The following is a 72,089-nucleotide window of genomic DNA, read 5'->3' as shown; positions in this document are numbered from 1 at the left end:
CTCTAGACAGTAAGTTTGTTGTGGGCCGAAGTCTACTAATTCTGTTTTATCGTTCATTCAATAGTATTTATTGAGCCCTTCCTATGTGCAGAGCACTGTACTAAGTGCTTGGAATGGACAAATCAGCAACAGATACAGTCCCTGCCCTTTGACGGGCTTATCATGCTCTCCCAAGTGCTTAGTACAGTGCTCAATAGTAAGTGCTCCATAAATACGAGTGATTGATTATTGATTAATCGATTGAAAATGATTGCCCTACGCCTCGACTCTGGTACCCCCAAATTTGTATGGTCTGGAGAGTGGTTGGGTCACGAACTGTATTCTCCAAAGCATTTAGTTTCGTTCTCCGCAAACAGTAGGTGCTCGATAAATACCGTTGATTAATTGAGTGGAGGGGCAGGGGAAGGCAGGGGGTCTTTGGCATTCTGGAAAGTTTGACCTACTCCCTTAGGGGCAGCCTGAGTCACTCTGGATAGGGAGACCCCCGAACCGGTTACCGGGCCGAAGTCAACAGCTGGTTCGATCTCCGTTACGATGACGGACGTACACGACTTGCTTCAAAAGCGTGGGAAGGAAACTAAAGGAGGCTTTTTCCCACACTGCTTCGGGAGGACCCAGCTTGGTCTTTCTAGATTCAGAGGGGAAAAATAAAACCAACTGTTTCTTTTACAACTCAGTGCCAGGTCTCCACAGCCCCTCTAGAGAGAGGTGTGGAGGACTCGAGCAATTCTTTGGAAAACTGCCTCAACCCTTTGCTTCCTTTCGGCTGTGGAGGTTTGGCTCAGTTCTGTTGTTTCAGAAGAAAAACAGTCACGTCTAGAGACCACACAGAAAGAAGGGTTAGCGATGCACATGTAACACTCAGAATGATGAAAATGTAGGCTATGATTCAGCAGGGAAATCTCATTTGGTGAGAGAGAAAACCTTTTTTCCTGTTGTCACCTAACCTCTACTTCTATTGCAAGTCCCCTCTGCAGGAACCATGGCTTGATCTCTGCTTTGAATAATGGCTGAGGACGGCAGATGAACAATAATACATAATGTATATTATATGGAAAAAAAGCAAGTAGTGCTTGTTTTAAGATATCTTCGTGATACATTAAAAGCAAAAATAAATACACCTCTCAATCCGTCACCCCCATGTACCATAATTATAAATATTATGTATGGCCTAGTGGATGGAACACAGGCCTGGGAGTCAGAAGGACGTGGGTTCTGATCTCAGTTCTGCCATTTGTCTGCTGTATGGCCTTGGGCAAGTCAGTTCAGTTCTCTGGGACTCAGTTACCTCATCTGTAAAACAGAGATTAAGAATGTGAGGCCCATGTGGGACAGGGTCAGTATTCAATCCGATTTGCTTGCATCCACCCCAGCACTTAGTACAGTACCTGGCACAGAGTAAGCGCTTAACAAATACACTAGGTGAGTAGGGTGAGTTTTCCCTAATGCAAAATTTTCTAAAATCACAACCCCCATATTTTATAACTGAATCCTGTTGTAATGTTGTATCTTGTTTTGCCTCCTGTTCCCACAATGGATACACAATAAATGTCTGTTTCTCGCATTAGATTGTAAGATCCTTGAGAGCAAGGAACATGTATGTAGATTCTGTTGATTCTGCACACGGTAAGTACTCAAAAATATTTTTGATGGATTGACTGACTATAAGGTTTCTGTGAAAATTCAGGCAGCAAGTTTGTAAAATAGTCTGGAAATGCGGGGACCGACTGATTCCCTTCCATTTGAGGTGGTAGCACTGTGGTTAACATAGTTATTTTTCCCTTTGGGGTTAATGCAGAGAGGGGCACAAGGAAAAAAGAAGGAAGATGAGGGAATGATATTGTCTGCGATATCTCTTGTAGTCAGGGATCTCTTGTAATAATAATAATAATAATGTTGGTATTTGTTAAGCGCTTACTATGTGCAGAGCACTGTTCTAAGCGCTGGGGTAAACACAGGGGAATCAGGTTGTCCCACGTGGGGCTCACAGTCTTAATCCCCATTTTACAGATGAGGGAACTGAGGCACAGAGAAGTTAAGTGACTTGCCCACAGTCACACAGCTGATAAGTGGCAGAGCTGGGATTCGAACTCATGAGCCCTGACTCCAAAGCCCGTGCTCTTTCCACTGCGCCACGCTGCTTCTCCATCTACCAACTTTATGCAGCATGGCCTAGTAGATAGAGCACGAGCCTGGAAGTTAGAAGGACCTGGGTTCTAATCCCACTTGTCCGCTGCGTGACCTCGGGCAAATCACTTAAATTCTCTGTGCCTCAATTACCCCATCTGTAAAATGGGGATTAAGGCTGTGAGCCCCATGTGCGACAGGCACTGTGTCCAACCTGATTAGTTTGAATCTACACCAGTGCTTAGACACATAGTAAGTGCTTTACAGATACCATCATTATTATTGTTACTCTCCCAAGTGCTTAGTACGGTGCTCGGCACATAGTAAACCCTTAATAAATACCGCTGATTGATGCAACATGATCATCGGGTCACGGCTTTGAGACTTACCCTTACATCATGACCCTGCTGGCCACACCCCTGAATTTACCCAGCAGCAACAATACAGACCAGAGTCCAGACTTGACACCCAATTCTTCCAGGAAGTAGAAACAGCTCTTAAAACTTCCTTTCCACCTCTCCTGCCAAGGTACATTTTCAGATTATATCATAGTGCACTTTAGAAACAATACCTGTCACTTCACGAACACTACGTGATAGAACCCAGACCTTCTCCAGTTTTGTTGGAGTCGCATATCCCTCATTATGAGGCAGAATGAAACACACCATTTTTACTTATAAGGATATAGTTGTCCATAATTCAAAAGTAACAGTATACATTCCCTTCATGTTGCATGTAATCAGCATCCACATTCTTCAACATTGCAGATCTCAAGATTATATTGGCCTCCTGGGCTCTTGGCATTAAAGTGATTTCCAGCAAGGAAGGAGAACATTAGTTTATTTGAAAACAAAATGGCATGCTAGAATTTTAGGAGGTGATTCATTCCACTGGATACTGAACCAACCTCTCTGAGCTGCGCTTTTAGAGTTGATCATTTCAAAATGTTATTAATTTATCTTGTTTAATAATCACAGAAGATAGAGCAATATCCCAAAGTGACAATAAGCATTTGAAGTAGATGGTGAGCGTTGTACACTTTAGGGTAGCATTTCCCACAGTTATACGGGCAGGGACCGCGTCTACCGACTCTCGTAAGAGCTTAGTCCAGGGCTCCGCGCACCGTGAGTGCTCAATAAATGTGACTGGTCGATTGGTATACGGCTGTATCTTTCAATACGTAGACACCAAGTCGCACGTGGTTTGGACAAGCTACTTGAAGTCGCTGGATGTGGATTCCAATAAGTCACTAGTGAATTTATGCAGTGATAATTACAAAAGGCATCACTCAGATGGAGTCAGGGCAGCACTGAGTTGGGGTCATAGAAATTGGGTCACCATGAACTTGTTCACAGTGAACTTTAAATAAAGTTCAAGCTGGAAATGGTATCAGGTTTTGTTTGATCTCAGAGAGTTAAACATAACTTTAAGCACAACCAGATGGACATACAGTATCCTATACTTTCCCATGAATTTTTTCATAAGCCAATTTTTCAAAAGCCTTATTACCCTCACAGCCAAGGGCTCCTGTTGAGCCATGGAAAGGTTTTGAAATATATTCCTCATTTTGGGCTAGATTTTGTAGGAAGAATGAAGACATAACAGACAGTATCAATAACCAAGAAAGCAGAAAGAGGATCCATCTTCCTGAGCTGAGTGGAAAAGAAGGTTCAAGAATGGGGGAAGGGAGAGATGCCTTGGGAAGGGAGAAATGGGAGAGGTCAAGAGAGGGAATTGCAACTCCATTCCTCATCTGATCGGCCAAAAATCCCAAAAAGGTGATCAGTTTAGAATCTTCAGATAATTAGTATGAGTGTCCTAGAGAAATGTGCTAGAGAAGCAGTGTGGCTCAGTGGAAAGACCCCGGGCTTGGGGGTCAGAGGTCATGGGTTCGAATCCCGGCTCTGCCATTTGTCAGCTGTGTGACTTTGGGCAAGTCACTTAACTTCTCTGTGCCTCAGTTACCTCATCTGTAAAATGGGGATCAAGACTGTGAGCCTCCTGTGGGACAACCCGATTACCCTGTATCTACCCCAGCGCTTAGAACAGTGCTCTGCACATAGTAAGCGCTTAACAAATACCAACATTATTATTATCATTATTAGTGTGGGTGCGGAGGTGATTCCCACTCACTTTTCTGATTTCACCTGGAGGCCTGTGCACCCCAGTCTTGAACTCTTACCTCCTGTGGTGTGATTCCCTCTCCATTTCCAATTCAGGCTCTCTCTGATTCTCCACAGCTCCCCTGTCTCCATTTCCCTTTCTCCAACTCCATTCCTGTGACTAGCCCTTCCCTCTACCATCCCTGCCCCACCCCACTATCTCATCTCGCTGATCTCCAGTCCTTAGTCTCACGTCTCCAATTCCCTTTCCAACAATTTAGTGTGAAAGAGACCTAGGAGCTGTTACGGAAAGTCAAAGGTCAGTTTCAATCCCATTTTATTTATAGCAGGAAAAGCAAGGCCATCTTAATTACAAATGATAGTATAAAAAATACATGTCTGATGAGAAATTGGTGACTCCCCCCCCTCAATTTTCAATAATCCATATGAGCCACGCTGGACAGCATGTAAGGACAGCAAACCCTTGACCATCACGCAGGCGGGAGTATGAACGAGTGACCGTTAGAGGATATGAACGTTTGTGTGAGTCAGAATTGTTGGGCATGTGGATGATCAGAAAGTCTATGGGGATCAGTGTGGTCCAGAGGGTGTCTGGGTGGATCAAAGTTCAAAGCAGCTGTCTGTGGTCTTTGTTATGAGTTTATGATCCAGGTTAGGTGAGGTGGACCAAGGTGTTAGGGAAGAGCACAGGCCTGTGAGTCAAAAGACCTGCATTCTAATCCCAGCTCTGCCGCTTGTCCGCTGTGTGACCCTAGGCAAGTCACTTAGCTTCTCTGTGCCTCAGTTACCTCACCTGTAAAATGGGGTTTCAATACCTGTTCTCCCTGCTACTTAGATTGTGAGCCCCATGTCAGGAGGCAGGAACTCTGTCCAACCTGAATATCTTGTCTCTATCCCAGTGCTTTGCCCAATGCTCGGCACATAGTAAGTCTTTAACGAGTACCATAATAGGTAGAAGAGATGATAAATGAAAGGTGATGGAAGAGAAAAGGAGAGGACGAAAGGGCTTCTCTTTGTAGGAACATGCTGGTGGGAAGGTTTGGGTTGAGAGTGGAGGGTTGTGACTGAGTGATAGAATGAGTAATCCAAAGGTTTAGTCTGGTGAGTGTGTACGTCCTACAGGGTTTGACCCTGGCAAAGCCCCTTCCTCTCTCCTTCCTTCCCTCCTGAGTACCAGCTGGTATCCCAGTATTTTCACAGGAAGGTTAACGGTCTAATAGAAGAGCTTGATTCCCCTGCCTTAAGGTATATCTATTTGGATCTTTCAACTCCCTTCACACTCTCCCAGCAATTTTCTTCACACTCCTAAAATTAGGCAGGTCCACTATGTGATTTAAATGCAAGCTGAGGAGATCCACCTCTCCAGAACAAACCCAGCCAAGGCATGAGAGCAAACAAGTGTGGACAACTACCTTTCCGCATGGCTTAAAAATACATTCATCAAAGAAAATGTTCATTGTTAAAGGGAGAAAGGGCCCTTTTTATCACCATGACTTCTGATACCGTTATCACCACCACCCTCTGCCCTTTCAACAATCCATACTGAAATTAATTCAAAGAAATCCACATAAATGGCCAGGAGTTCCTGACTTCTGGGAGCTTATGCTAGGCAATGGAGAAAGCATTTGATTATTGCCATAATTATCTGCTGACCTAAATCCTTCCTTTCTCCCTTACTATTGTCAATTTAATTTATGAATTCATGGCTTCATCCTGCTGTATTGATACTACTTTCAATTCTACCCTCGTTCTTCCCTATAGTTCAGACCTTAATACTTTTTTGTCTGCCTTCTCCATTAGATTGGACGAACCTTGAAATGCAGAAAATGTGTATCTTGATTCTGATGTACTTCTAAGTGTTCGGTGCAATGTTTAGCATTAAGTGCTCAATCCATCATAAAGGAATCCCATCTCCAAGTGATTTTCTTCTATTTTTAGTGCTTGTGAAAAGAGCCAAATTAAAGCACTCTAAAGTGAAATCCTTTGAAACTTTAGAAAAGGTAGATTGGGGTAGAGGAAGCACATCATTCAATCAATCAATCAATCAATGATATTTATTGAGCCCTTACTGTATGCAGAGCACTGTTTTAAGCACTTGGGAGAATATAATACAACAGAGCTCGGAGACACATTTCCTGCCTACAAGGAACTTAAAGTCTACGGCGGATACCCTTGATTGATTGTTGACTGATTGAATGAGTGGCCAGAGACTGAACTTTTTATGTAGCAATGATTCACATATTTAAGTGAAAGGATTTGCAAAATTAGGCAAATTTAGCAGGAGTTTCAAGATTAACTGCAAGTATGCCTTGAGCGGATTAGAAATGAAAAGGTATAATTGCTATTCCTGTTCAATTAAAAGTTTGCACAGAGACATCCCAGTACAACAGGAAAGGTTCTGGCAGACATAGCCATGATAAGGGATACCAAGTAGATCTAGAGAGATGGGCAAAGAGAAACTTTTAATAACTAGAGTTCAAGAAGCTCCTGGGCCCAGAGGGCCCAGATCACCAGTATTCAAATCATTTGAGAATGATCCAGTAGGAGTTTTCAGGGTAAATAATTTCCTCTTCCTTCATTTCACCCACTTTCCAAATTTATTTTCAGGTAAACCAAGTTTTGAAGGAGCCCGATCTATTAGCAGTACCATTCCCTGTTTCAGGCCAGATAAATCATTATTCTGAAGTCATATGACGGGCATAGCATCTCTGTATGGATCATATCACCCACAGTGCATATCTAGGTGAAAATGTTAGAATAGAAAGATAAGCCAAAGTAATGTTGTTTTAGATGAAAAAACACAGAGAAACCTACATGCACTAGAATCCAATATTGGGAGAAGATATTACAGGACTCTGGAAAGTGTGTACGTGTGTACGTGTGTGTGTGTGTGTGCATAAAGGTATGTTGGAAGGTCAATTATTTGACCAACTGGGCATCTGAAATGAGTTAACTTGAAACAGTTAAAAAAAGATTTAAATAATTGGTCACATTTGAGAGAACTCATGGTTTAGAAAGGGGTCATCTTCTTAGTTGTTTCTTGGCAGGTAATCCCCTTCCAAAATTTGGAATACTTTCGCACATGAGCTTGTGCCCCTATTTCGTGTGGTCATCTGAACTTTTGATTATCTGAACCATCCTAGGTCCTAATAATTTGGAATAATCAACATTCTACTGAATGTATAGAGCTATGAGTACCTATGGAAGTAGATGGTTTTTCTAACCAGAGTGGAGGATGCATGGATCTCCAGGTTAACGAATACATATTTTAATATTGAGGTAGGGAAACTGTATGGTCAAAATATTCTATCTCATCACTTAGTACTCTTCTCCAGGAGACTTCATATAGTGATGCTTTGCATTTGAAAATAGCCCCAGAGCAGGTGAAGTTTGCCAGGAGATTATCAAATACCCTATCTTTCTTTGTCAGCAGAGTGACAGGTAATTAAGACTGTGGGTGACAGAGAATTCAGTTTCTGGCAATACAGACTTTCACTGTGTCAGGAGATGCGGTAAAGCATGTGCCTACAAAGTCTTTTGTTACCGGGAAACTGGACTTGGAAGTGACCTATCACAAGAGAGTATTGAAACTCCCCGGTTAGATTGGTAGAATCGAGAAGTAGCTTATTCTAATCGATTTGTTGGTAGCCCAAGCCAGGAACTGAAAATGTTCCTTTTAAATAATGTGCCAAAGACTACTGCAAGATGGATTTGAGAGTGCCTGAGAAATCTGAGCCTTTTGGTAAGAAGATTAAACATTGTTAATATATCACTTGTAGCTTCAGCAGTTGTGGATCTACCGAGAAACCTTTTTCTGCTATATTTGACCGAGAGCATTGTCTTTCTGTTGGCCAAATTCACATGCAGTTCAATTTTCCCTTTAAAACACTGCTTATAGATTTTGAAAATGTAGCCGTGCATCTCTCTGCCTAGTTATGGAAGCTGTTCATCTTTTAGACTGTGTATCTTCTCTAGGTTCTACTTCTTCTGAAAACAAGTCATTGATGTATATGTCTGTCCTGGTGATTGTGGTATTGCAATACTCCTCTGATTTCCTGATTATTTGCTTGGATTCCAATGGTGCTATAAAAAGTAACCGTCTCCCTAAAATATTTTACCCCTGTAGATAGCCTACTGGGTTGGACCTGGCTTGGATTTTTGTGTGGAGAATGGTTGATAGGGGAATACCAAGCAACCGATGCCATCTCTAAACACAAAGGTCAAATCTATAGCTATCTATTCTGGAAGTACAAGGATTTATTTACTAACAGGGATGTGGTCCGTGGTATCCAGATTTCCTTGACGATTTCTCAGTTTCTTCAATTTTGTTTTCCGCTTCACCTAGCCTATTTTTCAGTCTAATAATGACTGGTTGAAAGATGTCGCCAAATCTTCATGTGTTTTAATAGTTCTAACAACATTAGTTGTTGATGCAGAAAAGCGGCAGATTGCGGTATTTTTGCTGTGATATAGAATCCTCGTAATTGTCTCCTAAATGAGCCGGGAACTCAGCTGGTAAACAGCTGCTGCCCTAGGGAGTTTAGTGGCTCCTCTGCTTTGTTCTCTGACTTTGCCACCATCAGGTCTCGCATGAGGTTGAGTGGGGAGATGGAAAAGCCCCAAATGACAGTCGGCAGCATTTCCTGGACACTCGTAGGGTGCAGACTGCTCTGTTCCTACTGTGTAGTCTGCCAAAAAGCTTAGTATGGTGCTCTGTATACAGTAAGCACTCAGTAAATATCACTGATTGATTGATAGATTGCAGAACACTGTGCTAGGCTCCTGGGAGAGTATGATTAAAAAAAACAAAACCAAACAACAAACACAGTCCTTGCTTTCAAGGAGCTGACAATTAAATGAGGAGCTTACAATCTAATAGAGCCGTTAATCAAAAAGAAAAACATGGTAACAATAAGAAGCAGCGTGGCTCAGTGGAAAGAGCCTGGGCTTCGGAGTCAGAGGTCATGAGTTCGACTCCCGGCTCTGCCACTTGTCAGCTGTGTGACTGTGGGCAAGTCACTTCACTTCTCTGGGCCTCAGTTCCCTCATCTCTAAAATGGGGATTAACTGTGAGCCTCACGTGGGACAACCTGATTACCCTGGATCTACCCCAGTGCTTAGAACAGTGCTCTGCACATAGTAAGCGCTTAACAAATACCAACATTATTATTATTATTATTACGTCTGTTGATTTAGAATAAGGGATCTGTCTGTCTGTATGTCTGTCTGGCCTGCCCTGCTTTCAATTCTAGGTCTTAGGTTGATACTATGCGTTAGGTTTGCCCCTCTCCTTTTTTAATGGTATTTGTTAATCCTTTACTATGTGCCAGGCACCGTACTAAGCACTGGGGTAAATACAAGATAATCAGGTTGGACGCAGTCCATATCTCACTATCCCACATGGGGCTCACAGTCTTAATCTCTATTTTACAGCTGAGGTAACCGAGGCACAGAGGGGTTAAGTGACTTGCCCAATGTCACACAGCAGACCAGTGGCAGAGGTGGGATTAGAACTCAGGATCTGTGACTCCCAGGCCCACACTCTTTCCATTAGGTCACACCGTTCACTGCTTCTCGAAGAATTGTGCCTTGAAGATTAAAGCCCAAAATAGATTTTTTAAAAAAGAAACCACATTTCAGAAGCTAGGCATGCTCCATGCAGACATAACCATTGAATCCCCATTGTAATCAGTTAATGGTATTTATTGAGACATTACTATGTGCAGAGCTCTGTACTAGGCGCTTGGGAAAGTGCAAAACTGAGCAGAACTGGGGTTTCTTGTAGGGGTGGAGCACTGTCCTCGACCCATGTCTCCCCGATCCTGTGAGATAGTCTGTGTTCAGTCTCTCTACAGGAAGATTTTCCTTATGCCATACCTATCATGTGTGCTGTAGAAGTTTACAGCTAGTGAAGGTTCAGGGAAAGAGCCAGAAAATTATTTTAAAAGGCTGCTTTTTGGTAATGGCAGTGTTTTGACAGCTTTTGACAGGCAATTTGGAATAATGCAACCTCCTGGATCATAGCCAACCTCTGAAATAGGCTGTAATTTAGAACAATGGCAGCTTCTCTGACCTGTGCAGATGAGAGTTACTGGATTTAAATAAAGTTCTCTAAACAATTTAGACTTGCATTTTAAACCCTGGCTTAAATGTTCTGAAGTGTAACCATTTCATTTAATGATCTAATCTTCTCACTGTGCACAGCTCCAAATACCTGCTTTGGAGCCGGAAAATATTCCCAGCTGGACTGAACTTTGTTGGCTGACCAGGGCCCTGCTGACTGGACTGGGTCGGCTGGCCGGACCGGTCCGTGTTGACTGGATTGGGCTGGCCGGCCTGGGCCATCATGGCCGGACTGTACTGTGCTGGCTGGATTGGGCCGGGCTGTCTGGACTGGGACGGGTTGACTTGACTGGCCCGGTCGGTTGGACTGTGTCCCGCTGGTTGGATTGGCCCGTGCTGTCTGGACTGGGCTGTGCTGACTAGAGTGGGCTGGCTGGCTGGACTCGGCCATGCTGCCTAGACTAGGCCTGTGCTGGCTGGACTGGGTCATACTGGCCGGACCAGGCCTGAGCTGTCTGGACTGGGCTGTGCTGGCTTCACTAGGCCACGCTGACTAGACTGGGACATGTGTGAGAGGTGTTGCTTTGCACTCCTTTTGGCGTTGCCTCTGGCTCCTTTTCCTAGCGATGCTTGCTCCTCTCTCCTCTGAGACGGCATCTGTCTGTTCCAGTCCAGCACCACCCTCATCCTCCTCAATCGCCATCCCCTGCCCAGGGCTCGATTTCCAGCTCCACCTCCTGATGACAGAGAGACAACACCGGGTGTGGGCCGGGCTGGGGCCCCCCATCCCCAGCCTGGCCTGGGGCATCGCTCCCCACCTGCCCAAAAGGCCTCTACCATCGCCAAAGATAAATGTTCATAATCAAAACAGCCATTCTGGGACATTTCCTTATCCCAGAGCCAATTTCCGGCCTGTTCGTGTTTACTTCCAGCACAGAGAGAGAGCGTCCTTCACCTCAATTATACTATTTATCTGAGTTTGAGTTCCAGAATTTCATTACACTACTCAGTTGATTCCGCCTGCTAAAGGCTTTTCCAATAGTTCTGGTTTTGGCTATGTAGCGTTGTACTGTTTATGTTACGTGGTATGATTTGGATTTAACTGCATTTCTCCAAACACAGAGATATAATTCCAAAATTGCCAGTTGCAGTCCATAAAATATTTACATTGCACCGTAAATAATGTATACGTATAGAAAGAAAGTATAAAATATTAACAGTTTTCCTAAAGACACTGTACACTGTTTCTCTTCCACTGCAGTTTTTATGGAAGCAGGTGAAAAAAGCAACTTGAGACCCACTGAAGTACCCAGGGAGCACTGATGGAGTAGGATAGCATGAGAAAGGTAGAGAAATTTAGAGTCAGATATCACTTTTATTTCTCATCTATAGTCTTTCAATAAGAAATAAAAGTGATATCTGACTCCGAACTCACATTACAGCATAATCCATATGGAAAAAGTGCAGAATTTAAAATATTCAGATTCACTTAATATCAATGGACACTCATATAAGATAACATTCAAGAATATCATGAAGCATTATTCTGCTCTCTATTAGATTTCATTCATTTATTCATTCATTCACTCATTTGCTCAGTCGTATTTATCGAGCGCTTACTGTGCGCAGAGCACTGTACTAGGCACTTGGGAGCGTACAAAATAACAATAAACAGACACATTCCCTGCCCACAGTGAGCTTACAGTCTAGAGGGGGAGACAGATATTAATATAAATCAATAACTTACAGATATGTATTTAAGTGCTGTGAGGCTGGGATGGAACTACAATGTGTATACGATGTCATTTACATTCAATAAGTCGTATTTAATGAGTGCCTACTGAATGCAAAGCACTGTACTAAGCACTTGGAAGAAAACAGAAGAAGCGAAAACCGTGTTTCTTGCCCTCAGCAAAATCATAATCTTTATGGGGAAACAGACAGACCAAGATGTTTGACAAGTAGTGTGTGTAGGAGGATCGATCAGGAAAACGTTCAAATATAACGGGTGAGATAGGAGGAAAGAGATTCAATGCAAATGAAAATCCAAATAAAAATATACATCAACATAATTGTTGAGGAGAAGAAGAAAATGAAATACATGCTTGCTAAGGGTGGCTGTCTGGTGGATGCAGCTGGGTTGCTTGTGAATTAGGTGAACGCTTCCTGAGGAGGCAGGATTTTAATACTGCTTTGAAAATGGCGAGAGCTGTGGTCTCACTGATTTTGGTGGGGAGGGAGTGTTGGGCTGGGGGGAAAAGGTTCAATAGTATTTATTTATTTATTGAGCGCTTACTATGTGCAGAGCACTGTACTAAGCGCTTGGAATGAACAAGTCGGCAACAGATAGAGACAGTCCCTGCCGTTTGGCGGGCTTACGGTCTAATCGGGGGAGACAGAGTCCAGAGGGAGGTAACATTAGAACGTGAGCTTTGCAGGAACTAAGCGTGCAGGCTGGGGAAGAGAGGGTGAAAGGATCCAGTATGTAGCCTTGAAACCAACCGTGAGGAGCTTTTGCTTGATCCAGGGGAAATGGGAAAACACTGCAGGTTTTCCGTGACTGGAGGGATGGTGATCCACATAGCAGCACAGAGTAAGCTCATCCTCTAGACTGTATGCTTGTTGTGGGCAGGGAACGTGCCTGCTATATTGTGAGGTTTTATTCTCCCAAACGCTTCGTACAGTGCCCTGAACACGGTAAGCGCTGAATAAATATGATCAATTGTTTGATGGATGGGAAGGGGAGATCCTGGAGGCACAGAGGCCAGAGAAGTGATTGAGAGAATAGTCTGTGATTTGATGGCTGACAGAACCAGGGTGGTGGCTTTTTGGGTGGATTGGAAGAGGCAGGCTTGAGAAATATGGTGTATTCAGAATTAGCAGGATTGTTCCTGAGACCTGAAAGACAGTGATGAGTTGACTATTCTAATACAGTGAGTACACTCCACATCAGAGCCTATTTAGCCTCCAATCAATCAATCAATCAATGGTATTGAGTACTTATTATGTGGAGAGCACTGTATTAAGTGCTTAACTTGGGTGCTAAAGTTATTTTTGATCTTGTGCACACCTCCAAATACCCCTCCAGATACTCTAAGCCAAGAAAATATTTGAATGCATAGAGAACTTCCGTTTTTCTTTCAGTTTGAACATTAATTTTCCCCTGCTGTCCTCACGAATCCCCGAGGTAGGTTAGCATTCATTCCTTCATTCATTCCTTCATTCAATTGTATTTATTGAGCGCTTACTGTGTGCGGAGCACTGTACTAAGCACTTGGAAAGTACGATTTAGCAACAGATAGAGCCAATCCCTACCCAACAACGGGCTATTGCCCACGTTTTGCCTCTGAAGAACTGAAGATCAGAGAGGTTAAATGGCTTGCTCCAGTCACACAGTAGGCTAGAGACAGAGTGATGCATCATCTCCTGTAATGGAGAAAACTTTAGATATGGCCTACTGCTTTGCAACCTAGGACTTTTAGCAATTTAAGGATGGTGTTAATTGAACATCTGTGCAGGCAGAGGAAAATATTGCTACATTTTCAAGGTGGAAATCTCAAAAATCTAGTGGCTCTTGTTCTCGTTAGAACTTCTGAGAACAGAAAAAAAAAAAACATGGCAGCTGGGCTGCATCAAGATAGCATCTAGTCTCCATAGCAACAGTTTTTGCTTCCGCTCCTGTGCTTCATCTCATATTTTCAGGCCAAAACGCCAGGTATCTCAATTTAATAGGGAAAAAAAATACATCAATAGCTTGAACCTTAGGATAAAACAAAAATTAAAACAGCAGTGCTATACTCTTCTAAGGCAAAATTATTTGAACGCGCCTTAAAGAAACTCCCCGTAACACATTCAAGTGTGGTTTTTTAAGTAAAGCCGTCGCACCGTTCACGTGAAATGAAAATCGTCAAGTAAAAATATGATGCTAAAGGCTGAAATAGACGGCTTGCGATAAATCAACCTTTTGCTGCTTCGCAGAGTTGTGTACACTTTAGGTAATGTGGCTGCAGCAACTCTTACCTGCCTCACTGACCTTCCCTCTAGATTTTTATCAATAGTGATTACCATTCCCCTCCAGCACTGCAGCAGGATTTATGAAAGGCTAAACCTTGCTTTCTCTTCACAGACTCGCTCCTCCAGAAGCCGGTCTAAACTGTAGTTCAGACACAGGAAGCATAATCCAAGATCATCTCCTGCATTTTGAGTGCAATTTAATGAAAAACTTTTTAATCTCTCTCTATCGTGATATTTTACCTTGTGTTAAAAAAACCGAAAACAAAAAAAGCAATAATTCAAAACACCAAATCTTCACTTTTACTAACAACTGCAAAGAGTTCATTCCATATTCCTATTTTTTTTCAGTCATAGGACTTAGCACCGTTTAGTGGATAGAGTTCGGGCTTTGGAATCAGAAGGCTGTGGCTTCTAATCCCGGTCCCGCCACTTGTCTGCTGCGTGACCTTGGGCAAATCACTTCACTTCTCTGTGCCTCAGTTTCCTCATCTGTAAAATGGGGATCGAGGCTGGGAGTCCCATGTGGGACGGGGACTGTGTCCAACCCGATTTGTTTAATAATAGCTCCCTTGGGTCAGGAGGAGACATCTGTTAACCCAGAGAGGTGCTTATGCTTTCCAGAAGACTTTTCTGCCCAGCAATTATCCTGTCAGTGTGCCCACAGTGGCATTTGGGCAGAGGTGAGAGGGGTTGAAGAAAAGCAGCTGATGGCAACCTGCTCAGTCGCTACCTGGCAGCACCTTTCCAGGAGTCAAGTCCTCTAGATGCGCCCACCCACAAGTCCTTGAGATCCCAGCCGACCCGTTGTATGGCTGAGGCCCAGAGTGCGGAGTTACTGGATAGGAGTTAAGGAAAGAATGGGAGCCAAACCCTGCTTCGCCCTTCAGAGTGACATGGTTTCCCCCAGCAAGACTAAGCTACTAGTTAGCTATGTGTCTCCTCCTTATGATTTCCTTTTAATCTGGTTCTGGGTAATAATAATGTTGGTATTTGTTAAGCGCTTACTATGTGCAGAGCACTGTTCTAAGCGCTGGGGGAGATACAGAGGCTCACAGTTAATCCCCATTTTACAGATGAGGTAACTGAGGCACAGAGAAGTTAAGTGACTTGCCCACAGTCACACAGCTGACAAGTGACAGAGTTGGCATTCGAACGCATGACCTCTAACTCCAAAGCCCGTGCTTCTTCCACTGAGCCGCACTGCTTCTGGGTAGCCATGCAGTAGGGGCCCTCTAAGCTCCACACTCTTCTGAGAAGTGAGATATCGCTGGTCCACAATCCCCCGAGCCCTTGGCAGGCCCAGGCAACATTCCTAGGAAAGCCTCTCGGCCTCGGAAGGTCGGTGCCTGCCGCTAAGGCCCAGCTGTGGGATCGGGCTGGAGGGCAGATGGTTCCCGATTCCAAGGGAAGGTCCAGGAACTCCTGTTTTGGGGAATGATGGGGAGCCTGATTTATGAGCTGGGTTCACCTCACATTCAGTTCTTTGACTCACTGACACACCCTGGCCTCTGACGCTTCTGGAAAAACAAGTTATGTAAAGTGGAAGAGCGATGAACGGGAAGAGGGAAATAGCTTTCTGACCCTTGCGGGAATCAACCGAACACCGTGAAGCCTAAGGTTTGGATCCCCTTATCTACATCTAGATGAGAGTATTATGTCTCAAGCACAGTTACATGGTGCAGGATAGCCTATAAGAAATGTCTCCTTCAAGTTAGAAATATCATGGAGAAAATGAAAGCATTAAAATATGACAATTACAAAAACAAAATCATCTTCAGGGCATTCTTCTGACAGTTTCCCATGGGTTTTATTAATTTGCCTGCAAGTTCAGACCACATCCATGAACACTTTTTTTATAAGACTACTGAATCTATGGGTGCATTTTAATTATAGATATGACAAATAGAATGTTTTCCTACTTTCAGTGCTCTGTATTATTAGGAATTGCTCTGCAGGTTCAGTCTAGTACCATAGACCGACAAAAGCCCCGATGAAAACGGAAGCTATAGGCTCAGCTCCAGCCTGAAATCCTTGTACCCAACCGAAGAGTTTCATTAGCAGCCCAGACCTTACTGCTGTCACTATGTTCTGCTAAGTAAGCAGTACATTATTCACTGATCCATGGAGAGACAAAGAAGTAAAAAATGGAACAAAGACTCCCAGCATCTGACAAGGGGGCATTCCATGTCATGTCATGCCAAACCGAAAGTCTTTAACACTATAGGAATGTACATCTTCCTATATTACTGTGAGACTAGGCCTAGTGGAGAAGGCAGAGCCAACTCATAATTATGGCATTTGTTTCCGCTTGCTATGTGCTAAGTGCTGGGGCAGATATAAGGTTATGAAATTGGACATCATTTCTGTCCCCCACGGGATACACAATCTATGTCATTGCCATTTTTCAGATGAGGAATCTGGGGACAGAGAGAAGTAATAATAACTGTGGTATCTGTTAAGCACTTACTATGCACCAAGCACTCTACTAAGCGCTGGGGTGGATATAAGAAAATAGGGTTGGATAAAGTCTCTGTCCCATGTGGGGCTCACAGTTTCAATCCCCATTTTACAGAGGAGGTAACTGAGGCACAGAAAAGTGAAGTCATAGGCCCAGGACCACCCAGCAGACAAGTGGTGGAGACAGGATTAGAACCCATGACCTTCTGACTCCCAGGCCTGTGCTCTGTCCAGGACACCACGCTGCTTTCAACCAAGGTCACACAACAAGTCAGTGGCAGAGCTGGGACCCGAAGCTAAGTCTCCTGTCTTCAGGTCATGTGCTTTTTCCCGCTGGGCCATGCTGCCTCCCCCTTCTTGAGCCTTTGCACTAACGTCGTCTATGAACCAGACTCAACATCAAATGACCAGACGTGATTTTAAACCATCGGGTTCTGGGATGAAGTCAGCTCACCAGTACCACGGCTTCACTGAATGGATGACGGCAGGATACCTAGACAGCTGCTATTTGATTAAATGGAAGGGGACCCACATCACCGTGGAGGGAAGAACAAACAGTTTAAAGGCATAATGAAGTCTCAAAACAACACGCCGGAGCAGCGGACTGTCGGGAGATGAAGTAGAAGCCAGGCTAGCTGGGAGGGCAGGAATCGGAAACGCCCCTGCCCGCCTCGAACAAAAACTTTGAAAAGATCAAGAGTCCGAGAACCCAAACACACTTGTGCAAGCACACAAAGTCATTTCAGTCACAGATGCAGACACGGTTAGCCTTTCTCACTATCCAGAGCTTCATCTTTGAAAATGAAGGTTAGCGCTTTCTCAGTGAACATAACACCATGCAATCTCTCAGCTGCCTGAAAAGAGGGTACAGTTAAGCCTTCACAGTGACTCAAATTACCCCCAAATTCAGTCACTTTTGCTGAGGAACCCATTAACTTGTTTTGTTTATTTTCTGTAGCCGTTCAGCAGAATATCCCATGCCCTCGTGTTAACACAGCTGCAATGTCAAATCAAAGTTGAGGTTTATGATCCATGTAACCTAAGGGAAAAAAATTCAAACCTGCCGACTTCATCTCAGAGGGAAAATAATGGGAGCTTTTGGATTTCATAATGAAATAGCACTGTGTGAAGGCCACTGGAGTAATTTTAAACATTGAAAGCATAAAGTCCTTTTTATTTTGATGAATTAGCAATCTAGGAAAATGTTTCAAAAAGAAGTATCGGGGTTTACATTTCTGACCCCAGTCTTTATGAATATAAATACTATGGGTAATTCACAGAAAGAAAATTAAAGAATATGTTCATGACTAAAATCAAAATCAATTCAAGCTCGTGAATTTTATTCTTCCTCCAAATATTTAAATGTAAAGATAAAGCTCTTAACTACACCCCGTTAGCAGTTGCGGCTACTGTTCTGTAATAGAAAAGATCAAATCACTAGAGTCCAGTAAACATTCCTATTAACGAAAACTACTTTTAGCTCCTAGATAGTTCAATTTCTAAACAACAACTGGGCCACCTATTTTATTCATCTCTTTAACCCAACCATATGTGATCATAAAACAGAAGTTGCTAAATATAGGTTTGCAGAAGATTCATTCCGTATTCTTCATTGTATTACAAATTAATTATCCCTAAGCAAAGCAAAATCATTTCAGCAGTGAATGTTAATTTCTACTTATCAATATTTTTGAAATGAGTAGTTGGTTTCGCAAATAAAAAAGTTGGCTAATCGTCAGAAACGTTTTGCCAACTCTCTACACCCTCTCGGAGGGCTCAGAATGCTGGGAGGCTTTCACAGCTGTTGATTCCCTCAAAAAATAAAGGTGTTTGTTCACCTTTTGATTCTTGGATTCCACCAGAGCAAAAAAAACTCAGTTTTATGATTTGCTACTTTTTAGTTGTCTCTGCTCCACTGCCCTATCACACCCTTCTCTGATTAGAGAAGCAGAACGAGCACAGGCCTTGGGAGTCAGAAAACCTCGGGTCTAGTCCCGGCTCTGCCAACTGCCTGCTGTGTGACCTTAGACAAATCTCTCACCTGCTCTGGGCCTCAGTTTCCTCATCTGTAAAATGGGAATTCAATACCTGTTCACCTTCCTACTTGGACTGTGAGCTCCATGTGGGACAAGCACTGTGCTCAAGGTGATTTACTTGTATTTACCTCAGCACTTAGAACAGTGCTTCACACAAGTAAGCGCTTAACAAATACCTTCATTATTATTAGTGGTCTTCCACTCCAGTGATTATGGTCCCTCTGAATTCTCTCCTGCAGCTGAAGAGGGAGGAGACTGCAAAAGTTCATAGTACAGTGCCTTAGAACCAGTGGATAATTAGTAAATATTTCTTCTATAAATACTTCTACTAATGATAATATTGAACAGTACCAGCATTTGTTAAGTGCTTACTATATTCTGAGTACTGTACTAAGCACTGGTGTAGATGCAATATAAGCAGAAAGGACACAGCTCGTCCCACCCGGGGCTTGCAGTTTAAGGGGAAGGGAGAGCAGGTTTTTGTCCGCCATTTTACAGATGAGAAGACTGAAGCGAAAAGAAATTAAGGAACTCGCCCAAGGCCGCACAGCAGCCAGGTGTGCAGCAGTGTGGCCTATTGGAAAAAAGCACAGGTCTGGGATTCAGAGGACCTGGGTTCTTATCCCAGCTATACCACTTGTCTGTTCTGGGACAGGCACTAAAGTTCTCTGTACCTCAGCTACCTCATCTGTACAATGGGGATTAAATCCTGCTCCCTCCCACTCAGAATGTGAGCCCTATGTGGGACAGGGACTGTGTCCAACCTGTCTTTGTAACTACCCTGGTGCATAGTACAGTGCTTGGAATATAGTAAGTGCTTAACAAGTACAATTTTTAAAAAGTGGCAGAGCCAAGATTAGAACCCTTCTCTCTTTCTACCGCCCACCCCGCACGCTCCGCTCCTCTGCCGCCCACCTCCTCACCGCTTCCGGTCTCGCCTATCCCGCCGTCGACCCCTGGGCCACGTCCTCCCGAGATCCCGGAATGCCCTCCCTCCTCACCTCCGCCAAACTGATTCTCTTCCCCTCTTCAAAATCCTACTTAAAGCTCACCTCCTCCAAGTAGGCCTTACCAGACTGAGCTTCCCTTTTCCCTCTGCTCCCTCTACCCCCCTTCACCTCTCCACAGCTAAACCCTCTTCTCCCCCCTTTCCCTCTGCTCCTCCCCCTCTCTCCTCCCATCCCCTCAGCACTGTACTCGTCCGCTCAACTGTAAATATCTTCATTACCCTATTTATTTTGTTAATGAGATGTACATCACCCTGATTCCATTTATATGCTATTGCTTTAATGAGATGTTCTTCCCCTTGATTCTATTTATTGCCATTGTTCTCGTCTGTCCGTGTCCCCCGATTAGACTGTAAGCCCGTCAAAGGGCAGGGACTGTCTCTAACTGTTACCAATTTGCCCATTCCAAGCGCTTAGTACAGTGCTCTGCACATAGTAAGCACTCAATAAATACTATTGAATGAATGAATGAATGAATCCAGGTCTCTTGACTCCCAGGCCTGTGCGCTTTCCATTAGGTCATGCAGTTTCTCTATTTTGAAGAAACTTTCACCTCCCACTGAAAGCCATCAGGCAAGCCCAGGTCAAGGCAGCCCCATTTTTTTTTTTTTTTACAGCATCTGTTAAGCATTTACAATGTTCCAGGCACCGTACTAAGCTCTGGGGTAGATACAAGATAATCAGGTTGGACACAGTCCATGTCCCACCTGGGGCTCAAGGTCTTAATCCCCATTTTACAGATGAGGTAATTGAAGCCCAGAAAAGTTAAGTGACTTGCCCAAGTTCACACAGAAGACAAACAACAGAGCTAGGATTAGAATCCAGGGTCTTCTGACTTCCAGGCCCGTACTCAATCCACTAGGCCACACAGCTTCTCTTCCCCATCCAACTCCACTCTTTGGCTCTCCACCTCTGGAACCCCAACTGCAGTGACCTCAAGGAACTTCTTTACCCACCCAAGGAGAGAGAAAATGGCAAAGAACGACAGGGGAAGAGAGTGTTAGAGAGACACAGGGATTCTGGGAGAGAGGCTGGGAGTCCATAAATTCTGGTCCATAGATTCTGGCTCCAGCCCCACCCTAACTAGAACTCTGACCCCACCCTCCTCCCCTCCCCAAATCTCTACTCATTTCCCTCAGTAGGGTCAGCCAAGGCTGCACACAATCAGTGCTCAGTAAACACCATCAATTGATGGTATTTATTGAGCACTTACTATATGCAGATCACTGTTCAGAGCGTTTCGGAGAGTACAGTACAAGAGAATTAGTAGACACGTTCCCTGCCGATAATGAGTTTACAATCTAGTAGGGGAGAGAGACATTAATATGAATAAATACTTTGTAATAAGTAAAGATATGCACGTAAATCCTGTGGGGTTAGGGATGGGGTGAATATCAACTGTCCAAAGTTCAGAAAAAAGGAAGTGAACAAGAAGTTGACTTCGTGAGAGAGAAGAATGAGGCACAGTGAGTAATCTGGCTTGAGATGAGCAAGGCGAGTGAGTTGGCATGTGTTGGGAGAGGAGTGAAGATAAACAGTGGGGAGAGGCTCTACCAGTGATCAGGAGTTTCTGCTTGATGTGGAGAGGGGTGGGCGACCGTCGGAGTTTCGTGAGAAGTGAAAGACGTGGACAAAGTAACGTTTAAGATAAACGATCTGGGCAACAGAGTAAAGTATGAACGAGAGAGGGGAGAGACTGGAGGCAGAGAGCTCCGCAAGGAGATGGAGGCAGTAATATCAGTCAGCGGATAACTGTAAAATGTTGATGTGCAAGCCTAATTTCACCTTGTAATGTGGATTACTCTGAATGGGCATGCACTGTTCCTGTTATATGAAATACGGAAAATGGTTATTTTAATTTTTTGTGTGATACTTACTTTGTGTCAGGTACTCTTCTAAGTGCTGGGATAGATGCACATTAATCGGGTCGGACACAGTCCCTGTCTCATACGGGGCTCCCGTGGGGAGTAAGTTAAACTGATGACTATTAATGTTGTACTCAGAAGTCAAGTAAGTAGGAGGGAGAACAGCTATTGAATATCCATTTTGAATTTGTGGAGACAGAGGCACAGAGAAGTTTCCTGTGTGAAACAGAAGTCATACAGAGAAGTACTGTGTGACTTTCCCAAGGTCACACAGTAGGCAAGTGGTGGAATAGGTATTAGAACCCAGGTCCTGGGGCTCCCAGGCCCGTGCTTTATCCACCAAGCTACGCTTTTTCCCTATTCCCTTCCCTGCTTCTACATTGATTTTCATTCATTCAATATTATTTGAGCGCTCACTGTGTGCAGAGCATTTCACCAAGTGCTTGGGAGAGTAAAATATAACAATAAGCAGACACATTCCCTTCCCACAATGAATTTACAGTCTAGAGGAGGAGATAGACATTAATATAAATAAATTACAGATATGTACAATAGAATATAACCTCCAAATAATCCATTTATTATCAACAAATTTACATGTCTGAATTTTGAATATGTTTCATTAAATGTCTAAAACAAAATACATTTTAGGTGATTAAAGAGCAGATAAATTAAAAAACTGATTTAATCCATGCATGTAACAATCTGCTGCTTTCTGAGGTTGAGCATGGTTATCTTTTGGCACCACTAAAGGCAGCTCCGTAACTCTGTGAAAAAAGATGCCCAAACCACTTAGGGTGTAGTGAGAATTAATTACTTCTGAGTAAAAAAGGAAAACATTTTGGAAAACTGACCTCTCAATTGAAATGCTGTCTAAAATACGATCACTCCATATCCAATCCATGGGAATAACCGTGAAAGGAGAGAATCAGGCTTTCTACAGGATTACGGCTTATCGTTGATACCAGGATAATACAGGTTCAAGACTCTCAAAATGCAAATGATAATTTAGAAGGAAACGACCCAAACTATGGCTTCAAACTGTGTCATCTAACTGGTCAATTTTCAAGGTTTTTCTGCAAATCTACATTGGGTGCCTAAATGGCTTGAAAAAGACAGCAGTGTGATTTATCACCAACATTTAGAGTAAGTTAAAACTGATGACTAATAATGTTTTATCCAGACGTCAATTAAATGTTAACTCCGCATAGAATGTTCAGTTCTAAAAATTGATATGTATTTTCTATATTTCCCTTTAAAATAGATAATGCTTTGGTACAGGCTGAAAAAATGAAGTTTGTTTTTATCTTGACATTTGCAAGCCAAATTCTTTTTTAGGATGCTTTCCTTTTATGAAAACTGAAAATATTTCATATTTCATTAAAAAAATCTAAAGTTAGAATGTCAAAAATACTTTTCTATGCTTAACTGTAAATAGCAACAACTCAAACGCTGACACTTTGCCCTGACATTTGTGTTATCAGAACTTAGCATCTTGATTATAAAGAAGCATTTATCAAGTTTTTAAAAAATAGAAACAGAAATGATCTGACTAGAGTGGTCTGACATATTCACTTCAGCAATCTTAGCTATGTTAAAAAAAAAAGAGACATTATTTTCAAAGGTTGTATTTAGAATACCTTTAAAAGAAAGCTAAGGGGAGACCCACTATCACCCTGCAAGTATGTAAGAACTATTATGAGGAGGGGGCTCATCAACTGACCTTCATATCCACAGAGGAAGTGGGTTTATAAGATGAGATGATGCAGGAGAGGCTTTGTTTGAACATAAAAACACAGCTCCACTGACTGGATGTTAAAAGGAGAAGCAGCGTGGCTCAGTGGAAAGAGCACGGGCTTTGGAGTCAGAGGTCATGGGTGTTCGAATCCCAGCTCGGCCACTTGTCAGCTGTGTGACTTTGGGCAAGTCACTTAACTTCTCGGTGCCTCAGTTCCCCCATCTGTAAAATGGGGATGAAGACTGTGAGCCCCACGTGGGACAACCTGATTCCCCTGTGTCTACCCCAGCCCTGAGAACAGTGCTCTGCACATAGTAAGCGCTTAATAAATACCAACATTATCATTAAAGCATGCGGCCATCTACTTGAGGGGAGTTTTGGGATCTTTTTGAAAAGACTGGACACTTATCAGTTCTGAATGGTTTGCTCATTCATCTCTTTGGAGGCAAGAGGTTGGTGGCAGGGGAAATTTCTTTTTTTGAAAACTTACGGTATTTGTTAGAAGCTTACTATGTGTGGAGAACAGTTTCAAGAGGTGAATTTCTCGGCTTGTGACTTCCCCTATTTCTGCACATAGTAAGTGCTTAACAAATATTATTATTTGTTAACAAACATTAACAAATAAACAACAAAGTTTATATTTGTATTATTTGTATGTATTGTTTTAACAAATCATAACAATTAACAAACAACATTATTATTATTATCGATTAGACTGTAAGCCCGTCGATGGGCAGGGGCTGTAACTATTGCTGATTTGTCCATTCTAAGCGCTTAGTAAGTGAGGCTCAGTGGAAAGAGCCCAGGCTTGGGAGTCAGAGGTCATGGGTTCAAATCCCGGCTCTGCCACTTGTCAGCGATGTGACTGTGGGCAAGTCACTTCACTTCTCTGTGCCTCAGTTACCTCATCTGTAAAATGGGGATTAAAACTGTGAGCCCCACGTGGGACAACCTGATCACCCTGTATCTCCCCCAGCGCTTAGAACAGTGCTCTGCACATAGTAAGCGCTTAACAAATATCAACATTCTTAAGTCACTTCACCTCTCTGGGCCTCAGTCACCTCATCTGTAAAATGGGGATGAAGACTGGGAGCCCCACGTGGGACAACCTGATGACCCTGTATCTCCCCCAGGGCTTAGAACAGTGCTCTGCACATAGTAAGCGCTTAACAAATACCAACATCATTATTATTCTGCACATAGTAGACATAGTGACTGTGGGCAAGTCACTTAACTTCTCTGTGCCTCAGTTCCCTCATCTGTAAAATGGGGATGAAGACTGTGAGCCCCACGTGGGACAACCTGATTCCCCTGTGTTTACCCCAGCGCTTAGAACAGTGCTCTGCACATAGTAAGCGCTTAACAAATACCAACATTATTATAGTAAGCGCTCAATTATTAGGAATGAATGAATGAATGAATGGGAGTGCTCAGCATCACCTAGGAAACGGTTGCTGGGCGGGGCGGAGGGCGAGGAGGGCGGCCGAGCATGCGCAGTAGCAGCAGTCAGGGCTCGGCGCTCTCCCCCCCCCCCGGGTCGAAGGCAAAACCCGGACTGGAGTTTTCTCCCCGTTCTCCCTTGCGCCAGCTGGAGCGGACTGCCTTCCCTCCACGACGTGCGAGGGGAAGATTCGACGCCCCAACGTGGAGGAAGCAGGGGAGGAGCGAGGTCTGGCAGTTGACAAGAGCAGAGGCTGGGGGGGGGGAGGGGGGCAAGTCATGTGGGGTGAGGGGGAGGAAGGGAAAGGAGATTTGGGGAGCAAAAGTGGTTGGAATGGAAAGGCCTGGGATGAAATGGGACAAGGACGTGGCCGAGCGCGGCCTGCGCCAGTTTGGAGAACCTGGCCAGACTGGGGTTAGGTTGGGGTGACCATTCAGGGTTTCAACTGGCTTAACTGGTGTGTGTCCGATTTGATTCATCCATTCAATAGTATTTATAATAATAATAATAATGTTGGTATTTGTTAAGCGCTTACTATGTGCCGAGCGCTGTTCTAAGCGCTGGGGGAGATACAGGGTCATCAGGTCGTCCCACGTGAGGCTCACAGTTAATCTCCATTTTACAGATGAGGTCCACTGAGGCCCAGAGAAGTGAAGTGACTCGCCCACAGTCACACAGCTGACGAGCGGCGGAGGCGGGAGTCGAACTCATGACCTCTGACTCCGAAGCCCAGGCTCTTTCCACTGAGCCACCATGCTTTATTGAGCGCCTACTATGTGCAGAGCGCTGTACTAAGCGCTTGAAATGTACAAATCAGCAACAGATGATTTCGTATCAATCCCAGGGCCTAGCCCCATGGTTGAGACACTTAGTACGCGCTGAATAAACATTCATTCATTCAATAGTATTTATTGAGAGCTTACTATGTGCAGAGCACTGTACTAAGCGCTTGGAATGTACAGATCGGTAACGGAGACAGTCCCTGTCCTTTGACGGGCTTACAGTCTAATCGGGGGAGACGGACCGACAAGGACAATAGCAATAAACACCACAACTAGGAACGAATAAGCCGGTCTATCCAGTCTACAGGACATTTTTCAGGTAGTTTTTCTCCCGGACATTATAGATTTGGTGTTTGGCGGCCTTATGGACTTTTTTTTTAATAATTTTTCAGAGCCCGGTCCCACCTCTGGCCTTGCTTTGAGTTCCACGCGTTGGATTCGAAGCCCATTTTACCATGGAAAAACAGAGACTGAGTTATCTACCCCACTTCTAAGAAACTCCAAGCCTGGTGCAAGAGGAATAGTGTAGCCCAGTGGATAGAGCAAGGGCCTGGAAGTCAGAAGGACCTGGGTTCTAATTCTAGCTCTGCCACTCGTCTGCTGTGTGACCTTGGGCAAGTCACTTCACTTCTCTGTGCCTCAGTTACCTCATCTGCAAAGTGGGGATTACGACTGTGAGTCCCATTTGGGGCATGAACTCTGTCCAACCTGATTATCTTATACCTATCCCACTTAGTAGGGTGCCTGGCACATGTTGAGCTTAACAAATACATTTATAAAAGGTGAATTCACTTTTGATTCAAAATAGATTCTGATTATTATCTAGAAATAGCACCCAGAGTCCCTTCCGTTAGATGAATAAACACCAGTAAATTCCTGAAGAAAAAAATCGATAAATAAAATCCAAATTTCAACTATGTGCACGCTGTAAGTGCTCAATAAATAACCTGTTAGAATAATTATCCATCAATTATTTTTTCAGAATCCTTAGACTTAATCACAAAATATTCCACATCAAAAAGTATCAGTTTATGAGGCTGGGAGCAAAATGAGTCTAGAGTCCTTGTTCCAGCACATCGCCTTCACAGAACAGCAAGCTGAAGAGAATCGTCGACTGCTGCATAAAGGTCAAGCTCAATGCTTTTATTTGGCTACAGTGTTTATTTTCTTCTTGAACAAGAATTAAATCTAGAAAATACTTGTCATGTTAATTTGCCACCTATCACATTTCAGTTATTAAGGGAAAGAATACTTAAGGTACCTAAGGTTTGCTCTATCTAAGGATTTCATTTTGTGTTGCAGTTCGATCAGAAATCATTGAATGCCGAGATAAAATTAAGGAAAGAACCGAAGAGCTAAATGAAGCGAAAATAAAATTAGAATATAAGGTAGAGTTTTAACTTCTTTTCTTTGCTGGCCATCAGGAGTGTGAGCAGTTTGAAATTGTTAACCCATGATTGTCCAAATAGCTCTGTAATTTATGTGAGATGCTTTCAGTAATACTATACTTTGGGGACCCAGATGATGATCAAGTTCTAACCTCACCAAAATAACTGAAAACAGCAGCAGCAGTAGTAGGGGGAGAAGTAGAATTCAGTCTCTGTGATGTAAAATGCATTTCAAAGATGGAGTACTGAAAACTTCTAAATTTGCCAGTCTCCAGATCTGGTATAAAAGATGGCATAACTTTTGACTCAAAATGATGTCTAATTATTTCCTAGGTCGAGCACTCAGATTTCACTGATCTTTACCCATTTTTGTGGTTGGATTAATAAGCATCAATATGTCCCCGAGGGGAAAAAAATACATAAAAACCAAAGACAAGCTATATGTCACAGGAAGCCATTTGACTTCCATCTTATTATTTAGTCCTCGGAGTTTTAAGGATACTTTATTTAATGTTGTGATGGTAAAGACCAAGAACTAGCCCAACCTTAAACTTGTGAATTCTTGTCCGTGGAATTATCTTGAAATCTTCAAAATGTGATTCATTTAGATTGCAGGAGGGATTAGAGTGACCATTTGTCTGGCTTTATGCCAGATGGTCTGTTTCTCAGTTTGTTTGTCTCCTGTCAGGTTTTGATATGGCACTGGACAGATTTAAGCCCTATATTCTTATTTTAAATGCTCAGTCTCCCACCGTGTTGGCTCCTGCTCATCCCAGTCTCCCTGCACATCTTCATGGCATTGTGGCCCTGTGGACAGAGCACAAGCCTGGAAGTCTGAGACCCCGGGTTGTAATCCTGGTTTAACTACTTGCTTGCTGTGTGGCCTAGGACAAGGCAACCTCTCTGCGCCTCAGTTTCCTCATCTGAAAAATGGAGTTTCAATACCTCTTCCCCCCCTACTTAGATTGAGAGACCTAGGTGGGACTAGCTTGGTTAACTCTACCAGTGCTTAGTACAGTGCTGGACACATACTAAGCATTTAATATTATTGTAATTATTGCTATTATTATTATTCACAGGTATATGGGGGGGGCTCTGGAGTGAGGGAACATCTGCAGATTCCATGTGATGTCATTGCATAGCTTCTCATAACCAGCCTAATGCTGGGAAATGAACTGTGCCACTGATGACCACCCTAGGAGCAGTCAAATTTATTGACTCTGGGAGGTGCTTAAAAACATTTTTTCAGAATGGACTGAGTCCCAAATGAACAAAGAATGTAATGGGAATGGGGAGAAGAATATGTTTGTTTATTGTACGGTGCTCTCCCAAGTACTTAGTTCAATGCTCTGCACTCAGTAAAGTGAGCCTCACGTGGGACGACCTGATTACTCTGTATCTCTCCCAGCGCTTAGAACAGTGCTCTGCACATAGTAAGCGCTTAACAAATACCAACATTATTATACGATTGAATGGATGAATGAATGAGGAGACTTCCTTCCACTTATTCCTTCCTCTTTCCCGGTCCTTGCTGCCAAATACTTTTTATGACTAAATTTTCTCCTCCTTATGCATTTCATAAGGGTAAATAGAGGTGGACCAGATCTGGTGTACTATTTGCAGTGAGTGGGTGGAAATAATAAATAATGACCTCATTTAGCACTTTTATTTCCCCAAAGCATCTTCAGATAAGTTATTTCTTCTCATCTTAATAACATCCCTATGAGGTAAGGGAAGATTATTACCATTTTACCAATGATGAAACTGAGGCCCAGAGAGAGTAAATAACTTTAGACTGTAAACTCCTACTGTTTGCCTCCTCGAGACGGTAAACTCCTTGTGGGCGGGAAACATGTCTACAAACTCTGTTGAAATGTACTCTCCCAAGTGTTAAGTACAGTGCTCTGCATATAGTAAACACTTCATAAATACTATTGTTTGATTGATTGACTGTTTGATTGATTTGCCTGAGGACAAATTAGGCTACTGGCACAGCTAGGAGTCGAATCCAGGCTCCTAATCTCCATGCTCTTTCCATGAGGCTGCACTCCCTCCCTACGAATCACCCTGATTCTATTTATTTGCCATCATTTTAATGAGATGTTTTAAGGAGATGTTCTTCCCCTTGACTTTATTGCCATTGTTCTTGTCTGCCCATCTCCCCTGCTTAGACTGTAAGCCCGTCAAAGGGCAGGGACTGTCTCTATCTGTTGCCGATTTGGACATTCCAAGCGCTTAGTACAGCGCTCTGCACATAGTAAGCGCTCAATAAATACTATTGAATGAATGAATGCGAAACCCTTGCAGGAGTCTCTCCACTGAAAAGCTGCGTAATATGTGACACTGGGGATTTCTAAATCAATCAGTAGTATTTATTGAGCACTAACCCTGTGCTGTGCACTGTAGTAAGTCCTCGGGATGGTATAAATAATAATGTTGGAATTTGTTAAGCGCTTACTATGTGCAGAGCACTGTTCTAAGCGCTGGGGTAGATACAGGGTAATCAGGTTGTCCCACGTGAGGCTCACAGTTAATCCCCATTTTACAGATGAGGTAACTGAGGCACAGAGAAGTTAAGTGACTTGCCCATAGTCACACAGCTGACAACAAGAAGTACACACAACCCTACATTTAAGGGTGTAAAGTCTAACAGTGATAAGCAATTGCATTTCTAAAGAGCCACAGTTGGGCTCCTTCTGGACTCCTATCTCACCATTATGAGGCATTCTCAGTTTCTGTGTGACTGTAACACCTTAGATCCAGATCATTAGGAGCTATGTGTTAGCAGAATCGTGGGAGGATGTAACACACATTCTCTTTCTTCTCTCTAATTGAATTTGACCAGTTTTTCAATGAGATCTTTAAGATGGTTTATTGACTGTGGAAAACTTCCATGGCCATTACCTAGGTTCCTCAGACTTGGCAATAGCATTTGGTGGATTGGAGAATATTTGGGGTGCTGCTGGGCAATCCTTATTAAGTGTGAAGTGCTACCATCCCTTTGGAACTGGCAACCGTACACCACTAGAAATAGATGAAATCTTGAGCGATAATCATTATGTTTATAACAATAAAAATCGGGCTAATAAAATGGAAATATTATAATGAGAAGCAGCATGACCTAGTGGAAAGAGCATGGGCATGGGAGTCAGAGGACCAGGGCTCTAATCCTGGCTCGGCCACCTGCCTGCTGTGCAACCTTGGGTGAGTCACTACTTCTCTGTGCCTCAATTTCCTCACCTGTCTAATGGGGATTAGATTTCTGTTTTCCTTCTCCTTTAGACAGGAAATGTGTCCCACCTGATTATGTTGAGTCACCCCATTGCCTAGTACAGTAGTAAGTTATTAACAAACATCGCTATGATTATTTTAACTTGCACTCGGCTCTTCCATAATGAGCTTGTCAAAGTTGGTCACAGACCAATTTGGCCAAATACAAGCCTCACCAGCAGTGAAACACTGTTGAAACATCAACTCTTAATTACTCTTCTTCAATCTGCCATTTTAGCCACACACCCCTCCTTCTAATTTATGGAATCACCTCTCCTACAGGAAGCCTTCCCTGATCATTGGGCCTAAGGGGATGACAAATCTCATTAGCACGTCTGCATGCGCTCACATCCACCCATAGCATCTCTGTATTTATCAGCTCATTTGCCCAACCTCTAAGCACTTACTCATCTAGTTATCGATTTTTCTTTTCTCTTCTATCTGAAAATTATTTTATATCTTTCTCCCCTGCTAGATGCAAGATCCTTGAGGAGAGAGGTCATGTTTTCTGATTTTATTTGGCTCTCTAAAGGACTTAGTACAGTGGTCTGCAAACAGTAGGAGTTCAATCAATACACTTAACAGATTAAGGTCCAGGAACTATACTAGTTTTCCTTGGACTATACTAGTTTTCCTTGATACAAGTTCTTAAAGATCCTAACCCAATCTGTGAATCGGAGGAAAGCTGAGTATATCTAGTTAAGAGTAGAAGCTAGTATTGAGCTCTTCACTATTAAATATTCTTTTTGCTTCATTTTAAATGGATGATGAGTGATATAGGGTTGAATTGATAAGTACTTAGTTATATTTTTAGAGTGATATTTTATGGTAAATTCTGGGAAAGTTAAAGGAAATCAATTTGCTTTTTATTTTATTCAGTAAATGGGGTGGCTGACCAGAAACAGAGGAAATGCTTCGGTTTATTAGTAGCAGAGAACATTCATTGCTGAACTGGTTTTCCACAAGTTTGATTGATTTGGCAAAATGTGCTAAATAGAAAGTTAGTGTCCCACCAATTTTTGAATAAACAAGAGACTTTAAAGGAGGGAATAGAATTAATTCACAGCAATTCATAAAAAGAAATTACTGAAACCACTAATCAGCATTGCCTGAAAAAAATGCCCTGCTTCTTAATGGTAGGTGATTATATGTGATATTATTTATTCGCTAAATGTAATTGTACTTTTGATATTAGAAGTCATTAAAGTCAAAATTTTGTTTACACATTTCTAATTGGTTCCTGAGACAATTTTATTTCTAATTGTGGTTTTGGGATACTGTTCTGAAAGTGAAACAACAATTACTACTGTAAATGACTAATGAAAAGAGCTGAAGAAATAAGCTTAAATTGATTTCTCATTTCTTTTATCCTTAGAGTTAATTATATGACTGCCAATATCAATAAAAATGTTCCTAAATGTTTGATTTGGCATTAATTGACCAATCAATCAAATGGAAATGACCAAAGGCAAAACCCAAAATATGACTTGAATAGGGTAGTACTTTTTATATTGAAAATTGTATAATGATGCATCCTGAAACTCTTTCAACATCTATTTTGGACATTGCTTGTGGTCTTAAAAATTGCTTTTGTAAAATACAGAATTCGTTTTATTCAGACTTGTAAAACCCAGGTAGCATGTAATTAGAACTTGAATGATAGCATTTGCCTTTCAGAGTTCAGTGACCATTTTAAAATATGCATTTGCCAAAATCCCAGATTATAGAGTATGAGTACTTGGAGAAGGAAATGGTTGGTTAGGTTCAGTAATATGGAAACAGCAATGTCAGAACATGTACTTGCTTTGCATTAGCACTTACCAGTATATGATCCATGAAATCCTGACCCTGCAGCAAAGGCTTTGTGGTAGCCATTTGACTTTTTACATCCAATCGCAAAATAATAACCTACAGATGGAACTGACTCACTCTTATTTAAAATCGGCAGCTGAGAACCCCCTGTGCCAAATGAATGGTTTCTTCACTCTAGCTATCTTGGGTCTAGGGAGGTGGAGGAACTGGAGCTTCTCTTTTAGCATCTCTCCCTCTCCTGAGGGAGCAGTTTTTCCTCCCTTTTTCTCCCCTCCCCCTTTTTCTCCCCCTCCCCCCTTTTCTCCCCTCCCCTCTTTTCTCCCCCTCCCCCTTTCCTCCCCCTCCCCCTTTCCTCCTCCTCCCCCCTTTCCTCCCCCTCCCCCTTTCCTCCCCCTCCCCCCTTTCCTCCCCCTTCCCCCTTTCCTCCCCCTCCCCCTTTTTCTCCCCCCATTCCCCCCCAACTTCCTCTCCCATGACCATGGATTGCAGGTAGAGTTTGGGATATTGAACACAAATTGATCTGAGAGCCAGGAAAAAAATCCTCCTTGGATCTGGACTTCCATGTGGCTTATTATTATGGGAACTTTCTCATTACTTGTTTGAAAATGGAATACTTCACAGAGTGTTATACTTTGGGTTTTCAATTCCTCCTTAACTTTTATTGCAATTCTACTGCTGTTCTGTGCTCTGCATATTACTGACATACTCTAAATAATTGTTGTTGTGGATGACAGTGGTATTTCCTAAATATGATGAGTTAAAAGCTAGAGCATTTTGATTCTGACCAACATGTGCAAAACCTTTTATAATAACACTCTAACTGACATAAAATCTTAGAATACTTGGAGCTGTTTAATTTTAAAAACAACCAAGTGGTCACTTCACAATGAAAAATATTGATTCTTTATTGTCATGTCTCTAACATTTAGGCTCCCGTTTTATATCTCCTCTCATCTCCCTTACTGATATAAAGTCAGCCAATATTTATGTGCATATCAGAAAATTATGGGTTAGTAATTTGCAAATTCAACTATTGAAGTTTCAACTTCTGACGTCTGGACTCAGGTGCTCATTGTGAGGTGGCCAGGATCCACTTAAGGGGTAATGTGAGGGGTATAACAGCTATCAAACCTTGATGCAGGTGTACTAAGGCAAGGAAAGCTTCTCCTGGCACTGTAAAACAAAGCCTCCAACAAGGCTGGAGTCTCAGCTGAAAATTGGGAGGCACCTGTGGGAGAGAAACTAGGATGGCGGGTTTTAGGGGGTTATTTTACTCTTCCAAGGACAGTGCTCTGCACATAAGTGCTCTGTAAATGTCATTGATGGTGCTCTACAATCAGGAAAGGAGCACTACAACAGGACCACTCAAGACCTTTGTGAGGGACTTCACCCACAAAAGAGACTCGTCAAATCAGATCCCTTCAATTAAGTTTCCGGCGGGGCCGTCCATGCTGCGTCCTCACTTCTACCATCCAACCACATCAGTTGTCTGTATTTTCAAGGAGAGAGGTTATTTGTCACCTCCACAGTGAGAATGGATTGAAGAGGGTGGTTCACTATGGGTGGGAAAAGGATTTGAGAGTGCATGCGGGAAATGAGTTGCTCGAAGGGGAGAAGACATCAAGGGGCCTTGTGTATTTTCTGAACCTCTGCAAGGTCGGTTTGTTTCAGTTCAATTCAGTGAATGTGGCTGTTGAATGTTCCCCCGGCTGGCCTAGTCCACGAGAGTAGTCTAGATCTGCTACCATTTCAGTCAAATGGTGCTCCACAATGGGTAAAATTGTCTGGTTCTTTAATATATTTCAAAATAACTCAATCAGTTGCATTTAGTGAGGGCTTAATGTGTGCAGTGCACTTTACTATCTGCTTGGGAGAGTACAATGCAACAATTTAGCAGACACATTCCACACCCACAAGGAGTTTGTAGTCTAGAGGATTAATTATCATTTAAAAAATCTGAATGGTTGTATTCCCTGTGCTTGTCGAGTATGAGATTTAGATATTTAAGAGGAGGTGATTTTTTTTTTCCATTCTCAAAAGATATTTGTTTAGCTTGCATTGCATTCTAAACACTTGTTTTTAAGTTCACATGATTAAGTTGGAAACTTTCCTGTAGAAATTAATTGAGGCAGAATTAGTCAATAGTGCAATTTTTTACTGGGAAGCATTTCTGTGCAAAAATTATAAGCACTGGGACAAGAGGATTGTTAGAGGACCTATGTAAACAGGTCCTTTTAAGCTTTGCAACATTTTTCCCTGCCTTTTTGGAATGTCCACAAGAAAACAAAGCCAACTTTTAAAAAATAAAATACTGATTACTTTCCAAAAGCACTATCGGCGCTGCTTGTCTCAGGTACCATGTAATATTAATCAATCTACCAGAGTGCTGAAATGCCTCTTTATTGTAGTCATGGGGGAAATGTACTTTTCATTCTCCTGATTGTTATGCGATATGGGAAAGTAAAATCCTCTCTATACTAGTTACTTTATATTTTCTATGTAAAGTTGATTATTATGCTATTGGGCAGAACATTTAATCAGAGCAAAACTTTACTCCCTTAAGGCCGAGATGAATTTTAGCCAAGAAAAGGATAGCTTTGTACTTTGTTTACCTAGGCTAAACATTAATTTAAAAAGTTTGTCTCTTTCTATTTGGGCTTTTTTCCTCCAGGAAAATACACCCGAAGCCTTCTAAGCAGCAAAAAAAAAGAGAAAAAATCAGTGGAGGGTGGAGGGGAGGGCAGTGTCCCACCACAGACCTTGATTATTCCATTCATAGTGGATAGAGCACAGGCCTGGGAGTCAGCAGGACATGGGTTATAATCCTGGATCTGCCACTTGTGTGACTGTGTGACCTTGAGCAAGTCACTTCACTTCTCTGGGCCTCAGTTACTTCATCTGTAAAATGGGGATTAAGACACAGTGGATAACCTGATTACCTTGAATCTATTACCTCAGCAATTAGAACAGTGCTTGGCACATAGTAAGCACTTAACAAATAACCATCATTATTATTATTAAAGCCAGCATAGTCGATCAGTTGAATGGATTCCTTGGGAAGCTAGGAACATATTATAAGAATAAAATGAAGCAATCAGATTGAAAAAAAGACTCTCCAACACTTAAAGTTGCAGAATTAACAGAGTTGAGAATTCCTACAAATTAGAATTTCTCAGCACCAACAGTGATTTCCTCAATAGTACGTGTTTTATTCGATTACCTTTTATGGAGAGCTTTGCATTCAGCAGACGTTCCATAAGCCCTTGTTGACTAATGTATCTAGCCACTTACCATGAATAGACTTTCTCATCTCCTTTCCATTTGGGACACTTTATAATCTTGAATGTTGAACATCCACATCAGAGCAGTGAGAATTGAAAAGGTGAATGACCTTATTGTTCCCTGTGCAGCAGCTCTTTAATGTTAGAAGAAAATCGAGTTGTTGCTGTGGTTGACTCTTGGGGCCTCTTCTGTTCTCTAAAAAGTGAAAAAAATAGATATTAAGTACGAGGAAAGAAGGGAGGAGAAGATGATGGGAAGGGAGAGGGGGAAAGTCTCATCTGAGGTATGGGAGAGAAACAGAGAGAGAGATTTTTTCAAACCGTCGGTTTTAGAAAGGGGGAGAGCCTAGTTGAAAGGAAGAATTAGAAGACTGAATAGAATTAAGGTGGCAAGTAATTTCCCAGTTTTCAGGTGAGAGAGCAGTATTGGTCTAGTTTAGGACAGAAGTTAAGATCTTAAGAAATTAAGCATGATCATTATTAGGTCAGAGCTGTAGTCCACCAAGTCGTACTTCTCAGTTTTGCCATCGTTATTGTATTTGTTGCTAAACCCTGTATTAATCGAAGGGGTTAGGTAAAAGGATAATCATTCAGATGTGATCCTGGCCTACAGGAGGCTCGCAACCTAAAGGGTGGAGAGTAGGGGGAATGAGCTGGAGATGTACCCACAAAATGGGAATAGCAAAATAAAGCAAAATCAATATTTTACCAAAACAAAGGCAGATAATAATTGTTTGTAGTCTACTCTCCCAAGTGTTTAGTACGGTGTTCTGCACGTAGTAAATGCTCAATAAATACCATTAATTGATTGATTCTTTGAACTTTAAAGCGGATGCTACTGGTAATGAAGTTCACCTACAGGTGTGGGGGTGACTAAAAAGTTCAGTGAAGGACCCTCCCTCCCCAATCCCGACCACAGTGTGTACTCTCAGAGGATGCCCCTCGTGCTCTTGTTTTATTGTTTCCAGTGCTTGGTGCTATATTTGGTTTGGCCCCCATATCTCATGACCCAAGGGAAAGACAGTGTTGGGACAGCAATGAATTCATTCATTTGTATTTATTGAGCACTTATTGGGTGCAGAGCACTATACTAAGCACTTGGGAGAGTATAGTATTATAATAAATGGACACATTCCCTGCCCATAATGAGCTTAATGTCCAGACCAAAAAAGGGCCCCAGACTTTTATAGTGCTGCACAACCTTGTCTTTGGCTATGAGTTTTGGTCTTCCCGCAGGCATCGTATTTGACTCCTCGAGCAATTCCATCAGGATAGCTTACAAGTTTGGCTTATTGTAATATCTAACGGCAAGACAGGATCACAGACCAAGTAGTCCCACAACAAAGCCGTCCTCCTAGCATTGATGCTTAGCTCACTTTCTTTCTGCTGTGCGGGGTGGGGGGTTGGTTCAGCAACTTCTGCATGGAGAACTGAAATTGGAAAACAAAAAGGAAAGAGGAAGCATTTTAAAGGTAATAGAACAAAGTGTCAGACGATAATGAAGCAGCACAGCCTAGTGGAAAGAGCACCGATGCTGGGAGCCGGAGGACCTGGGTTCTAATCCCGGCTCTGCCAGTTGCCTGCTGTGTGACCTTGAGCAAGTCACTTAACTTCTCTATGCCTCAGTTTCCTCATCTGTAAAGTGGGGACTCGATTCCTGTTGTCCCTCCTACTTTGACTGTGAGTCCCGTATGGGACGGGGACTGTATCTAACCTATCTTGGATCTACCCCAATACCTGAAGCAGTGCTTGGCACATAGCGCTTAACGAATACCATTAAAAAAAAAACCAACAAAAAATTCTGCATCTCAGCTGAAAACTGGAAGTCACTTGCTGCGGTCAAACCAGTACGTCTACCAACTCTGTTATGGTGTGCTCTCCGAAGTGTTTAATACAGTGCTCTGCACACAGTGAGAGCTCAATAGGTACGACTGACTGCTAGCACACCGTAGTCAAGAAAGAGTGACTTTTTTTGAGCGTTCTTGCTCAAGGGGCTGTTTTAAGACTTCTCACCCTCCTGGCAGTCCAACAGTCACAACTTTTAAAATTTGCCAAGTGTTAGAAAGGTTTGCTCTTTTATCCAGTGTTGAAGCATTTGAACAGCTTCACAGTTCTCCCCGGCTCCCTTTCATCCTATTGTGAACTTTAGCCTGATTACCTCGCCTCCTCCAAGAGGCCTTCCCAGACTGAGCTCCTCTTCTCCCTCTACTCCCTCTACCACCCCCCCTTCACCTCTCCGCAGCTTAACCCTCTTTTCCCTCCATTTCCCTCTGCTCCTCCTCCTCTCCCTTCCCATCCCCTCAGCACTGTACTCGTCCGCTCAACTGTATATATTTATTACCCTATTTATTTAATTTTGTTAATGAAATGTACATCGCCTCGATTCTATTTAGTTGCCATTGTTTTTACGAGATATTCTTCCCCTCGACTCTATCTATTGCCATCGTTCTCGTCCGTCCGTCTCCCCCGATTAGACCGTAAGCCCGTCAAACGGCAGGGACTGTCTCTATCTGTTGCCGACTTGTTCATTCCAAGCGCTTAGTACAGTGCTCTGCACATAGTAAGCGCTCAATAAATACTATTGAATGAATGAATGAGTGCTTAGTACAGTGCCTGGCACACAGTAAAGGATTAAATACCGTAACAAAATGTTCTTCCTCGATAATAATAATAATAACGTTGGTATTTGTTAAGCGCTTACTATGTGCAGAGCGCTGTTCTAAGCGCTGGGCAGATACAGGGTAATCAGGTTGTCCCACTTGAGGCTCGCAGTTAATCCCCATTTTACAGATGAGGTAACTGAGGCACAGAGACGCTAAGTGACTCGCCCACAGTCACACAGCTGACGAGCGGCAGAGCCGGGAGTCGAACTCATGACCTCTGACTCCGAAGCCCAGGCTCTTTCCACTGAGCCACGCCGCTCGATCTTTGTCTTTCAGTGAGACTCTCTAATCTCAGTCTGCCGTCACGTTGAAGCCGCTTCATCCTCCTGATCATCTTCTTCCAACTCAAAGATGTGACGTGTGTGCAGTGTTCTTGGTGGGAAGACTTCACGATTGTATGGAGTGGCATGATTATGCTTGTCGTTGTGTTCTCTATCCTGGGTGATCACCAGTGTTTTGCTGGCTTCTCTGCCCGCCAGTGTACCATGACCGGTAACTTGAAGGACAATGACTGTGATGATTATTTCTCGAGACACAGCTGATTGTCAGAGCGTCAGCCTACAGTTTTTTCAGGAGTTGAATTTACCCTGTGCGTACTCTCACTGAAACTCATCCGTCACTTTCCTGTGCATGAATTCAGCTTTAAAAGTTTCCTTCACGTAGGACTCGGCGGAAGAGGCATGGGTTTGGGAGTCAGATCTGAGGGTTCTTCATTGGATTGGCACCTTTTTGCCCTGCGACATGTTAATAAGGCAAAATCCTTCAAGATGATCCGATAAAAGAATAGTTTATATTGACTCCTGATTGGTTGCCTTCATAGTTTAAACTGGGGGGTGGTGCCAGGAAAGAGGGAGGAGGGATTTTCCTCTGGAGGTGACCCTCACGGCGGGGCAGGGGGACTGAATCGATCTAGGAATGCATGCGGATTGGCGGGGCGCCGGTGTGCGCCTTGCATTGAGACCTTCCTCGGAGCTCATCGCCGTAGGGGCAGGGACTCGGTGTCTGTCTTGGGACGTGGGTGGATTGTGGAGTCGGGGAGTGGGCCGGGGAGTGGATCCCTTGGGAGGGATCGGGCCCACCTGGGCCATTTCAGGTGAAAGAGCAGTAGTGGTCTAGTTGAGAAGTTAAGATCATAAGAAGGATCATTACTGGGTCAGACCAGCCCTACTTCTCAGAGTCTTTGCCGCTTCGGATGCGTGTGTGGAACCGATCAGGGAAGTGACTGGTGGTTGCTCTGCATGCTGGAGGTTGCTCTGTGGTTGGAGGGGGACAGAAAGACCATCCCAGCCTCGACAGGAGGGATGGGATCGCTGTCGAAGGGAACGTGTCTACCGACTCTCTTACACTGTACTCTCCCAAGTGCTCAGTACAGTGCTCTGTACACAGTAAGCACTCGAAAAATACCACTGATGATTGGAGTCTCCGGTGCAGCTGGAAAGCAGACTGGCTGCTGGGGATGTGTGCTTTCATTCATTCATTCATTCGTATCGAGCGCTTACTAAGTGCAGAGCACTGTACTAAGCGCTTCGAATGTACAATTCTTGGGAGCAGTTATCAGATTGTGCCATAAAACCCAGCAAATATGAAGCGTAGGGGATGCTGTGCCATGAGGGATCATAATTTAAGCCGTTATTATTAGGGATCGACAGATTTAACAGGATGCCCAAGCACATTAGTAACCCAACTAAACGCTTCTCATGCAAATTGCATCCCTGTCGTCTACCTGGCCTGAGTCCTAATTCTGACTCCGTCGCTTGCCTATTGTGTGCTCTTGGGCAGGTCGCTTCGATTCTCTCTGCCTCTGTTTCATCATATGTAAAATGGGGATTCAGTACCTGTTCTTCCTCACAGGGAAGCAGCATGGCCTAATGGATAGAGCGCGGAACTGGTAGTCAGAAGGAGTTGGGTTCTAGTCCCAACTCCACCACTTGTCTGCTGTGTGACCTTGGGCCAGTCACTCAATTTCTCTGTGCCTCCGTTACCTCATCTGTAAAATGGGAATTAAGGCTGTGAACCCCAAGTGGGGCAGGGACTGTCTAAGCCGATTAGCTTGGATCTATCCCAGTGCTTAGACCAGTGCTTGACACATAGTAAACACTCAGCAAATACCATTATTATACATAGTGCTTGGCACAGAGTAAGTGCTTCACAAATACCATTGTTTTTATAATTATGATTATGATCTTTGTTGTTTTTATTATTTGGATTGACCTCTCCAACTTGCTTTCCTTTTCCTAAAATGGTAATAATAACTGTGGCGTTTGTTAAACACTTATTTTGTGCCAAGCACTGTACTCAGCGCTGGGGCAAATGCAATATAAGCCGGTTGGACACATTTCCCGATCCACCTGGGACTCACAGTTTAAGGGGGTGAACAGTTGACTATCGATTCCCCTTATTACAGAAGAGGAAACTGAGGCACAGGAAAGTTGAGTGCCTTGTCCGAGGCCACACAACGGGCAAGCGGCAGAGCCGGGATTAGAACTGGTGTTTCCTGACTCCCGGGCCTGTGCTCTTTTCCCTAGCGCACGCTAACCCATTCGGCTAGTTTAATTCTCTTCCCTTCATCAGTCGAGATGATTAAATTTCCTTTGGTTCTTGGGAATACCAGCTGAAGGTGCTACTGTAAGTGTTTTAAATGCCTGGCTTTGCTAATCCCGCCTCTTTCCTTCACCCCTGATTACTTTTCTGTCTCCTGTTGGCAGGAAGAGAAGGAACAAATAGTTTTCCAAGTAGCAAATTGCCTGAAAACAATGAGAAAGGGTTTCCACTCCCCTTAGACTGTGCCATAATCACTGTCGATCTTTACTGAGACCTCTGTCTTGAAAACACACAGTCAGTGGTCCTGTTGAAATTTAGCCAGGTGATCGCGAAGAAGAAAGGGAGTAACTGCATTTCCCAGGAAGTAAAGGGGATTGGGTTTCACAACAGCAAGGGGTTGTTCTGGGTGAAACCAGGCTCTCAGAGTTCTCATGGTAGAGTGACAAGAGTATGGGACCAAAGACAGAACGTTTTAATAATAATAATAATGTTGGTATCTGTTAAGCGCTCACTATGTGCCGAGCACTGTTCTAAGCACTGGGGTAGATACAGGGTCATCAGGTTGTCCCACGTGAGATTCACAGTCTTAAGCCCCATTTTACAGATGAGGGAACTGAGGCACTGAGAAGTGAAGTGACTTGCCCACAGTCCCACAGCTGCCAAGTGGTGGAGCCGGGATTAGAACCCACGACCTCGGACTCCCAAGTCCGTGTTCTTGCGATTCTATTTATTGCTATTGTTCTTGTCTGTCCGTCTCCCCCGATTAGACTGTGAGCCCGTCAATGGGCAGGAACGGTATCTGTTGCCGATTTGTACGTCCCAAGCGCTTAGTACAGTGCTCTGCACGTAGTAAGCGCTCAATAAATACTATTGAATGAATGAATGTTCTTTTCACTGAGCCACGCTGCTTCTCTAGACAACCTGCAGTTAGGGGATGAGAGGGGGGGAAAAAAGGACTCTTGAATAAAACTGAGGAGAACCAGGTGAGTTCTATGTTAGTTATAACCAAGGTATGTTGATGGTTTGGAGGAGGAGGAGGAGGAGGGAGTGTCCTAAGTGGCAAAGATGGTGGAAACAATTGGATAAAATGGAGTTTCTGAGGGCAAAGGGGAAACCCCGCGAGGGCCGTTACATTTAGATTTCTTTGCAGTAAAATTTGCCTCGATTAGGTTTAGCTGCAGTTATATTTAGACTATATCAAAAGTGCATTTAATCCTCTCATCCGACATCTCCTGTTTACTTTGAAGGCTAAGCAGATGTCGGAAAAGTTCTTCTGCTTCCAGCTCTTGAAGATACACGAGGATGGGTTAGAAAAGCAGTGCACTGAAATTGCAGATGAAAAGAGTAAACTTCTCCAAATCCTCGTAAGTTTCCAGGCGCAGGTCAGAGCGAAAAGTGCCAATTGGTCGAAGTTTTCTTCCGGTGGAATGTGTAGGCTTTGATTAATGCTCCAGCATACGCATTAATATTTAAGGTCCAGCATACACTGCAAGTTCAAAAACAAATATTCTGGCCCGCACTCCAAGCAACTAAATGATGTTGGGTACATTTTTTTTTTTAACAGGCTGACCAGAACTGATTGAAGGGAAGGGCGTGATTTAATTTACATCTAGGATTTTAAGATTTTTAAAAAGCAACCTTGTGTGGCTTTATCGAAAAGTTATTCTTGGCAAAGACCTGATGTTGGGTTGCTGATCTGCAGTTGTAAATTGGGACTTTAGGGGATTTATGACTTCATTTTGAAGAGCAGTTAAGGTCACATCTCCTTCAAGAGGCCTTCCCCAATTAAGCCCTTTTTTCCCTGGCTCCCTCTCCCTTCCGCGTCATAAATTCACTTGGATCCGTGATCTTTGGGCATTTGATATTCGTCCCACCCTCCACCCCACAGCACTTATGTACATACCTATAAATTATATATTATAAATTATTTATTTATATTAATATCTGTCTCCCCTCTAGACTACAAAATCATTGTGGGCAGGGAACGTGACTACCAACTCTGTTGAATTGCACCCTCTCAAGTGCCTAGTGCAGTTCTCTGAACACAAGAAGTGCTCAACAAAAGCTGCTGATGTTACCAGTTACAAAATTGTAGAGGCAGTTCTATGTGTAAAATTTTCTCCTTAAAATCCAAAAGATCAGTTAAGGATCTTCATTTCAAAACTATGATGCTAAATTCATGCATCCTCATTAATGATGAATTCTTTTCCCTGAAGGCCGGGAGTGTCTCAGCTACCATTTTTAAAGGAGAGAGATTTTAAATAATTGAGAAGCGTCATGGCCTAGTGGACAGAGCACAGGCCTGGGAATCAGAAGGACCTGGGTTCTAAACCTGTCTGCTCTCTGAACTTGGGCTGGTCATTTCTCAGTGCCTCAGTTCCTTCATCTGTAAAATGGGGATTATGACCGTGAGCCCCATGTAGGACGTGGACTGTGTCCAACCTGATTCTGTCTACCTCAGCACTTAGTACAGTGTCTGGCACATATTAAGCCCTTTATAATAATAATAATGTTAGTATTTGTTAAGCACTTACTATGTGCCGAGCACTGTTCTAAGCGCTGGGCTAGATACACGTTTATCAGGTTGTCCCACGTGAGGCTCACAATCTTAATCCCCATTTTACAGATGAGGGAACTGAGGCACTGAGCAGTTAAGTGACTTACCCAAAGTCACACAGCCGACAAGTGGCGGAGTCGGGATTAGAACCCATGACCCCTGACTCCTAAACCCGTGCTCTTTCCACTGAGCCATGCTGCTTCTCCACAAACTCCCTTAACAAATACCATTTGGAAAAAAAATCCCAAGTCATAACTGTTTCCATCAACCTGCCATATTTAAGTTCTTTCATGTGTCATTCTTTTAGGAGGCTACAAAGAGAAAAATTAAAGAGGAGGAGCAGAAGTTCATTAAGGAAATAAGCAATTTCAATAATGAATATGGACTGAAAAATAAGAGAGAGCTTTTGATTAAAGAGAGAGTTAAGGCTGAAATATCTGATTTAGAGAGACAGGCATTCAGTCTGAAAAATGGTAAGTGGAATGCTATTATCCTCAACTAACATCGCCTCCAAGAAACCTTCCCCAACTCTACCCTCATTCCCTCTTCTCTCACTCCTTTCTTCATCCCCCTTGCGCGCGGATTTGCACCCTTCATTTACCCCTCCCTCAATCCCATGGCACTTACATACATATCCATAATTTTTTCATTCATATCAATGACTGTCTCCTCCTCTAGACTGTAAACTCACTGTGGGCAGGGAATGTGTCCACCAACTCTATTATGCTGTTCTCTCCCAAGAGCTTAGTACAGTACTCTGCACACAGGAAGAACTCAATAAATACAATTGATTGATTATTTGTGTGTGGGGGGGGGGGCCTAGTGGAAAGGAACAGAACTGGGAGTCAGGAGACCTGGGTTCTGATCCCTGCTCCATCACTCGCCTAACATTATTATCATTATTGTTGTATTTGTTAACTGTTTACTACGTTTCAAGCATTGTTCAAGGTGTTGGAATAGATACAAGTCAATCAGAGTGGACACAGCCGACCTCCCGCATGGGTCTCACGGTCTACGTAATGTGATCTGTGGCCTTGGGCAAGTTACTTAATTTCCTTGTGCCTCAGTTTCTTCAGCTGTAAATAAGGGGATTTGACTACCTAATCTCTCTTCCTCTTAAACCGTGGTTATGTGGGACTGTCCCTGATCTGATGGTATTGTATCTCCGAAATGTACATTCCAAGTGCTTAGTACAGTGCTCTGCATATAGTAAGCGCTCAATAAATACTATTGAATGAATGAATGAATACTCCCATACGTAGCGCAGTGACTGGTCACATGGTAAGCAATTAAATTAATAACAATAATAATGATTATTATCATTACCCCATTTTTCTCTTGATCCATGCCGAGCAGTGCTCCCAGGAATTCTTACTCTGCTGCTGTTCAATCATTCAGTCATTTATTGAGCGCTTAATGTGTGCAGAGCACTGTACTAAACGCTTGGAATGTACAATTCGGCAACAGATAGAGATAATCCCTGCCCAACAACGGGCTCACAGTCTAAAAGGGGGAGACAGACAGCAAAACAAAACAAGAGGTCAGGCAATGCTGTCACCTTCACGGTCCAAAGTGAGACCTTTATCGTTATATTTTTACAATGCTGTATTCTTGTATTTATTAGATGTTTTATTAAGTACCAAGGGGGGCATGCTCTACTTAGAAAATTAAGGCTCTAATTATCTGGTTTTATAACCTGATTCTCTCATTCTCTGATGGGTGTATCTATATAGAATTGTCAACAGAAATTTGGCATATATTAGGACAGGAAGATTAGGGCATTGTCATTTCAAAGTTTCTGCACTATTTCATACTCTTTAAAACTTATTCAAGGCAAAACCCAATATGCTTTAAATGTGATTGTTTTCTCAGAATTGAATCTAATAGAACAAGGAAATGTTCAGTTCAAAGAACTTAAAAATCAAAAGAGTGAACTAAAGGAGGAATTACTTGCTCTTCAGGGAAAACTTAAAGGTATTATCCTTTTGATTTAATCATCTTAGATTTAATGCATCTTAATGGAAATGGTTATCAAAAGTATGATGCGATGATTGCATTATTCTGAATGGTAAATGTGAGAACTATTTAGGTTTTGATTTTGCATTAAAAGATAAGATTTTAGGTGATATTTTATCCAGATTTTTCTTTGAGGTACTCAAATTGATACAGTAACATGTCTAGAAAGGGAGATTGCAAGTTGCCTGTGCATTAGTTCAGCAAATACCCAAATGATAAAATGTTATAGTTGCCCACATGAGTCCAGGAAGATTGTTTTTGATCTTTTAGCAATTGAAGATCAAGTCACTGAAGCTATGGAAACCACCAAATATTTAGAGATTGAAAAAGACAAAATCAGTGAAAAACCTCAGAAAGATCCTGAATGTTTAAGGTAAGGACCTGCCGAGTGAGATGCACATGCTCTATGAATGAAACCAATGTTTACTTGATTCTTAAAAATTCTGTTTATTCTAAAGTCTTAGGACAGACATGATGCTCAGTGGAAGACTCCATCATCAAAATTATATTTATTTAGACAACATCTGCCTCATAGGTTTTGTGGAATACAGTCATGTCCTAATGGCAGACCAGTAAGGAAATATCAAAAGTGGTTTCATTTGTAATGATAATCGTTTCATTAAATTTAGGCAAGGAAATCTTGGGTTTTACTAGAGCATGCGGACTTCATACCACAATTAATATTCCAAAGGTTAGGATAGAATTTCTGATATAGGACTCCTTGCGGCTGCTTGAGTTTTCTTCTAACTTCCCCAGAAATGATTTAGACAGTTAAGAAGTTTTATCCTTGGTTGAGGTCCAGACGACACTGATCTCTCACCACTTTATTGAGACCTTGGTCTCCAGATCCTAATTGTTCTCAGATGTTTTGCATTTTGTTTGCACTTGGATATGTGACTTCAGAGAAGCAGCGTGGCTCACTGGAAAGAGCCTGGGCTTTGGAGTCAGAAGTCATGGGTTCGAATCCCGGCTCTGCCACTTGTCAGCTGTGTGACTGTGGGCAAGTCACTTCACTTCTCTGGGCCTCACTTACCTCATCTGTAAAATGGGGATTAACTGTGAGCCTCACGTGGGACAACCTGATTACCCTGTATCTACCCCAGTGCTTAGAACAGTGCTCTGCACATAGTAAGTGCTTAACAAATACCAACATAATTATTATTATTATGTGACCTTTGAGCATTTGATATTCACCTCTCCCTCAACCCCACAGTGCTTATGTACAGATCTATAAATTATATATTATAAATTATTTATATTAACATCTGTCTTCGTCTCTAGATAGTAAGCTCTTTGTGGGCAGGGACCATGTCTACCAAATCTGTTGTATTGTACTCTCCCAAATGCTTGGTACAGTCCTCTCTGCACATGATTAAGTGCTCAATGATTTCCATTGATTTCGTTGCCCCAAATGAGTTGCTTTTCCAGTCGTAAAGGACTGGAAAAATCCTAAACACATGAATTGTACTACATTAATTAGTAATCGAGCACTTTGTTGGCTAGGTTAATTTTAAAGAACTACCTTTGCTTCTTATATTTTGTATTATAGGAATAGAAACCTCATTAATGAGATGAGGAAGAAGCAACTGCAGCCGTCTTTCACATAAATCATACACGATAAACGTCCACAAGTGCTGAACAAATGCTTCATATTAATGGCGGATTGCCTTGGGCCATAATTCTGGTGGTTTTGAGAAAATATTTGCAATTTAATTTTAGGTTTATAAGCAGGAAATATCAATCTCTAGAGTGAGATATGAAGAAGAAAATGAGTTTTTGTAGTGACAATCTGCTCACTGATTTCTGTAGACAACTTTTCTGGAAGTGACCACTAGCATCGTTACAGTTAGGGTAGTAAGGATTTCCATTGTGAACCCCAGTTTCCTAGGTTTGTAACTCAGACATAAGCATTTGCTCTAGGCTGAAATTAAATATCCAAAGTCTGCTGGGGAAGCACTTTTTTTAAAAACAAATGATAGCAACAGAAATTTAGATAGAATCATTTGTTCATGTATTTTACCCTGTTGTCTCTCACTAGCAAGAGATGAAATGTGACGTCACCCACCTCAAAGAATGGAAAGCTGAAATCGATATGTAAGATTGTGTAGTTCCCGTGTCGGTTTGTGACAACCCAAGGATGAATATAAAACCAAGCTTCGTAGACCAAAGATTCTAGAAATAAGATCATAAATTCTACCAGCAGTGCATGGTGTGGGAAAATGCGTACGATGACTAAAGTTAAACGTAAAGGAGGTTTAATCGTTCATTCTTTTAGGGAGGTAGTCTTCTATTTAGATTGTAAATAGTTGATTTTATTTTCAGAAATTTAGCCCTCATAGATTTTATAGTAAAAATACTAGACTAAAAAGGTCTTTTGCAACTAGATGAGGATGGTAGGAAAGCTGACTAGAGAGAACTGGGGGTGGAGAGGCAGAGAGGTAGGAGAAACAGATTATGGCTGTAATAAGACCCAGCTTGTTACCCATTAGAGTCCCACTATCCAGCTCGACTTATCTCCTGCCGCTTCTGGGGGATCTGTGACAAGAAGTCCAGCTCCCGGGCAGCTCAGCCTCAGGCGGTCATTGTTACAGTGTTACAGTAATCCAAGAACAGTGCTAGTATTATAATCAAGTTTAGAGTGAGGGAATTACACTCTCCAGGAAATAACATCACAAAATAGTAATCGGGGAAAATGTCAGCGAGTTGCGTGACGTGAAACATGGGAATATATGGAAACGGTAAGGGAGGCCCTTGCCATCCTCTTCTGGTTCCCTAGTTAATGATCGTTCAACTGGCAATGTTTCCACTGATGGCAACCAGACGTGTCAGGTGTCATCTTGGCTTATCGTGGTTGGGTCTCTTCCTGGTTCTTAATCTGGACTTTCTTCCGCTCCTTATCTAGCAGATAACCCTGTCGCTAGGTGTGAGGACTTCTAACATTCCAGTGCATTAATATCGTTAGTAGCCACAGTGATACTTATCGAATGTCTGTAGTGTGCAAAACACTGTATTAGGAACCTGGGGACATGTGATAAAATAATGATGATTATGACATGTATTAAGCACTTAATATTTACTAAGCACTGGCTGGATACAAGGCTACCACATGGGACAAAATCCCGTCAGACACAGCATTCACAGTCTGTCTTACCTCCACTTTATACCTGAGGGCACTAAGGCCCACAGTGGTTAAGTGACTTGCTCAAGATCACGCAGCAGGGCAGTGGCAGAGCTGGTACTAGAAGCTGGGGCCCCTGACTTCCAGTTCCAGGTTCTAGTCAATTCAATTAAATCGTATTTATTGAATGCTTACTGTGTGCAGAGCACTATACTAAGCGACTGGGAGAGTACAATATATCAATAAACAGACACATTCCCTGCCCACGGCAAGCTTACAGTCTAGAGGAGGAGACAGACATTAATATAAATAAGTGAATTATAGGTGTGTGCATAAGTACTGTGAGCCTGGGAGGGAGGAGTGAATAAAGGGAGCAAGAGCGACGCAGAAGGGAAGGGGAGAAGAGGAAAAGAGGGCTCTAGCCACTTGCTGGAGTCCTTTTCAGTAAAATTTGACCAATTATAAAATAAAATCAACAACCCTAGTTCACTTCTGAAAGCTTCCTGTTTATGAATTTAATGATAAGATTTTGTAAATTCACATTTAGCTTTATCACCATCACTTAGTTTCTCCCAGAATTCCTTACTTTTAACAGCTCATCAGCTGTTTTTTTTCCCCCCAATTAATGCTCTAGATATTCAGGTTAGTTATTGAAATCTACCTTGGATAAATGCATTTGGACAACTAGGAATTTGTATTCAGTATGCCTTGTTGCTCTTTGGATTTTCTAAGATAAAGATTCTTTGTCAGTGACCAGGCTAACTCAGCAGAAAATCCCTGAAGGAAGTCTCTCCTCTCTTCAGTTTTTCTGGGTACCAGCTTCAAGATATCCATGTTCCAACCTGGCAGTAGCAAAAGCAGGAGGAGGAAATTACATGAGGGAAACCGATGGTGATTTTCTGAAAATTCAAAAACAAATAAATGGGTTTTTTGATCGACTACCTGGGGAGATCCTACAGAAAATTGCCCTTTCCTTAATAATCTTTTTCAAGGCTCTTGTTATTTAGAAATCTTCCGATAATAGTGAACGATTTGGGGTCTCCAATGCATTAACCCCTCCCTTAGAGTAAAAGATATGTAGCTGCCCTTCCGGTCCAAAGATGATATTGTTGATTATAAATTGTATCAATGTATATGGATGGATGTGGCAGATTAGATCAGTGATTAATGGACTATCCCCTCAACACCACATATAGATAAAGATTGCCCAGTGCTGCAGAAGGCATGATGCTCTTTTAATTTCTCCCTCCTGGTGTTACAGTCTCTATAAATCTGCCCCATTATTAGGCTCATTCCCCTAGATCTGAGGACTGCCCACCAGGCTAAACTGTTTTTAGAGCTGCCTGACTGATGTCCACTTTGCCTTGTATGTGGATATATAAGCAACTGGACCAAGAAACATCGTCGGAAGTATTCAGTTCTACTTGAGTCCTGGAAGGCCAGATTGAGTAGATGATTTGGAAAGTTGCCCCTGCCCCACCCTCTCCCCATTGCCCATTCTAGGCCACTTCCAGTATAGAGGTTGTATTAATTAGGATCAACAGAAAGTTCAATTTTGAATGTACTGTTTGCTTCTTGGAAGTAACACTTGTGACATACGACTAATATTGTAATGGATAAGAGCTGCTGAATTCAAGCGAATGAGATAGAAATGTTGACTTTTGTGTCTTCTTTTTTAAAAAATGGACTACTTGGAAGAATTGCTTCAGAATAAAAAGGGGGCAGAATTTTCAAGCACTATTTTTTTGTTGTTGTAGTCTTGTGAATGAGCATATATAGGAGGGGAAAAAAAAAGCAGATTCCAATGTTAAACCCTACCTCATATTTGAGAGGGATTGACACTCTTGCCTCTCCACAGAAGAAGAAATCTAGTGATATATGAAGTATAACCAAATGACATTGTTAAGTGTGTCTCTGGATGGGCTATTGGTTAGTTTTTACTGCTAACAAAAGCAATTTAGAAACTCTCTTGGAGAATTAACAGCCAATGCATGTTTTTGCATTTTTAAGGAAACTGTCATAACCTCACAGTTCTTAACACGGAACCATTCATTTCTCATCTAATCCCACAGGGATTAAAAATGTGGAAACTTTTCTTTTACTCTTAGGGGTTTAGGAGCACTATGTTTGCTACAGAAGAAGGGTTGATGTGGTGTGCCGTCAATATCAATAGAGAGCGTTAATCAATCTAATCATCTGAATGTGTGAATTACTCCCTAGAATCAATAGCCATCTTTGGAGTTGGATTTCAGAGTTGTTTATGAGAATTAAGGCTCTATTTTGAGCAGGTTTCTCTGCAGTGGTGTCATCATCCTAAGGGTCCATTGTTCTTGTCTGTCCGTCTCCCCCGATTAGACTGTAAGCCCATCAAACGGCAGGGACTGTCTCTATCTGTTGCCGACTTGTTCATCCCAAGCGCTTAGTACAGTGCTCTGCACATAGTAAGCGCTCAATAAATACTATTGAATGAATGAATGAATGAAAGGGTCTCAGGAAACATCTCTTACCCCAGTGAAGAAGAGAACAATTTCAGTTTATTAATGAGTCAAATTTTGACTGATCAATATAGTAGACAGTTTTGTACATTTTTCAGTCTTTTCACGGACAAGAATTGAAAAGCATTTTGAAATGTTAGATTCTTATATACAATGTGTATATTCCATGTACTAATATACAAGAACAGAAAGCTTATTCGAGATATTTCAGGCTGCATATTTAACGGCATGTTTTCCATTAGAGCTTTTTTCTGTCCCAGTTGAAAACAATCTGATTTAACTGCAGATAGTTGCTATGGGAATTGAACAAAGGTTAATACATAATTTGCCATTAATAGACTTTGAACTTATATAATATATTCAGGGCTGGAGAGAGCAGGGTGGGATGGATGACTGCAGCAATTATCCAGGGGCCTTTTTTTTTTTTTTTGGTGGGGGTAGGAATTGAAACAGACCCCTGAAACAACTCCAAGCCATGCTTGGATCATCCAAGCACAATTCTCACACTCTCTCACTCCAGCGGGCCAGGGAAGCCAAAGGGTGTTACCCTTAGGGGGTTCCTCTGGGACAACCACTGCTTCCATCCCATTCCACCTCTGTCTCTGAATTTAATCTGTCAATACTATTTATACATATTGCCCTGAGATGTGTTTCCCGTTACAATGTTGTAGGGACCCGTGATGGATTGGCAAGAAAGAACAAAATCATAATATTGCAATTCTGCATTTTCAGCTTCTCCAGGATCTTCAAAATAACTTAATACATGGTATTTTCCCTCTTAATCCAGAAAGGGTAATAAGAATCATGATACCAAATGTCTTTAAAAATCAAAACCAGATGGTTTTATTATGGATCTATTCAGTTCTCCAGTGTCTCTGAGGAAGGAAAAAAAACTCTAAGTATGAAGCTAGATTGCAAGGCATAGATTTAAGATTTCTCAAAACTGTTGATTTCTTTAAGTTTTTGGTTGTATCTGTTTAATACAAGCTAGAGTCTTCTTTTAAATAAGTTTGAAAGCAGAAAATCAAGGTCTAATTCCAGGTTCTTTCAGAGCTGCAGCATTTTGTTGAATGTTTCTGTTGACTCTGCATCCTTTCTGGTAAAAGTTCATCATTTATTCACTAACAGAGGCGTCTTCACAGCATTGATTGTGTAGCTTCTAAGGTAACAGACAACCCCCGTTTTGTGAGTGTAATATTCTTGGCACATACAGTAATTACTGAGCTTCTAAATAAGAAAAGGGAAAACTTGATGGTAGAATCAATTGTTTAATGTGAAAGTTACGGTCTGTAGTGAACGCGAGTGACTTTGCTAACTGCTCTTGAAACTCTGAGATAATATTGCCTAATGGCCAGAAGAATTTTGAAACTATTTACTTCGGTCTTAAAAAAAAAAAAAAAACCACCAAAAAACAAAACTTTGTGACAGCAAAATTGGTAACTTAAAGATAGAATTCAGTGGAATTCTACTGAAGCCCCCAATAATTTGTCCAAGGGAGCTGTGAAAGTCTGTGAAATGACTGAGAACCCAGACAGCTGTCTGCTGCTGCACACAAAAATATTCTGTTCCGCAGATAATAGATTACACTTCTGTCTTCAGCCAGTCATCCTGCAATGCGTTCTTTGGTCACGGGGTATTGGGAGAGAGAGAGTTTGTAGATGACTAAGCACAAGTCACCACCACTTTAGGAAAAGCCAGTTTAAGCAGATGCCCCTTGATGATGGTATACCTCGAACAGAGAGGCCTTTACCAGTTGACTGCCCAGAATGCCGGTTTTGTATTCATCGAAGAGACGGAACTGACGTTTGGGTATCTGAATATCCTGAATTGGAGGTGCTCACTCCTTTTTTTATGACACTGGTAAAGCACTTATTTTCACTGAATTCAAGATGCAGCTCCACATCTTCCCTAGGAGTCACGCTATCCGAGACAAAGTCATCCGTCGTCAGGCGCTTATGGATTGACATGGAAGAAGGTGTGCTCTTTTATGGCATTTGTTAAATGCTTACTTCGTTTCAAGCACTGTTCTAAGCGTTGGGGTAGATATGAGTTTATCAGGTTGGACACAGTTCCTGTCCCACATGGATTTTACATTCTAAATTGGAGGGAGGAGGATTGAATCCACATTTTACAGATTAGGAAACTGAGGGACAGAGAAGTTAAATGCTTTGCCCAAGGTTACACATCAGACAAGTAGAAGAGCTGGAATTAGAACTCAGGTCCTCTGGACTCCCAGGCCCATTCTCTTTTCACTAGGCCGTGCTGCTTCAGGAACCATTTTTTGTGGGCTAAATGAAACCTAAAAAACAAGATTCAGGTAGTAACTTCCTGCTTCCACTTCACTAGCCTCCAGCTCTGGAGAGGAGCCGGGTTGAGAGGTTGGAGGATTGGGTCATAGGCACCCAAGTTTTAGCATATTTCCTCCTATTGCTCGTATTTCACTCTGAGAAGGGGCTCCTTGAAGATCAGTCAGTTAGGCAGTCAGTCGTATTTACTGTGCACTTACTGTGGGCAGAGCACTGTACTAAGCGCTTGGGAGAGTACAGTATAACAGACACATTTCCTGCCCATATCAAGCTCACAGTTTAGGGGGGCAGAGAGACATTACTGTAATAATCTAATAGATAGAGCATGAGCCTGGGAGTCAGAGGGAACTGGGTTCCAGTTCTGGCTCTGCCACTTGTCTACTGTGTGATCCTGACCAAATCACTTTACTTCCCTGTGTCCCAGTCACCTCATCTGTAAAATGTAGATTAAGACTGTGAGCCTCACGCACATAAGGGACTATGTCCACCCTGATTAGCTTGTATCTACCCTATCGCTTAAAACGGTGCTTGACACATAACTGCTAAACAAATGCCATCAGTGTCATAAGTAAATAAAATTACAGGTATGTGCATAAGTTCTCACCCCTGAGACTCTTCGTTACCCATCAATGTGACACTTGTATTATTCTACTCCCACCAGACTAAACCCAGGCGTACCGCAAGTTACGGCCTCCTCATGATACATGCGACCCTGAGACGCAGCCGTTATTGTTTGAGGCCTGGGCAGCCCACTGCATCATCGTGAGATGCTAAAATACATAAAACTGATGATCTCCCCACCATGAGCTAAGATTTGGGGATTAAGAACCCTTGCATCAATTTTAAAGGAAGCAAATGAATTTATACTAAGGGAAATGGGAGTTCAAAGGTGTGAAGAGGTGTTCAGAAGGAGTTGGTCCGATACAAGGTACTTTAGAGAAGCAGCAGGGCCTAGTGGAAAAGTAATGATTATGGTATTTGTTAAGCACTTACTATGTGCCAAGCACTGTTGTAAGCGCAGGGATAGATTCAAGGTAATCCGTTTGTCCCACGTGGGGCTCAGAGTCTTAATCCCCATTTTACGGATGAGGTAACTGGGGCATAGAGAAGTTAAATGACTTATCCAAGGTCACACAGCAGACCAGTGGTGGAACTGCGATTAGAACCCATGTCCTTTGACTCCCAAGCCCGTGCTATTTCCACTAAGCCACACAGGATCTGGGTTCTAATTCCAGCTTTGCAACTTGCTGCTGTCACCTTGGGTGAGTCGCTTAACTTCTCTGTGCCTCAGTTCGCTTTTATACAAAATGGGGCTTCAATACCTGTTCTCCCTCCTACTTAAACAGTGAGCCCCATGTGGGACCTAATGATCTTGCATCTACCCCAGCGTACTGTACAGTGCTTGGCACATAGCTGGCACTTAACAAATATTATTATTTATGAAGACGAGGCGAAGGCTGTGGTTCGATCTAATTTGGACAAATACCTTACAAATACCAAACCCCTCAGGCAACAGAACAAGGATCTTTTACAGCTTCCTGAAAAAGATTCAGAATCATACTCCACACTCCTCTTTTATTGCACTCGTTCAGTGTGGTCCCACAGGACTTCTTGTGCCTGTAAATATTGGGTAGGGATGAGTCCGGTATCCTTTCCACCGCCGGGAAATGACCCTCACGATAGTTTCAAAAATACTAAGTGTTATACTCAATGATGACTTATCAAATGGGTGAGGGCACAGTAGTGTCTGCTGCTGGTGAAGTCTGAGATAGTCTTCTCTGTCATCACAGACTGCAGCCATCACAGACTGGTCACCTGGGAATGTGTGTGGTTGGATACAGAGGGCCCTGGCGAGAGTGTGTGGATGAGTCCATGCAAACCATGGCCATTATGGCAAAAAAAAAAAATAATAACTCGAGCACACGTGCTGCTGGTAGTAAGAAATGCTTTTCACATCTGAGCCACCGGCATCTGAGCAGCACCCGGCTCAATGAGCCGGAAAAGCAGCCCTACTGTATACTCGTGGGCACAGGGTGAAAAATTCTCTCTCGGTGACGCTATTGGAAAGAGCACAGGTTTGAGCGGCAGAAGACCCAAATTCTAATCCCAGCTTCACACTAGTCTGCTCTGTGACCTTGAGCAGTTGCTCTGTGCCTCAGTTTCCTCATCTGTAAAACTGAGATGAAATGGCTGTCCTCCCTCCCCTTTAGACTGTGAGCCCCATGTAGGACAGAGACTGTGTCTGATCTACTTATTTTGTATCTACCCCAGTGCTTAGTATAGTGCTTGGCACATAGCAAGCTCTTAACAAATACCATGAGTATTTCTAATAATAGTAATAATAATTAGGCTAGTAATATTATTAGGCTCGTCCACCCTCCAGGAGGGCCTCCACCAATCCCAGAGATGCTGATTTTGCATGGGTCTCATCATGAAGCAATACTTGCTAAATAGAGCTAAGTATACATTTAGATTTGTATCGAAAAGGAATTTTTTTTGCAAAGAAATGATTTAGAAAAAGACAACTTTCCTTGTACTGCTGCAACTTGTGATTCCAAAACGGTTGTTTTCATTACTTGTGTTCGATGGTATGTATTGAGTGCTTACTATGTGCAGAACACTCTATTAAGTGCTTGGGAAAGCACAATACAATGGCAGAAAGGTTTTCTGCCCTCAATGAGATTACAATCTAGAGGGGAGACAGACATCAATATAAATAAATAATCAATGATATATAATTTAAAGACAGGTATATAAATGCTGTAGGGTTGAGGGAGGGGTGAATATTAAATATCCAAAGGTCACAGATCCAAGTGCATAGACAACATCGAAGGGAGAAGGAGCTGGGGGAAAGAAGGCTTAATTGGGGAAGGCCTCTTAGAGGACTTGTGACCTTAATAGTGCTTTGAAGGTGGGGAGAAGATGGTACTTGGAGGAAAGAAAGGAGGGTGTAGAATAGAAAAAGTAAAATCCTAGAATAGAGGAAATGCTTTAATGGATTAATTGGGTCAAGGTACCTTATAGCACTTTGAAAATTTTAAAAGTAGAATATTTGAACCGTGCATCTCAAGATTGTGACAGTACAGAAATTTAGTATTAAGCCCCGGTGGTTTGATCTCTCTCTCCTGGAGATGTGACTTGATAAAAAGTTCCCACAGCTCTATTTGATGTTTCCTAAATGACCCCTGTGTTGACTCCACAGTTCTGGTTTCAGGAATGGCAAACCCATAAATCTTAATCTAAGAAATAATTGCATAAAGCAGAGAGCAATTAACTTCTTGGTAATGCAAAGCATTTCATTTTTTAAAGGCTGAAGAAAGAACTTGAATTTTATAGGGAAGAAAACATGGAAAGTATTTGTGAGTCTCTTCAATCAGAAATAGAATGTCTGAGGATGGTAAGTCATTTTCTCCAAATATTCGACTAACATTCCATATCTTTAATGGAAAGTTGTCTCTCTAAGCAATAGAGGACCTATCCAACATTTTAACCTGGCTGAACTCATTTGAAAATGTGATTTTCACCTCACCACTAACAAAGGTTTTGTCTTGTCTTATGCCATTGTCTTTGACCCATAGCTACATCTTGGGCACATCTCTCCAGAACACCCCACTTCCATCTGCAATCGTTCTGATAGTGTATCCATAGGGTTTTCTTGGTAAAAATACAGAAGTGATTTACTATTGCCTCCTTTCACGCAGTAAACTTGAGTCTTGGCCCTTAATTCTCTCCCTTGCCGCTGCTGCCCAGCACGGGTGAGTTTTGACGGGTAGCCGATTGCCTTCCACTCGCTAGCCACTGCCCAAGCTAGGAATGGAATGGATAGACCTCTGCCTGACTCTCCTTCCTGTAGTCGAGACTGGTAGAGTACTGGGAACTCTCCAGGTGTGATCTTGAGAGGGGCAAAAGTTTTGAAGAAGGGGTGAATATTGGATGTAAGAAGGCGAGCACAGTAGAACATAGAAAAGCAGGTCAACAGATTAGAAAATCTGATGTCCAACCCAATTATCTTCTATCTACCCCAGTGCTTAGGACGGTGCCTGACATATAGTAAGTGCTTAACAATACAGTAATAATAATTATCATTATTATTATTATCTGTACAGTACTCTGGCCTGTAAGCTCATTGTGGGCAGGGAATATGTGTGTTTATTGTTGTACTCTCCCAAGCTCAATGAATAAGACTGAAAGAATGAATATGTGGAAACTGAACTCTTTTTTTATATTAATCAGCTTACAGTAGTTTATTTCGATAAATGAGTTAAGAGAGTTTCTCATTTCGTCTTTGATTTCTGGCCAGTGAAACTACTTTTGAGGAGATCATGTATCATTTAACTATATTAATTTCAAATGTGCTTATAAGCATAAAATACCTCATGTCTCATGTGAACATTTTGAGAATTCGATAATTGGGTGGTCCAAAAACGTGCAGTGTTTCTCAGTTTAGAATTAGATATAATTACATAACCAAATATATTATTAATAATAATGATATTTGTTAATTGCTTACTATGTGCCAAGCACTGTTCTAAGTGCTGGGATACATACAAGATAATCAGGGTGCCCTATGTGGAGCTCACACTCTTAATCCCCATTTTACAGGTGAGGTAACTGAGGCACAGAAAAGTCAAATGGCTTGTCCAAGGTCACACAGCAGACAAGCGGCGGAGCTAGAATTAGAACCCCTGTCCTCTGACTCCCAAGCCCATGCTGTTTCCACTAAGCCATGCATGTGTAGAATTATATCGAATTTTTATATTATGCACAGCTGCACACGTAAAATTAAGAGTAATTTATTCTTTGGTGGGCAAAGAATGAGATATTCCTTTGTGTATTCTTTCTCCAACCGCTTTCCCTCTATGTCTTTCTGACACCTTGCTCCCTAGATCCTTAGCTCCCTCTCTCCGCCCCCATCGCTGAACGGCAGGAGTGGCAAGCCAGGATAGGGACAGAAGGTGTGGATCTCTTAACCTTATTCCTTTCAGTGAACTTTGCCACCTTCAAAACCACCTCAGAAAGTGGGGAACCTGGCGAGGGTGTGGAGATCACAGTTGGTTAGGGGTTGCTGAGAATGGTATTGGATCTGTCTTGAAGTTTGGGGAGGGTAATAATTGTGATATTTAAATGCTTGCTATATGCCAAGCAATGTACTAAGCACTGGGATGAATACAAGCAAATTGGGTTGGACACAGTCTGTGTCCCACATGGGGATCACGGTCTTAACCCCCCTTCTACAGATGAGGTAACAGACACAGAGAAGTCACTTCACTTCCCCGGAAGGAGAACGGGCACTGAATCCCCATTTTACAGATGAGGTGACCAAGACACAGAGATGTCAAGTGACTTGTCCAAGGCCACACAACAGACGAGCGGCAGAGCCAGGATCAGAACCCATGATCTTCTGACTCTGAGGCCCGTGCTCTATCCACTACGCCGTGATGCTCTCCCCGGCCCCAGGACTGCTGGATCGCTGGATCCAGCGTGGCCTAGTGGAAAGAACGCCGACCTTGGATCTGGTTTCTAATCCCGGCTCTGCCAATTGCTTGCTGTGTGGCCTTGGATAAGACACTTAGCTTCTCCATGTCTTGGTCGCCTCATTTGCAAAATGGGGATTTAATACCTGTTCTCCTGCTGGGTAGGGACTGTATCCAACCTGATTAATTTGTACTTACCCCACTGCTCAAAAGAGTGCTAAACACACAGCAAATTAACAAATAACCAAAAAGAAAAAAAAGGAGACCAAGAGCCTGGGCCTCCTTGATCTCCAAGCAGCCAGACTAGTCTCCCTCCCTCTATACATATGGTTTCATGCTGGGTTTCACCTTCCTGACACGGAAGCAGTCAAGGTACAAAGGACACTGACAGCACCGGAGGCTAGGGAAGGATTTGGGATTTACCAATCCTCCTCCAATCTCCGCCTCAGCTGGACCCTGATCCACCCCTCGGTGACTCTGGACTTCCCCGACCCCTTTTCCTCCCCCCCATCTCCACTTCCCACTCCAGAGAAGGAGAGGCGGCTGTGGGGTCCAGGTCTGTGAAGGGGGTAGTGTTAGGAATCGCTCCTCTCGGGACTCTTCACTCCCCTGCCTGTTAGGATTGGGAACGAGGATGAGGAGTACGGACCAAGAATACTTTTAAAGTATTCTGAGCTCCTTGGAGTTTGGTATGATACAAAACTTCTGTTGCAACTGAAGAGCTTTCATTCTGAAACGAATGGCTTTGTGGGTTTTTTAATATTAAGCTTCACTGCAGATCATTTCTTTGGGTTGAAGCTCTATTATTAGTATATTAATAAGATGAAATCTTTCAGGTATCGTAATGCTTAAAATCTTTTGTTTTTGATGAGCAGAAATCACTTTTATGATATCTGACTGTAATTTTCAGAAGGCAGCTTTATATGGTATCAGGAGACATATATTTAGTTGAGAGAGCTCTGTTTTCATGGTCCGTGAAAGCATCCGTAGATTGCTTTAGCCTCTGATTTTATATAATCTGTTAAATAGGCAGGGTGCTTGCTAACATACAGTCTTTGTCGGGATGTTTGATACGTGAAGTATTCCAGGTCTTCAACTGTGACACCAAAGTTACCCAGTGAGGCACAGAGAGACAAAGAGATTGGGAGAAACAGCAGGGGAGTGGAGGGAAGAGAAATGGAACACTCATGATAAGAAAATGATGTTGTGGCTGAGATTTAATCTGCTTGGTACTTAGAGTGTGGGAACTAGGAAAAAGAAGGAATAGGAGGAGCACTGAACAGAGAAAGGGCACATGGGAGGAATATGAGGGGGAGGTGAAGGATTTCTGATATTTCTATACCTCTAATTTTGATCTCTTACAGAGCTTATCCCAAAATGTTCTTCAGGCAAGGCACAATGCATGGAGGATTGATCAGAATAAGTGACACGGGGAACTGCTTGAAGCTCCTCAGAATCAAAGCTATGTAACATTGTTGATTGTTCCAATTTTAGCCTGTGTGTTGAAAGTTATTGTGGAAATGGTGAGTCAGTTTTTAGCGATCAAACAGTTCTTTATTCCCGGTTCGGGGAACCCGAGTTCTACTAACATGTAAGCATGTTCTAGGGGTTTTGGGGATGTGATACTGTGTGATCTCAGATGCTAGGAAAAGGAAAACAGCCCTAGGTGAATATAAAGTGAACCTTATTTGAAGACATCAACAGTGAGGTTGATTTATGGGAGTTAGTGTGGCTGAAAGGTGTCATGCAGGATTGACAGTCCTGAAGGTCTGCAACAGTTTGACGAATTCCACTTGGTGTCGCTTCCCTGCTAACTGGGATTGTCAGTTATATTTCAGCTGTCAAGATCACACTTGGAAACCATCTCATTTCCAACCTGAGAACCCCTTAACTCTCTCTATAAAGTAACTACTTTGAAAACATAAAACAGTTACTCCTCCCACCGCCATAACAGCCTTGCAGAGAGAGAGGCAGTGATGGGAGGAGGCAAAAAAAAAAAGGGAAAAACAGTGCATTTATTCTGATCGAATTTGAGTTTACTTAGTGATAGTTAATATTCTTCTTTTTCTGCTTCAAGAATACCTGTAGAGATTGTGTTTTGTGTATTTCATGTGATTAAGAAAGATTGAACTTTATTCATGTTTGTGTTGTTTTCATTTTCGATTTGGGGGGGAGATTTGGGGTTTGGGTGGAGTAGGGGGCAGAGCCCAAATCCAGTCTATGTCAATCAACCACTGAGTTTCTTCACTTTCTTTTCCCTCCTTCCCGTGCCCATTCAATCATTCATCTGGCCCGCAGCCCCACAGCATTTATACCTATACTCTCCCATTCCCCCATCAGTAATGTTTTTCTCCCCCTCTAAACAGTGAGCTCCTTGTAGGCAGGGAACATGTCTACTAATTATACTCTATTGTTTTCTCCCAAGTGCCTGGTATAGTAATAATAATAATGTTGGTATTCGTTAAGTGCTTACTAGGTGCAGAGCACTGTTCTAAGCGCTGGGGGAGATACAGGGTAATCAGGTTGTCCCACTTGAGGCTCATAGTCTTAATCCCCATTTGACAGATGGGGGAACTGAGGCACAGAGAAGTGAAGTGACTTGCCCACACTCACACAGCTGACAGGTGGCGTGGCTCAGTGGAAAGAGCACGGGCTTTGGAGACAGAGGTCATGAGTTCGAATCCCAGCTCTGCCACTTGTCAGCTGTGTGACTGTGGGCAAGTCACTTAACTTCTCTGTGCCTCACTTCCCTCATCTGTAAAATGGGGATGAAGACTGTGAGCCCCACGTGGGACAACCTGATTCCCCTGTGTCTACCCCAGCGCTTAGAACAGTGCTCTGCACATAGTAAGCGCTTAACAAATACCAACATTATTATTAAGTGGCAGAGCTGGGATTCGAACCCGTGACCTCGGACTCCCAAGCCCATGCTCGTTCCTCTGAGCCATTTGCTCATCATACAATAAGGATTCAGTAAATACCATTTATTTATGGATTGATACTGTTTGAATAATGATAATAATATCATCCTCAGACCCAAAGCACTTATGTACATATCCTTATACTCTGCCATACTAAACCAATCCCCTACACTGTAATACCAGACCTGGGACAAAGATGAAGTAAGGCAGTGTGGTTTAATGGATAGAGCATGGGCCTGGGAGCCTGAAGGGCCTGGGTTCTAATGCCGGCTCTGCCAACTTTTGTGCTGAGTGATCTTGGGCAAGTCACTTCACTTCTGTGTGCCTCAGTTACCTCATCTGCAAAATGGCGATTAAGACTGTGGGAACCCCATGTGGTACGTGGACTGCGTACTTGGACCTGATTCACTTATATCTACCCCAGCGTTTAGTACGGTGCCTGGAACATAGCGCTTAACAGATACCACTAAAAAAAATCCTTTGTGTTCCAGACAGAACAGTCTTACCCAATAAAATAACATTTTAATGAATAAACTATTTTATTTAAAGTGTAACCAACAGTAGCAGTTCAGTGACATGAAGAGAAATGAAATCACATTATTTCTTGTTTGGATTCCCAATATAAAATAATTCCATGATTTCCATAAAATGTAAATACTGAAATTTGAATTTGACTCATAAAAAATATTACTGCTCCTATCCTTTCTGTATTTTGGGCAAGTTTTTTCTCATGGATTAGCTGTCCTTTTCTTAAATTGGTAGCCAAAGCCCAGAGGAGAAAGCTTTCTATTCTAGAATTGGATTCAGAACACTTACTTTCAAGGGAATCTTACTTCTGAAATGAACTAAAAGTAAAAAAAAAAATACCTTTAGCTTGAAGCAGAACTTAATTTTCGAGGTATGTGGGCTAGGTAGCTTACACCAACAGTGGAATGGATTTTTCAAACCATGGAGGATGAGAAGCGTTCATAACGATGATTTCACTTTTGGAAATGTCCGAAGGAGAAATGTAAGGTTAGTAGCCATTTTATCTAATATCTGGCATATTCTCGAATAAGCGGATTTTTCTTTGGTATGCTGACCATGGTATTCTACTCCTGGTATCACTGATTTACTTCTCTTTAAAAAATTCCACAAAGTACAAGAATGCTAATGAGGTTGAACTGACCAGGAATAGTAAGATCTAATGACTACTTTCCCTGTCGTAGGACCCCATGAACAATAAAGTGCAGGCTGGAAGTTTTGTTCCCTTGTTGTCAAGTGCACAGATACTGTGATATGGAAATTTTTCTTGATTAAAGCTGTGATAAAAGCGGGCTTGCTTTGATAAGGGGAAGAGGAAAAGGAAATAAGACTGAGGAAACCAAGATTGATGTTTTCCCAGCTGCTGCCGTCAACCATCAAAAACAAAGCTATCAGAATTGAATCCTTATTTAAACAACTAGTTGGGGGAGCTAATTTATCTCCAACATGCCCTGAATGGAGGAGACATCACTAGAATCAGCAGTCCTGCCAAATAAGGAGTCAATAAAACACCCGAAATTAGAAAGGAAATGTTTTAAGTGGAAGGACAAAATAAGGCATGAAATAGAGGGGAACACTGTAACATCTTAGTGAAACTAAACTAATACTTAGGGAATCTGAAAACTTGGCTAAGTGATATTTAGGTATATTAGAGTCCATTCACCCCTAATAGGCTGTACACTCCTTATGGACAGGGATTATGTCTACCAACTCTCTGATTTGTACTCTCCCAAGCGCTTAGTACAGTGCTCTGCACACAGTAAACACTCAGTGAATACCATTTGTTGACTGTAAAGTATTTAATGAGTGTTTACTGTGTGCAGAGCACATAAGGAAAAGGAACAAGGAAGATCATACAAACACAGTTCCTTACCCACACTGGACTCACAGACAAAAAATCAAGTCAGGGAGGAGTTTGGCAACAGCCATGCAAGATTCAAAGGACAAAAAAAGCTGAACAACATAGAGAGGACAATAATAATCGGGGTATTCGTAAAGTGTTTTCTATGTGCCGAGCACTGTACTAAGCGCTCTTGTGGATATAATCAAATTGAGTTGGTCCCAGTCCCCGTCCCATATGGGGCTCATAGTCTTAATCCCCGTTTTAGAGATGAGATAACTGAGGCACAGAGGAAATGAAGTGACTTACCCAAGATCACACAGCAGACAAATGGCGGTTGGGATTAGAACCCAGATCCTTCTGACTTCCAGGCCCGTGCTCTATCCAGTGGGCCATGCTGCTTCTAAATGAAGCAGGATGAAATGAAAGCAACGAGAGCTACAGAAATGTTGCTTTCTCCATTTCAGTTTTTAGCCTTCTCAACTGCTCCATCAGATCCATCCCGGAGTCCAGCGCTCGCGAATTGCCGAGCCAGAACTGGAACCCAGATCACCCGACCTCAGCAGTCCTGCTCTCCGTCTACCAGCCCATGGTGGAAGAAATTGTCTTGCATGTACATGCAGCATCAGTCAATCAATCAATCAGTGGTAATTTACTGAGAGCTGTGTGCAGAACACTGAACTAAGTGCTTGTAAGTACAATACTACAAAACTAAAACAAAACAAAACTAAGTACAGTATAACAGAGTTGATAGACAAATTTCCTGCCCAGTCAAAATGTAATTACTGCAATGGGGAAAATTTTCCCTAATATAAATTTCCCTAGTTTATATTTATTGAGCATATTTTTGGGCCAAAATCTGACTCTATCTGTTAATCTATTAATTCTCCTGACCTTTCCAGAATCTGCTGTGTTTAAAATAAGAGTAGTAATATTTCCTCATTTCATTCTCTCCCTCTAGACCGTAAACTCGTTGTGGACAGGAAATTTGTCTGTTTTTTGTTATATTGTAGTCTCCCAAATGCTTAGTACAGTTCCATACATACAGTAAGTGCTCAATAAATATGATTGACTGAATACAGCTGTTTAAGAATAACAAAGTGAGAGAAGCTGCATGGCCTAGTGGAAAGAGCATGGGCCTGGGAGTCAGAGGACCTGGGTTCTAATCCTGACTCTGCCACATGTCTGTGTGATCCTGGGTAAGTCACTTGACTTCTCTGTGCCAGTTATCTCATTTGTAAAATGGGGATTGAATCCTATTCCCTCCTATTTGTACTGTGAGCCCTTTGTGGGGCAAAGACTATTTCCAATCTGATTAACTTGTATCGACCCCAGCACTTAGACCAGTTCTTTGCCCACAGAAACTGCTTAACCAGTACTATAATGAAAAAATTAGAGGCAAATAATTCATCAATATTTCCGAGGGAAATGGAAGAAATTGGTGATCCCATACATTCAGTTTTCTCAGTTCAAGGTTAGAGCCGAAAATAGAATTAAAAGCAGGTAGGTGACCTCTCGCCCACATCCTGCCTCTGGCCTGGAGCACCCTCCCTCCTCATATCATATCTGATAAACAATTTTTCTCCCCCATTTCAAAACCTTATTGAAGGCACATCTCCTCCACGAGGCCTTCTCTGACTAAGCCCTCCTTTTCACTTCTCCTACTCCCTTCTGCGTCACCCTGATTTGCTTCCTGTACTCACCCCCTCCTCCCAGCCCCAGAGCACTTGTGTACATATCTGTAATTTATATTACTGTCTCTCTCCCCCTCTAGACTATGAGCTCATTGTGGGTAGGGAATGTGTCTGTTTATTGTTATACCATACTCTCCCAAGCGCTTAGCAAAGTGCTCTGTATAGAGTGGGTGCTCAATAAATACAGTTGACCGAGTGACTGCGACAGAGTATCTTCCAAATAGTTTTATGCCCCTTGTAAGATATGGATTTAGAAGGAGTTAGCTTGGGTTCAGTGTACTTATCTGTGCAGGTCATGCAGGAACACGGAGTCAGATTTGTTTTTAGCGATTTGTTAAGAAATGTTCTTGTGCCATCTGGTGGGCTACTCTGGTGTCCAAAATGAAACCTACACAAATTTATATATATCCGGCAAACCTTCCCAAGGTTCATTTCCATCTAACCAGAGTTTGGGAGTGTAATGTTGTTTTTGATTTATGTACTCCCTTTATTTATTCATGTATTCATCTCCCCAGACTCTTGCTATTACCAGCTGTTTCTCTGTTTTTCCTCAAGCTCCTTCTGTTTGTAAACTATTTATTTCTGCCCATCTCCCTCATTAGATTGTAGGCTACTCCAGTCAGTCAAGCCATGCTTTTTTTACTGAACAATTGTGAGGGGCACTGAACTAAGCACTTAGGGCAGGGACCATAGCTTATATTTCTATTGTATTCCACCACGTGCCTAGTATAGTGTTCGGCACACGATCGGGACTCGGTAAACTTCTCTGTTGATCAGGTACCTCATCTATAAAATGGGGATGAAGACTTTCGGCCCGATATGGGACGGGGACTGCGTTCCACCTGATTCATTTGTGCAGTAAATATCGTTGATTGGTTAGTATATGTACTTTAATGTCTGCAAAAGATGTGTGGGTGTATGAGCTAGGGAGTGGAACGGCTTCATAGTGGACAGAGAGGACGTGCTTGTCTTGTCTTATGCCGTCGAGCCATTTCGGACGCATAGCGACACCACGGATACATCTCTCCCAGAACGCCCCGCTTTCCACCTGCAATCATTCTGGTCGTCTATCCGTAGAGTTTTCTTGGTAAAAATATGGAAGTGGTTTACCATTGCCTTCTTCTGTGCAGTAAACTCGAGTCTCTGACCTCTACTCTCTCCCATGCCGCTGCTGCCCAGCAAGGGTGACTTTTGTCTTGTAGCAGATTGCCTTCCGCTCGCTAGCCACTGTCCAATCTAGGAATGGAACGGACAGGCCTCTGCTTTACTCTCCCTCCCATAGCCGAGACTGGTAGAGTAGTGGAAACTCTCCAGGTGCAATCCTGAGAGGGGAGAGGACTTAAGACTGTGAGCCCCACGTGGGGACAACCTGATTCCCTTGTCTCTACCTCAGCGCTTAGAACAGTGCTCTGCACATAGTAAGCGCTTAACAAATACCAACATTATTATGCTAGCTCAACCATTCACTCATTCATTCAATAGTATTTATTGAGCGCTTACTATGTGCAGAGCACTGTACTAAGCGCTTGGAATGTGCAAATCGGTAACATATAGAGAAAGTCCCTGCCCTTTGATGGGCTTACAGTCTAATCGGGGGAGACGGACAGACAAAAACAATAACAATAAATAGAATCAAGGGGGTGAACATCTCATTAAAACAAGAGCAAATAAATAAAATCAAGGTGATGTATATCTCATTAACAAAATAATAGAATCAAGGTGATGTACATCTCATTAACAAAATAAATAGGGTAATGAAAATATATACAGTTGAGCGGACGAGTACGGTGCTGAGGGGAGGGGAGGTGAGCGGGGGAGGAGCAGAGGGAAAGGGGGGAAAGAGGGCTTGGCTGAGGGGAGGTGAAGAGGGGGTGGAGGGGAGTAGAGGGAGCAGAGGGAAAAGGGGGAGCTCATTCTGGGAAGGCCTCTCGGAGGAGGCGAGCTCTAAGTAGGGTTTTGAAGAGGGGAAGAGAGTTTGGTGGAGGTGAGGAGCACCTATTTTCACAGCACTAAGTGCTTCTGAGATTATCTTAGAGTAAGATACAGATGTTCCCATCTCAAGAAGCTTAAGTTCTCAGTGTTGGCTTTCAGAATCCCGCAGGAAACGGTTTGTGGATATGGACAACAAATTGTACACACTCCTAAAAATTACCTAAGAAGTCATTTCGTCCCTCTGTAGACTGTGAGCTCGTTGTGGGCAGGGAATGTGTCCGTGGTTATATTGAACTCTCCCCAGCGTTCGGTACAATGCTTTGCACACGGTAAGCGCTCAATAAACGTGACTGAATGAATGAATTTATTGAGCACTTACTGTGTGCAGGGCACTGTACTAAGCACTTGGGAGAGTATAATATCAATAGCGTTTACTTCTCTATGGAAGAGTTCCCTCATCTGCAAACTGGGGATTCAATACCTGTTCTCCCTCCTACTAGATTGTGAGTCCCATGTGGGACTTGATTATGTTGTATCTACCCCAGTGCTTAGTAAGTAATTGGCACATAGTAAGCATTTAACTACCTCAATTCTTATTGTCATTATTATTTTACTCCACCAAACAGCACAATGCTCTGTACACAATAAGCACTCAATAAATACCATTGGGTGATTACTAGAGTTTACAATCTAGTGAGGGAGACAGACATTAAAATAAATTACGGGTGAGGGAAGCAAACAAGTTTAAGAATAGGTTTTTAAGTACTGTGGGCGGGGATGTGAGGCAGAGAACCTAAATGCTTAGGGTGTGGGGAGACAGACATCAATACAAATAAATAAAATGACACATAAGTGCTATGGGGCTGGGAGGGGTGAAGAGCAAAGGGACTGTTAATATTTTGGGGAGAAAGCTTTCCCTAATTAATTTCCACCACCCCAAATCATGTCACCCCAATGGCACTCTTAGCATTATGTATGTATTTTATGGTCCATGGTGAGGAGCGTTAAACTGCAATCCTATAATATTCTCATCTTTCTCCTTTTATGTTGTTTTCTGTATATTGTTTCACCCTCCTTATGTGTCTGTCACCTAGCCTCCACCTCCTTCACCTTATTCTTAGATTGTGAGCCCCTTGAGGGCCCTGTCTACTTTAATCCATGTGTTAACCTTGCATCTTTCAACTACCAGGGAGAGGAAATAGAGTTTTTTTTAAGATGTGGTGCATATTGTGAACATCTCAGGCACAGCTAATTTCCACTTGATATCTCAGACGAAGAACCTATGTAGTTTGTAGCCTACCAATTAGCAAATCTCAAATGGAAAAGATTAATAGGTTCCAGAAAAAAAAATGGGCATTGCTCATCAGACTTGGTGGTACTGTGTGAAAGAAAGGTAACTGGGAAGAGTTTTATCTGTCAGGGAACGTACCTAGCAACTTTGTTGTGTTGTACCTGGAGTGCTTTAGAACATAGTAAATTCTCCCCCTCAAACTGAAGGTTCATTGTGGGCAGGGAATTGTCTATTTAGTGCTCAGTACAGTGCTCTGCATACAATAAGCGCTTAATAAATACTATTGACTGACCAACTGACTTTCCCAACACTGATTACAGAGTGCCTTGCACAGAAGTGCATAATAAATACTACCACTATTATTTTGTACACTATTCATTATTTATGCATTTATTAACCTTCCTATACAATTATTATTGCCGGACGTATCCTTTTTCTTCCCTTTGCTGCCCTTATTTGTAATTTAATTTCTGTCTCTCCCATTAGACTTTAAGCTCAAGGGCAGGATTCTTGTCTTTTACTTCAGTTGGACTCCCTAAAGCACTAAGTACAATGTACCGAATTCTGGAATTACAATAGAAGCAGTTGTGGAATATATTGATCGCCCACTTGGTGTAATACATCGTATTAAGCATTTGGAAAAGTGCAAAGGAAGCAAGTTCCCATTCCTCCCTATTGTGTTAGGTTCTCAGGAGAAATAACTATATGGTAATTTCCAACTACAGTAACATCTGTTCCATCTGAGTACCCTGGATTCTCCAAGAATGATTCTTTTCATGTGATTATCTGCAATGACTTGGTTCATATTTCAGGTTAATACATTTAGCGGCTACTTCAATTTTATCTTTCTTTGGAAGGATCAGAGAGTCTGTGTAATTTGCTGTTATTCTTTCTCAATCAGGTCAGATTTAGACAAATAAAGTGATAAAAGAAAAGTGGAATGACTCATGCTATATTGCGAGTTTTCTTAGAAATCCTAATTTAACCTGTGAAATTGATGAGTTTTTTTTTTTCAGGTAAAGCAGACCTAATCCATATCATTGCAGAGTTATCTGCATAAAATCCAGAAAAACATGTTTTGTATGTAAAGTCCCAATCTGCGCCTGTACTTTTAATTATAATAATTGTGGTATTTGTTAAGTGCTTACTCTATGCCGAGCATCAGGCTGGATACAGGATAATTGGATCAAACACAGTACCTGACCCACAGAAGGCTCACAAAGAGTGTGAAAATAGTTTTCTAATCCTCATTTTACAGGTGAGGAAACTGAGGCGTAGAAAGGTGACTTGACCAAGGTCACACAAAAGGCAAATGGCGGAGCTAGGATTAGAAGAGAAATCTTCTGACTGTCAAGCCTGTGCCACTTTCCACTAATCCCCCCTATTGCTGACACTAAACTGTCAATGTTTTCCTGCATTATTCCTGCCCCAAATTTCCGATTCCAATATGTGACTGGGTAATGCGACCAAGAAGGGGTATGTTATGGTTATCAATTCATTCGTTTAATCGTATTTATTGAGTGCTTACTGCGTGCAGAGCACTGAACTAAGCCCTTGGGAAATTGTGGTTTTTGGCCAAGGCTGATATGTTCAAATATGCAAAATTTGTTCAAAAATGCTAATGTCCTGTTCTCTGACTGGATTGGGTCAATACCGTACCTGTTAACAGCCACCCCTCTGCCCCACTCCCTTTTTCTCTCTCTTTTTCTCTCTCCTCTTTTTCTCTCATTCTCTTTTTGTACGTGTCTAGATGAATTTCCATTTTTTAAACTTGGCTTTCCATTCTTTTTGGCAACCTCATACATAAACAGATGTACTCTTACACACTGGCTCACTACCTCAACAAAAACCACTGGTTGAATAGAAGGAGACCTAGAACTGAGCCTTGAGGGATTCCCTCAGAGGGTGGGAGGCAGAGAAGACTGCAAATGAGCCTGACATTGTTTCATTCTTGCTGATATTTACAGCCCCAACCTTGTTCCACCCTCAAGGACCCTTGCCCTCTAGACTGCAAGCTCGTTGTGGGCGGGGAACATGTCTAGTAGTGCCTAATGAATAGAATTGATTGATTGCCTTCATTCTTTCGATCACATTTATTAACCACTTACTGTGTGTAAAGCACCATAGTTAGCACTTGGGAGAGTACAATATATCTATAAACAGATGCATTCCTTGCCCACAATGAGCTTACGGTCTGGCATTTGCTTGGCAGTGCTGTTAATAATGTTGGTATTTGTTAAGCGCTTACTATGTGCAGAGCATTGTTCTAAGCGCTGGGGTAGACACAGGGGAATCAGGTTGTCCCACGTGGGGCTCACAGTCTTAATCCCCATTTTACAGATGAGGTAACGGAGGCCCAGAGAAGTTAAGTGACTTGCCCACAGGCACACAGCTGACAAGTGGCAGAGGCGGGATTCGAACCCATGACCTCTGACTCCAAAGCCCGGGCTTTTTCCACTGAGCCACGCTGCTTCTCCCAGCAACAACTATTGCTGTTGGCAATAGTGCAACTCGGAAGAACCCACCGGAATGGGAAATAAATTTCTACCCAGCCCATTTTCCTTCCAGGAATTCTATAACTCCCCGCTGGCAAGTTCATACACATCATTGCTGCTCTCCTTTTAAATGGCGTACATGTCTTCAGAATGCAGGCCTGCCACCCGATTCTGCTCCAATCCAGTGCCTCAAACAGCAGCAAACTGAAGGATTGACTCAGCCCTAACTAATATGGAGGAAAGCGACATTCTGCCTCCAGTGCTTAGAACATTGTTTGGCACATAGTAAGCGCTTAACAAATGCCATTAAAAAAAAAGAAAATCCCTGCTCTGATTCCCAGCTTTTCACTATTCCTGAATGAACCTGTTTGTGTCTAATTTCTCTAAAACTACTAAAGTCTTCAATTATTCCATTCAAACAATCCTTCACATTTTGACGTGAAAATCTCACTCTAAGCAGAAAAGTGAGAGTTGGTTTGTTTCGACAAGGCTTCAAGTTTGCTGAAGAGCCAGGAGCAACCAAAGAGACGTTTCGCTAGTCAGGTTTCTTTTCATATCCAGGAAGACGTTTACTCCGAACCTGGAGAGTGGGTCTGACTGAACAAGTTCAAAGAAAATGCCCCCAAAGTAGCAGCTCAGGATTTGAGGATTGTGAATAAACAAACCGCTGGCTCTGACACGGCCTCCTGTGGACTGGGGTGGAGCATTCATCGCTTGGCCAGTATCCTCATTTCATGAGGAGAAGATCACATTCTCTAACCCCTGAGAAGCACTGTGGCCTAACGGGAAAAGCGTGAGTCTGGAGGCCAGAGGACCTGGGATCTAATCCTGGTTCTGCCACTTGCCTGCTATGTGATCTTGTGCAAGTCGCTGCTCTGTGCCTCAGTTTCCTCATAATAGTATTATTTTTATCACTACTACTGATAATAATACATTTAAATGTGGCATTTTTTAAGCCCTTATTGTATGCCCAGCACTGCACTACGTGCTTGGGTAGATAGAAAAAAATCAGGGCCCACATGAGACTCACAGTCAGAGAAGGAGGGAGAACCGGCTCCGAACCCCCATTTGGCAGAAGAGCGGGGATCCGGGACCTGTTCTCCCTCCCACTTAGATCGTGAGCCCACCGGTTTATCTTCCTCAACCACTTTACATATGCAACTGCTATTGTTATTACTCTCAGGAGATGGCAGATGGTGTTTGCCAAAAGCCATATGTTTTTAATATATATATATATTTATATATATATGTATAAACTGTATATCCATCTATACAGTTTATGAATCTGGCCACTTGATGGCAGCCTTTCTTCTCAAAA

At 42.5% G+C, this 72,089-nt stretch overlaps 1 protein-coding gene and 2 non-coding genes across 5 annotated transcripts; 1 reads left to right on the top strand and 2 right to left on the bottom strand.

Moving 5' to 3' along the window:
- The first annotated feature begins 24,998 nt into the window (after positions 1-24,998).
- Positions 24,999-60,709, top strand: CCDC172 (coiled-coil domain containing 172). Of its 3 annotated transcripts, none has more exons than XM_007667707.4 (9): positions 24,999-25,099; positions 26,636-26,780; positions 26,956-27,041; positions 41,856-41,972; positions 43,473-43,638; positions 45,038-45,139; positions 45,452-45,554; positions 56,410-56,497; positions 59,939-60,709. In XM_007667707.4, exons 2-9 carry the CDS (start codon positions 26,702-26,704, stop codon positions 59,999-60,001), a joined length of 804 nt encoding a protein of 267 aa, XP_007665897.1. In that variant the 5' UTR covers positions 24,999-25,099; positions 26,636-26,701; the 3' UTR covers positions 60,002-60,709. The 3 variants fall into 3 exon arrangements, with proteins under 3 accessions (XP_007665897.1, XP_007665898.1, XP_007665900.1); XM_007667708.3 differs by lacking the exon at positions 24,999-25,099 and adding an exon at positions 25,170-25,328; XM_007667710.4 differs by lacking the exons at positions 24,999-25,099; positions 26,636-26,780; positions 26,956-27,041 and adding an exon at positions 31,377-31,447.
- LOC114817538 lies at positions 56,866-57,003 on the bottom strand. Its single transcript, XR_003765401.1, has one exon. It is a non-coding gene; the product is annotated as a small nucleolar RNA SNORA7 (small nucleolar RNA).
- Positions 60,710-66,247: 5,538 nt separating the features above from the next.
- On the bottom strand, positions 66,248-66,385 carry LOC114817633. The gene has a single exon (XR_003765493.1). It is a non-coding gene; the product is annotated as a small nucleolar RNA SNORA7 (small nucleolar RNA).
- Between the last annotated feature and the right edge of the window lie 5,704 nt (positions 66,386-72,089).

Source organism: Ornithorhynchus anatinus, chromosome 16 (genome assembly GCF_004115215.2).
Source record: "Ornithorhynchus anatinus isolate Pmale09 chromosome 16, mOrnAna1.pri.v4, whole genome shotgun sequence".
Classification (NCBI taxonomy): Eukaryota; Metazoa; Chordata; class Mammalia; order Monotremata; family Ornithorhynchidae; genus Ornithorhynchus; species Ornithorhynchus anatinus.
This window is presented reverse-complemented; position numbering and strand designations above follow the sequence as displayed.

Coding starts and splice junctions, on each gene's coding strand:
- CCDC172 (XM_007667707.4), top strand. CDS start 26,702: ATGAGTCTAGAGTCCTTGTTCCAGCACATCGCCTTCACAGAACAGCAA. Junction 26,781..26,955: donor TCGTCGACTGCTGCATAAAG/GTCAAGCTCAAT, acceptor TTTGTGTTGCAG/TTCGATCAGAAATCATTGAA. Junction 45,140..45,451: donor TCTTCAGGGAAAACTTAAAG/GTATTATCCTTT, acceptor TTGATCTTTTAG/CAATTGAAGATCAAGTCACT.